Source organism: Pleurodeles waltl, chromosome 5, assembly GCF_031143425.1.
Source record: "Pleurodeles waltl isolate 20211129_DDA chromosome 5, aPleWal1.hap1.20221129, whole genome shotgun sequence".
Taxonomy (NCBI): Eukaryota; Metazoa; Chordata; class Amphibia; order Caudata; family Salamandridae; genus Pleurodeles; species Pleurodeles waltl.
The window spans coordinates 1,669,643,750-1,669,715,838 of NC_090444.1; the positions used below are offsets into that span (position 1 = coordinate 1,669,643,750).

The following is a 72,089-nucleotide window of genomic DNA, read 5'->3' on the forward strand; positions in this document are numbered from 1 at the left end:
TGTAATTTGGTGCCGCCTTTGTGTCAGACAGCAACACAAAATAGGAGCCAATCATGTCTATATACAGGGAGTGCAGAATTATTAGGCAAATGAGTATTTTGACCACATCATCCTCTTTATGCATGTTGTCTTACTCCAAGCTGTATAGGCTCGAAAGCCTACTACCAATTAAGCATATTAGGTGATGTGCATCTCTGTAATGAGAAGGGGTGTGGTCTAATGACATCAACACCCTATATCAGGTGTGCATAATTATTAGGCAACTTCCTTTCCTTTGGCAAAATGGGTCAAAAGAAGGACTTGACAGGCTCAGAAAAGTCAAAAATAGTGAGATATCTTGCAGAGGGATGCAGCACTCTTAAAATTGCAAAGCTTCTGAAGCGTGATCATCAAACAATCAAGCGTTTCATTCAAAATAGTCAACAGGGTCGCAAGAAGCGTGTGGAAAAACCAAGGCGCAAAATAACTGCCCATGAACTGAGAAAAGTCAAGCGTGCAGCTGCCACGATGCCACTTGCCACCAGTTTGGCCATATTTCAGAGCTGCAATATCACTGGAGTGCCCAAAAGCACAAGGTGTGCAATACTCAGAGACATGGCCAAGGTAAGAAAGGCTGAAAGACGACCACCACTGAACAAGACACACAAGCTGAAACGTCAAGACTGGGCCAAGAAATATCTCAAGACTGATTTTTCTAAGGTTTTATGGACTGATGAAATGAGAGTGAGTCTTGATGGGCCAGATGGATGGGCCCGTGGCTGGATTGGTAAAGGGCAGAGAGCTCCAGTCCGACTCAGACGCCAGCAAGGTGGAGGTGGAGTACTGGTTTGGGCTGGTATCATCAAAGATGAGCTTGTGGGGCCTTTTCGGGTTGAGGATGGAGTCAAGCTCAACTCCCAGTCCTACTGCCAGTTCCTGGAAGACACCTTCTTCAAGCAGTGGTACAGGAAGAAGTCTGCATCCTTCAAGAAAAACATGATTTTCATGCAGGACAATGCTCCATCACACGCGTCCAAGTACTCCACAGCGTGGCTGGCAAGAAAGGGTATAAAAGAAGGAAATCTAATGACATGGCCTCCTTGTTCACCTGATCTGAACCCCATTGAGAACCTGTGGTCCATCATCAAATGTGAGATTTACAAGGAGGGAAAACAGTACACCTCTCTGAACAGTGTCTGGGAGGCTGTGGTTGCTGCTGCACGCAATGTTGATGGTGAACAGATCAAAACACTGACAGAATCCATGCATGGCAGGCTTTTGAGTGTCCTTGCAAAGAAAGGTGTCTATATTGGTCACTGATTTGTTTTTGTTTTGTTTTTGAATGTCAGAAATGTATATTTGTGAATGTTGAGATGTTATATTGGTTTCACTGGTAATAATAAATAATTGAAATGGGTATATATATTTTTTTTGTTAAGTTGCCTAATAATTATGCACAGTAATAGTCACCTGCACACATAGATATCCTCCTAACATAGCTAAAACTAAAAACAAACTAAAAACTACTTCCAAAAATATTCAGCTTTGATATTAATGAGTTTTTTGGGTTCATTGAGAACATGGTTGTTGTTCAATAATAAAATTAATCCTCAAAAATACAACTTGCCTAATAATTCTGCACTCCCTGTAGGTCACATTTGCCAGTGAAGTATAGATTTACTAAAATATTGGCAACCTTTGTTGACGCAATAGCTAGACTGACTTTAGAAACACTACATGATGCACAAAATGAGTGCTGGCTTCACGTCAATTGATTATAACAATGTGGCCCAAACATATGTCTCATGTGTGTCTGGTGAGTGTGTAAGGAAAGCGTTTTTGGAAGTTCTATGAATGTTATGGATTATTGTGGTCCTTCATCTTTTTGGATACCTGTCAGATCTGCATTTGAAAACATCGGGAAAAGGTGTAAAGTGCCCTCAGCTAACATCTTACACTGGTATTTGGAGTTTGTTGTGCCACATTCCAATTAGGGATGGCAGACCAAAGGTATGCACATGGGTTCATATCTCTATGTTTGGTGCAAATCACCATTGCTGGGCCACATCAAATGAAGAAACTGTAACAACACAAGGGCTTACAAAAGTCCCTGCCCCTCTGTACATTGTACCTATGTGTCATAAATGTGTCACAGCCACATAGGCTGTTTGACTGGTAATGCAGTCCTCAAGTAACCAGGCTTTGGATGTCTTTCTTGGATGCACATGATGAGACGATTACACACCATTATTATTTCTGCTCACTAATGAAGGAGCATGTTTGCCACCGCATGATAGTTAGGGCCACTGCATGTGTGCAGATATGTGTGTAATTGTCACAGGAGACCCATGCTATGTACATGTTAGCCGTGATATATCAGATGCAGTATCATCATGTCTGAATGGCTTTCATTACATATGTCATCTTACACATTGTTTTTGTCTTAGGAATTGTTGGTCAGAGCACAGATTTTGAGCACATTCCTTCCTTCCATGCCTTACAGGTGGACCGGCACCCTACACTGTGAGAGAGGTGGCTACATTTGAGGACCCCGACCACTCCAGTAAGTGTTGATATGTCTGTTATGTGTTGTGTTTGCTGGTGATGTGTGATGGACTCCTGTGTGTTGAACACATAGCAAGGTGTGATGTGCTGGCCAATCATATGTCTTGTTCCATGAGTGGGATTTCAGTTTCTCACCATTTTTGAGTTGGCCAATGCTTATCCTATTGTATTATCTAGGGATTGTAGGTCATTCCTGTAGGCCCCGCAATGAGAACTGGGGTGAGTCATGTGGATAACACTTGTATCAACAAGAGTCGCATTGGAACTCATCTCAGATTTAGTCTGCCTGTCAGACCCACATTCTCCCAGATTGGGACTGCAAATCGCTTTCCAACAAACTTCTGCTTCCCTATTCACCAAAGTACTTATTAAAATGTAGCTAGAAATTCCTAGCAGCATGTAGTTCCACATGTAGTGCTACAAGTATGTGGCACTTGAGTGCAATGGCCTAGGTGTGCATGCAAATCATGATCATGGGTGTTCTTGCAACTCTGTGTCTGTTGTAAGTCATGCCTTATTGGAAGTATATGATGTGGACAAAGGTATGCATTTCCTGACATGTGTGGCGCTAGGATTGGTCAAGGGTTTGCTGTCTCCTATTTGTTGATAGACCTTACCTGTGGTGTGTGTGTAGAGCCAAACACATGTCCAGCTTTCTATAGACTCCTGGGTGTCCATGTTGTTTGGAACCATCCCCCCCCCCACCATCCCCCCACCCTCAAACACAGGCATGGGTTTGTGAATAGGGTACCCAGGACTGATGCTACCAGTATGTTACACAGACATGTGAATAAGTGAATGTTTGGTCGGAACCTAGTATACACACTCAGGTATGGTACATGAGTACTATACTAGCAAGTCCAATTACAACTTGCAGATCATGTGGCTTTAGATTTCCATCCCGTACACTGACACCAGTAGCCCTGGCATTGGCGGAGGATGTGCAGCATGATTGTTAGCTGACAAGTGGCAGAACCCAGATGCCAAATTAATGCCAGTTGTTACCCATCTTGTAGGGTTTGGCTGTGCTATGTGTGATATGAACTTTGTAGGCTGCCCTGCCATGTACTTCCTCAGGGACATTCAATGATCTGTATGATGATATGAGCTGTTACAAGTACAGTAGATTTACTTCTTGTGCCTTTTCACACAATGCAGTTCCTAATGTAAATTGTTTGCCTTTGTCTTCACAGCTGCAAACATGACACCCATCCAGGTCCGTGAGTTCCAGAGGCGGGCTATGAGGTACCAGCATTTCCTGCTGGTAGAGTCAGCGTTCAGACGGATGGCCCGAAGATACCGAAATGAACGGGCCTCTGGAGCATGGAGGGCTTTCCCACAGGGTGGCCCTACTTTGCCCACCACAGCCACCACCAGCACAACCACCACTTCCACCCAGGTGGCGCCAGCCACAGCTGGGACTGTTGTCCCAGCCTCTGCAGTTGCTCCAGGCCGCAGTAGTGGAACACCTTCAGGGCAGCCCACAGGCATTGACTCTACACGCCCACACACATCCTCCGCTGGTACTCAGACTGCCCCAGCTGTTACAGTTGACCCTGCTGCTTTTCAGGCAATGGAAAGAAAAATGGACCGTGTGCTTCGGAAAATAAGTCACCTGCAGCGGGATGTTCGACATATGAACGGGCTTGTGCGGTCCATAAAGCGGACCGTCCGGAGGGCCAACCTCTAGACTTTTGATATGGACATGATTCCCTCCCCCCCTCCTCTTTCCTTGTTCTTATACTTAGTGGGCTTAGGGGGCTTAGTGTTAGATTAGTATAGGCTGTTAGTTTAGTTAGTGTTAGTGGGTGGGGGGTGGGGGGTCCTGATTCTTTCTATTTTTACTTTTTAAGTGTGTGGGTTGGTGGGTGGGGGGCTATGTTGGGGTTCTTGTGTGTTTACAAAAAATATATATATATCAAAAAAATATATATTTGTTTATGATAGTATATTATGTGTTTAGGTTAGTATCTGTTGTCCTTCCTCCATGTGTCCCGTCTCATAAGGGGGGTGGGGGAATTGATGTTTAGAATGTTTCGTTACATGTGATAAGTAACTTTAGGTAAGGTTAGTTAGGGACAGTTGTGGGTAATGAGTAGTTAGGGTAGATGAGGGTAGGTAAGACTTTTCCCCGAGTTTCCTCTTCTGTGATTAACGTTTAATAAATATATAGTGAACCCTTTACAGTATGTGTTAAATGCTTGTTGATCAGGGCCTTGGCATTAGTGTACATTAATTTTGTTCTATTACATTTGTGTCCTATGCTACAAACAAATCCAGACTGAGCAGTAAGATTGGCAGCTACCCCAGAGCTACCTTGCAAAGATTCCACCATTCATTGCAACCACCAATCACAGTTAATATGGATCCCAAAGTGTTTTTGTCAATAAGTATGTTTTCAAAGTCACAAACAGTGCTTCCAGATTTGGTATTGGGGGAACTGTTTTAGGTGTGACTGCAGTGTGATGTTCAAGGACACCCTTATAAGGTGAGTTGTCGTAAGCACTCTTGTAGTATCGTCTTCATGACTCACAGACATCATTTGTGACACTGTTCAGCATGATTACCTATTTGGATGTAAACTCAGACACCTTCATTCATGCAGTTTTTGGAGTGTTTGCTTAGATTTGTGTGCACTGTTATATGTGTTAGTATGGCATGGTGACAACATTTTGCTGCCACTATTTGATGACTTAGATATCCCTTGAGGAAGCATTATTCTGTCCAACACAGCATGATGGTGTATGGTTTCTCACTTCATCAGATATTACCCTCAGGAAGGGCAGGGTATGATGCAATCCTGGCCAGTGCGCAAATTTATCTGACTACATAATTTCAGGACAGTTGTATTGTCAAGCTATGTAATTTGACAGGAGTCACATTTCAGTTATCTACTGCACAGTTGGTGTGTCACATTAGACAAATTTGCTGTGTAAGTGCTATTTATTGAAAAGTGCTGTAGTGCTATATGTACATTGTCCATGATTGTGAGTCCATTATAGTGACATCTTCCATTGTGATCCTACACAAGTGGTAAAGGAAAATGCTTTTGACATGCTGGGGTCATGTGTCAGACAGTGCAGAGGGACAGGATTTGCCAATGAGTAAGTGAGAGACAATCACTGGGCAGGATGACAAGATTAACAGTGGTTTGCAGAACAGTCATTGAGTCTGGCATGTTACAAAGCGCTGGACCTTGGTAATAGTTGGCCATGTGGCAGGGACTAGTACTTCCGGGTACTTTTCCGTGTGAAGGTGATCTGTTCCATGTCTTCTTCTTCTGATGTGTGTGTTGCCTTGGTGGTGGTGGTTGTGAAGGGGCAACACACACCTCAGTGTTAGAAGACGTGGAGTCAGATATCCCGGTCACTGCTACCTGCGAAGGTCTTAAGGGCAATACTGATGCAAGGAGGATTTGCTGATTCTTAAGAATAGCAGCCACATCACGATGGTAGGCAGCCAGGTCGGCCCTGAGGGGGTCATGATTGCATTTGTGCATGCATTGGAAGGTTTGGGGTGCGAGGTGTTGTGGCAACTCCCTTACTGCAGTGGTGAATTCCTTGACAGTTTCTTGTAGTCCTTGCAGGATGGATGTTAGGGCTTGCATAGCTGCTGCCTGATCTGCAGATGACATCATGCACGAACGCACCCCCTCTAGACTGGCTGCCTTAGTATGCATCCCCACCCGCACCTCCTTGGCCAGCTCCCGCTGTACTCCAACTACAGTTCTCTCAAAGCTGGTGCCTGTGTCGTCTGAGTCCTCAGCTCTATTGGAGCTGGCAGGTCTTACAATTGGGGTGGTGGGTGGATCCACTGCGATGGCTGCTTGTTCTGTGCCCCTCCTTCTGACTGAAGGTGGGGTCTGGAGGGTTCCAAGGACATCTTGGATGGTCTGCTGGGGAATGTTTGTTAGCTCGTCATCCATGTCATCAGGGTATTCTGGGACAGGCATTTCCACAGGTGATCCATCGTCCTCTGAAATGAAATGGGTACAATTAGTGTGTGTGTGTTGTGGCATTTGTGATGTGACATGCCTGCCTTGTGATGATTTCACATTGTGATCTTGTTTCCTGTTCATTGCTCCAGTCTTTCAGATGGGCATTCTCCCAGGCCTATGGCCCACCTGTATGTCACATGTATAGTAGTAAGTTATTGGACTTGTCAGCATCATCTCCTCTAGTGTTGTTTTAGGCCAAATAGTGAATTGCCACCTTCTTGTCCTACTCAGGCCTCCGTCTACATCCATTCTCATGGTGAGACCTTTCACTGGCTGTGGGTGCTCTGATGGCACTGGCACCACAGTTAACAATCTGGACCTGCCCCAGTCTCTGATCTTTCACATCCACTTATATGTAGTTGACATGTAGCGTATCCTATGCATAGCATTGTTATGGCACGATATGGATGTTGGCATTGGTAATGTGTACTGCTGATGTTAGGGAATGTGTGGTACATTGGATTGCCCTGATAGTCATAGCAGTGTCCTATTTCCTCCTGTGACTGTGCAGGTGTATGTCAGTGACCAGTTACATGTGTCCTCCCCCTCAATGCTGTTGTCTGAGCAGTATGACATTTGGGATGTTGCATTGTGACCCAGGCACAGGATGGACCCTGACATATGCAGCATGGGTGTGATCTTAGTGCTGTGTAGCTCCTAATGTGGATGACATTGGCTGATGTTTGCGACAACTATGGATATTCACATTTGACAGGACTGGAGCCTTTGTCTTGTTTCAGGGGATTATTGAAGTTGTCATCCTCAACCCTCTAATTAGGTATGTATGATCCATGGGGATGTTACTGCCATTGGCTACTTGAGCTGCACACAGAGCGGAGGTGGTAGTGGCAACTGTTGTCACTGTTACATTCCAGTTGTCGGTATGACTAGAGGTTGTTAATTGGGCCCTAGTTATTGTAGGGGGTATAGTGTCTGACGTGTGCCAGGATGTCAGTTTGACGTTGTGCCCTTCCCTCCTGGCGTGGCTTTACCTTTGCGCCATCGTTGGCATGGCAGCATGCCCCCATGGGATTGTTGTTGGTGTAGTGTTATGGTGTTCCCCAGCTTCTTTCTGTGCAGGCCATGCCCCATGCCATACCCCTTTACCCATGCCACTCCATGTATATGATGACTTCCATGCATTTTGTGGTCCGTATCCTCCCCTGCTTACAGTTCACATTAGTGCATTATAATTCCCCATGCGACTTACCGTGCATGTGTGTTGTCTCCTGGTAGTCTGCGCTGTCCTGTCCTTGAATCCCTGTGACGATCTCCTCAGGGATGACGGCTGCGACCATCTCTTTCATGTGGTCCAGGGCCTCCTGGTGTGCTGGATTCCCACCTCCAGTCTGCAGTGCTGCCTTCCTGTTACTGGCCATCTTTTCCTTGGTCCTCCGCTTGCAGTCATGCCAGCGTTTCTTGCACTCGATGACTGTTCTGCGTACTTCTGCCACACTGTTAATCTTATCAACAATTTGTTGCCATATTGCCTCTCTCCTACTGATTGGCAACTTTGAAGTGACAAACAGTTGGTGCTGGTGTTCCGTCACCTCTTTAACCAGAATTTCCTGCTCCTCTGCACTGAAGCGACACTTTCTTTTCTTCTTAAAAGTGTCCTGGTTCTTGTGTGGGTCCTCCTGACTGGTTCCTGGTCTGTTGTCATCTTCCTGGGGTCTGTACAGGCATCTGGGATCCATTTTGGCTCTCCTCTACTGAAATGGCTGTGTTCACTGGGAATTTTGACGCTATTGCATCAAAAAACGCCGAATATCTGGTGTGCGGTGTCGTAAATCGACCCACAGTCATTTCTGCCGCGTCAACATCGTTTTGCTTTACGACTTGACGCTGCGGTGTGTGTCAGAAAAAATGACTTACACCTGTGGTTTGTTCCGCCGTGCGTCAAAGTATAAATTTGACGCCCGCACGGCGCAACAAAATGGCGTTAGCCGGCGGTAATATTTTTGAAGCAAAACTGCGCCGGCGCAGTTTTGCATCAAAAAGTATAAATGTGGGCCTAAGTTTACCTTTGTAAATCAGGCCCTCAGGCTGTCCCTCAAGAACCTATGAAGAATAAAGTAACAGAGGGAAAAGAGAGCTAACACAATCACCCACAAAGACATTGGCCATAACCCTATTCTAGCTGGCATTAATCAGCAATGTCTGTATGGTCCTTCTTCAGATGCATAGTCACCTGATCATTGCTCAGTTGATCCTTCCGCCAATCATCCAGTAAATTGCAGGCTGCAAAAGAGTCTAAACAGAGATTTGTTTATCCTTATAATAAGCCATCAAGTTGGCTAGGTACCAAATTCTATCTTGGGCACCAAAACCTAGGAACACTTTCCTGATGTGTTCAAGCCTTTTTCTCTGATTCTTTGTCAACTGACTAAAATCTCAGAACAACAAAATTCAAGCTGAATTAAAAAAAAGAGTTTTGCTTTCTTACATGTCTCGGCTAGGTCTTGCTTTTGCATCTTTCAGCATAACCATAATGGAGGCTACATTGTAGACAACCTTCTAGTCGTGGCACAGTACACCATGGATGTCAACTCACTGAAATGCCAGGGGTAGCACAAGTGACATCACACACCCTTTGACCTCTACTTTCACTCATACACATATACTTACAGATATAGACAAATTCTCACTTACATACACTCTCTCACACACAAACACACTCTCACCCGCAAGCACGCACACAAAATACATTTAAAAAGCATTTTTACTTACATCAGCTGCAATGGAAGGGCATATTCTAGCTAATTTTGCTCCATTTTCATTACCCTAATAGAGAATAGTATATTATTATTCACTATTAGAGCAATACAAATTTACAGAAAACAAAGAGAGTGGAGCCCCAACAGACGTCCATAAGGAAGAGCTCCCACTGTGTTCCTGGCAGTAAATTTGCCACTTCTGAGGCCAGGGGTCGGAAAGGCAGTACCAGGGGTAGCAAAGGGCAAGCCAGGGGTCGCAACTACGACCCCTGGTGACCCATAAATGATGTTGATGTGTACAGCATCAAAGCATAGTAGTAATGCAGTTCTTCTTTATTCTATTATAGATGTACACCAAAGTCTAGTCTAAAACTCCTTCCTGTTTTAGCACACGTTAGACCTGGTAAATGTAGCAACCCCCAGTCTTAGAATTGTTTGTATCAACTTTAAGACCTCAGGGTGAGCTATTCCCCTGATCACTTTTACATCTCAAATAGTCTGTTCTTTAATGAATCCATGTTTCTTTCAGATAGAAATATACTTGTCTGGTTGTTTGTGCACCTGTCCTAACTAGAACTCACTTGGTACAAATTCATTAGCTTTTCTATACTCTTCCTTCCATGTAGCTGTTGTTCCATATAACCGTGATTAATTTGTCTAAGCCAGGATCAGGTGGTGAAGACATATGTGCATAAAGCTGTTGATTCTTTTAGATTGTATGCATCCTCAATATTTAGCCCATAAACAGACCCTGCTGTAAAAATATGATGCTAGATTTACAATTCTGCTATTACTCCTGTGCCCTTGGGTCAGCTGCTCTATGCCCATTTTCAGGCCTGAGTTTGGCACTTAAATAGAGGAAAGTTTTGTTAGTCTTACTTGTGTATAAAACTGTTTATCTGCAGCTCAGGTGTTATAAGACAATCTTCTTTCCTCTTTCACGGCTGCATGTACCTTTTGTAGTCTCGCTTTCCAGCAATTTCTTGCACTGGAAAGTATAATACAAGTGTGCTTTGTGCTTTAATACAGAGGCCATTGGCATTGCTTTATATAACTATTTGCAACCCCAATGGAGAATTGCTGGGGAATGATGTATGTTTACTGTCTCAGATCACAAGTTTGTGCCAGTCGCTTGTTAGGCCATAGCACTGTAGCCAGACAGCCTTCAGATGTGAGAAGCAGTTTGATACTGGCTAGGTGTATCTGGAATCAGAAAGCATACGGTGGGCCTTTAATTGGCTAGATGTCTGCATTCTTCATAGCTACCTGTGTGTCTACTGGTAGCTACTACCATTATAATTTTAAAAAATAGGTATATATATAGATTACCTACTGGCTGTCACCAGTAGGTATAGTTAGGACCTAGTTTCCATAGGAAGAGTGTTTTTTGTTTTACCAATAAGCTTGGAGCCGCTTGATGAATCTTCAGAAATTTTCAAAACGTATTCTTCAGTGGGTTCAGCTGCTGTCTTGAAAGTTTTGGGATGATCCATCAAGCAGGGGCCGAGAAAAACAGGGGGGGTCCAAACCATGTCTTCCCCATTAATTTTTCCATAGGGACTATAGACACGCTTACAGTCCAAACTGCTGAACGGAACTACACCAAATTTGGCAGGAAGGTAGATCTTGTTGCGCAGACTGTGATTTTTTTAGTTGGTGTAAATTCTTTCAGAGGATTTGGAGATATTAAAGGTCAGAAAATATCAATATCTTGGGATGGGGATCCTCCATGGATCCAACTGTCCCCATGCTGATATCTGATTGGCTGCCAACACTTGAGCAAGGAAGTGTTGGCAGTCATCTTGGGACTCTGTTTCAGCCAAGTACCAGGAAAAAAGTTTAAAAAAAAGGGGCCAAGGTAGGGACACCCTGACCCCTTAGCTCTGGTCCCATAGGGACCCCGTCATTCCTAAAAAGCATTTTTTTTAAACGTCAGAATAATCCACAGATTCAGATCCACAGATTTTTACAGCTTTTATTTTTTTTAAAAAATTGTGTTTTTCTGGCCTTTTCTTTTGATTGGCCCCCAGGTGGGCCAGGTTCTGGGGGCATTGGGGCTTTAAAAAAGAGGGGGGCACACTGGGTCCCAATCCTAGGGCTTCTATTAGCCTCAGGGACCACCCCCTCCCAGAGGTGATCAGAAATAATAATGGAGGGGCGCGTAGCCGTCTATGTCCCGGAACCCCCACCTCCCTGGGGCAAAACATTGTATTAATGTGGAGGCCTAAATACATCCTGTATGTGAGGGGTGCACGGTCTCCCTGTAGCCCTCAAGTTCGCCACCTCCCCGGGGCTTAAAACATTAAGAATGCGGGAGGTGAGTAGTCCCCCCCCACAGACCTGCGGACCGCCACCTCCCCAGGGATAAATACATTAGGAATGCAGGGAAGCCATGTGACCCCCTCCGCCGCAGCCCCAAGGTCCATCACCTCCCCAGGGCTAAGTACATTAAGAATGTGGGGGCTGTGCAGCACCAGGGACCACCACCTACCCTGGGTTAAATACACTGGGAATGTGGGGGGGTGTGGCTCCTCTGCAGTCCCAGGGACCGCCACCTCCCTGGCGCTAAATACATTAAGAATGTGGGGGTGTGCAGCCCCTCCGCAGTCCCAGGGACCGACACCTCCCTGGGGCTAAATACATTAAGAATGTGTGTGAGCTTGGCCCCACCGGAACTCCAGGGACTGACAACTCCCCAGGGCCAAATACAATCTGTTTGCAGGGTGGCTGCATAGGTCCTCAGAGCCCTGGGGACCACTACCTTCCGGGGGCTAAATACACTGTGAATGCAGTGGGCGTGTGCCCCCCCCACAGTCCCAGGGACCACCACCTCCCCTGGGCAAAATACATTAGGAATGCAGGAGGGCGCGTGGTCCCCTAAGCCCCAGGGTCCGCCACTTCCCCAGGGCTCAATTTACATAATGAAGGGGGTCTGCCACACAGATCGCTGGCCCCTGGGACCACCATTTCGCTGGGGCTGTCTAAGTTGGAAAGGGGATCGCGCGCCCCCCTCGAAGAGCCATAGATGGCCCTTGGGACCGTCACCCCCAGACGCTGGCTCCTGCTATGTCCCGGGGTGCCCAGCTCCGGGGAATAGCTGCTTGCTGTGTCTTGGAGGGAGCTGTCAGTTCTCGCAAAGTCAAGGCAAACACTCTACAAACAGTTCTCACTTGCTGCGAACAGTTGTTTCCTCTGTTTCTTTGCAGACATGCGGGCAGGGAAGCAGGGAACTATTGCTCTCACAAATTGGGAGCTGCATCCTCAGCAGCTCCCTCTCTGTGACAACAATGCAGGCTTTCGGAGGAGGCGAGGAGCTGGCTGGGACTGTGGGGCCCCCTCCCCAAACAAAATAAATATATTAACATCAGACCCTGAGGGATGAGGTCCCGGCCAGGGGAGGGGGGCTGTGTGCACCACCTCCTCAAACAAAATATTTGAGAAGGATTGGCCCTGGGAGATGGGGTCCTCGGGCAGAAATTGGCTGGAGGAGGGAGGCTGTGCAGCCACCCTCCCAAACAAAAAAGAATTTTAGAAGGCCGGGACCCAGGGGATGGAGTTCCAGAGCTGAAATCAGTCAGGGTGGGGGCCACACGGACCTGCAGCCAACTCCCACTGTGCATAGCCATAGGCCATGCGTAGCATGGGGTTGGGTGGTTAGGGGGGTTGGTTGCAGAAAATTCACTGAAAAAAACAAATGTTACAGGGACGGTATAGTTAGGCTCACATTTTAAATGTACAAAACCATAGAAATTCACCTGTTATAGTTATCTCAAGTAACTATAACTCGTGTCCTAAGGTAACTATAACTCACACCCTCCCCCTCGCCACACCATGTACTGCTAAATACCCCACAAAGTATGGCACTTATGACATCTTTGATGACATCATTGATAATATCAATGTAATATTTTAAGTTCAATTTTTGACCAAAATGCTGTGCATGACAGGGGCATGAGTTATAGTTACCTTAGGGCATGAGTTACAGTTACTTGAGTTAACTCTAACTTTAACAGGTGAATTTCTACGGTTTTGTATGTTTAAAATGTGAACCTTACTATAACGTCCCTATCACCTTTGGTTTTTTGAGGGAATATATATATATATATATATATATATATATATATATATAAATATAAAAATATATATATATATATATATATATATATATATATATATATATATATATTTCACCAAAAGGACTCGAATTACCGAGGCTCAAAAAGTGGCGGTCCGACCATGGCTTCAAGAAATGCCATAAAAATGCAAAGAAAATCTTGTAATAACAAGAAAGGTCAGGACACTTCCTATATAATTAAAGCTTTTTACTCTTTACAACGAAATTCCTCCCAACGCGTTTCAGCCGTAGCCTTGTTCACAAGGCTACGGCTGAAACGCGTTGGGAGGAATTTCGTCGTAAAGAGTAAAAAGCTTTAATTATACTGGAAGTGTCCTGACCTTTCTTGTTATTACAAGATTTTCTTTGCATATATATATATATATAAAAATATAAATATATATATATCTTGCCACAGTCATACATATATATACACAAGACAAGCTGCGGTTGCACTGACAAGTGGCCTGGCTACCAATGCGTTTCTGCTTCATGGAAGCCTTTCCTAAAGTTGGTACTGAACATGATTAAAGGGCGGAAATACCTATATTGTGGTGTGCTGCATTTTGTTTGCCCTGAATTGGTTGGGACGACAGTGGTGTATATGAACAAGTTACTTACCTTCGGTAACGCTTTTTCCGGTGGATACACTAGCTACCTGTGGATTCCTCACCTTATGAATTCTCCCATGCGCCAGCATCCAACGGAAAATCTTCTTCCCAGCTCTCCACTTCGACGAGGACGTCACAATTGCACGACTCCATGCGACTCCGTCTGACGTCACTGTGTCAATAAGAGGTCCTCGCCGGCGTGCTGACATCAGTTTCACCCATTTTTTACGTGCCTTTGAGGCGAACAGGTGAAAACCGACCTCACAATAGCTCAAATGAATACATATATACATAAAACCATGATGATGCAATAGAATTATAACCATCATTTATCACATAATCACCAAAATCTATATACACTTGTAAAACAAACATCTTAGTATAACGAGTCAGGCAACGGGGAGGCGGGTGGGACTGTGAGAAATCCACCAGAAAAAGCGTTATCGAAGGTAAGTAACTTGTTCTTCTGATGGATACAACTACCTGTGGATTCCTCACCTTATGAATAGAGTCCCAAAGCAATACCGCGCTCGGAGGTGGGTGCCTGACTGGTTACACCAAGAAATCCTGCAATACAGATTGTGCAAAATGGCCGTCCCTCCTAACCTCCGAGTCCAAGCAGTAATGCTTTGCGAAGATGTGGAGGGACGCCCAAGTTGCTGCCTTGCAAATATCCACCACCGGAACCCCTCTCGCCAGGGCCGAAGGGGGGACTTAGCCCTGGTGGAATGGGCTCTAATACCCTCAGGGGGAACCTTCTTTGCCAATGAGTAGCAATCCTTGATACAAAGAATAACCCACCTGGAGATCGTTCTTTTATGGACCTCTCTGCCCTTCCTCTTTCCAATATATCCCACGAACAGCTGGTCCTTTAAGCGAAAGTCTTTCGTCCTCTCAATATAAAAACTGAGACCCCTTCTGAGGTCCAAACGATGGAGCCTCTCTTCCTCCTTCGAGGGGTGAGGAGGAGGGTAGAAAGATGGAAGGGTAATGGTCTGCCCCATATGAAACGGAGTGACAACTTTAGGTAGGAAAGCCGCCCTGGTTTTCAGCACCACTTTATCAGGAAAGAATAAAGTAAAGGGAGGTTTAACAGAAAGAGCCTGAAGCTCACCAACCCGCCTAGCCAAGGTTATAGCTATCAGAAAAAACGTCTTAAGAACTAGAAACCGTAGCGGGCAAGAATGCATGGGTTCGAACGGTGACCCCATTAAAAAAGTTAAAACGAGATTCAGATCCCACTGAGGCATATGAAGAGGAGTGGGAGGAAACCTATTAGGTAAACCCTTTAAGAACATAATAACAATAGGCGATTTAAACAAGGAGGGCTGATCCGGAAGGCAAAGAAAGGCTGACAGTGCCGCCAAATAGCCCTTAACAGGAGCAACTGCACAACCTTTATGTGCTAAAGCTAACAACAGAACTTCGGAGAGATGGGCCCTCAAAGGATCAATTTGCTTCTCTCCACACCAAGCCACGAATTTTGCCCACCTACCGGCATAAACAGTCTTAGTGGAGTGTCGGCTGGCCGATAGAATAACGTCCACTACCTCTGGTGGGAGAGAGAAAGAACTCAGGTTGCCCGGTTCAATCTCCAGGCATGAAGGTTCAGGCTCTGGAGGTGGGGGTGGGGGTGTAGATCCTGCCCCTGCGACTGCGAGAGGAGGTCTGCCCTGAGAGGGAGACGGAGCAGAGGGCACAGTGAGAGTTGGAAAAGGTCCATGTACCACACCCTTCTTGGCCAATCCGGGGCTATTAAAATGACCTGAGCCCGATCTTGGCGAATCTTCCTCAGAACCCGAGGAATCAAGGGTATGGGGGGAAATGCGTAAAGCAACTGGTTGCACCAAGACATCTGAAACGCATCCCCCAAAGCTCCTTGCACCGGATACTGCAGGCAACACAGTGCGTGTTCTCCCGAGTGGCAAACAGATCTATCCTTGGAGAATCCCACATCTGAAAGATGTGCAGGACCAGATCCGGATGGAGACGCCACTCGTGATCGGCCGAAAAATGCCGACTGAGAGTGTCTGCAAGTACGTTGAGCACTTTGGCCAGATGATTTGCTACCAAGCAAATCCGATGGTTCCGAAGCCAGGACCAGAGTCGCAGAGCCTCTCTGCAGAGAAGATACAACCCTACTCCTCCCTGCTTGTTTATATACCACATTGCGGGAGTGTTGTCCGTCAGGACCTGAACTGACTGACCGCAAACGGATGTGAGGAAGGCCTTGAGGGCCAAACGTATCACCCGCAATTCTAACAGATTTATATGAAAAGTCTGTTCCACTGGAGACCAACGACCCTTGATCTCCAGGTCCCCCAGATGAGTTCCCCACCCTAGATTGGAAGCATCCATCATGACCGTGGCCACCGGAGGCGGCAGTGAAAACGGCCTTCCTGGAGAAAGGTTGCCGTCCACAGTCCACCATAGTAGATCTGCTGCAGCGTCTCTGGAGGCTGTTGTCGACTCCTTGAGATCCCCTTTGTGTTGAAACCACTGCTTACGGAGGCACCATTGGAGAGCCCTCATGCGCCAACGTGCATGATTGACCAACAGAATGCAAGAAGCGAACAGACCGAGCAGGCGTAGGACCTTGGGGACTGGAACAACCGATCCATTTTGAAACATTGGAATCAACGCCTGGATGTCCTGAATCCGCTGAGGCGGAGGATAGGCCCGATTCAATGTTGTATCCAGTACTGCCCCTATGAACAAGAGGCGCAGAGAGGGCTCCAGGTGAGACTTGGGCACGTTTATCGTAAAACCCAGACTGAACAACAACTGAGCTGTCATCTGCAAGTGATGCAACACTAGCTCTGGTGACTTGGCTTTGATCAACCAATCGTCCAGGTAAGGGAATACTGATGTCCCCTTCCTTGTGAGACTTGCTGCAACCACTGCCATCACCTTTGAGAAGACTTGAGGTGCTGAAGTAAGACCTAACGGAAGGACTGCAAACTGGTAGTGTTGCGACCCCACCACAAAGTGGAGATACTTCCTGTGCGACTTGAGTATAGGGATATGAATGTAAGCATCCTACAAGTCGACAGACACCATCCAATCCTCTCTGTTCAACGCCAGAAGTACCTGTGCTAGAGTCAGTATCTTAATTTTTTCCTGTTTGAGGAACCAATTCAAAATCCTCAGGTCTAGGATTGGTCTCAATCGACTGTCCTTCTTGGGAATCAGGAAATATCTTGAATAACAACCCTGACCCCCTTTCCTGCTCTGGAACCAACTCCACTGCACCTTTTGACAAGGATTTGAGCCTCCTGCTGCAACAACAGGAGATGGTCTTCTGAACAAAACGAGGGACAGGGAGGGGTGGGAGGGGGAAACTCCTGAAAAGGGAGACCATATCCTTTCCTCACAATGTTTCAGAACCCAGGAGTCTGATGTAATTAACTCCCTCTCGTGGAGAAAAAAGACGTAATCTTCCCCCTACAGGAGAAGTATGGCTGAAAATGGGCAGAAAACTAGGGCTGCTTCCCTTGTTGTTGTCCTCCAGAGGAAGAGGATGACGCAGGGTGCTGCTGGGTGGCCCCTCTTGTCCGAACCCTCCCCGCCCTCTAAAGGACCTATAAGGGAGCTGTTAGGCTGTTGGACTGTGGACTGGGGTCTCCCACAGTAAAGGGCTCCACGCCAAAACCCCCTGAACCTCCGAAAAGACCGGAAAGGGGTAGTAGTGGAGGCCTGCAGACCCAAAGACTTTGCTGTGGCCCTACTGTCTTTAAAGCACTCTAAGGCAGAGTCAGCTTTAGCACCAAAAAGTTTTTCCCCATCAAAGGGAAAGTCCAAGACAGCAGTCTGTACATCAGAGGAGAAGCCAGAGGACCTCAACCATGCATGCCTCCTGGTAGCAATAGAGGTACCCATCCCCTGGCCACCGAATCCGTAGAATCCAGACCAGACTGGATTATATGCTTTGCTGCGGCCTGAGCATCTGACAGAAGTTCTCCAAATTGTCCCTGCACCTCCTGCGACAGGTCCAGAACCATAGCTCTAGCTGAATCCATCAGGGCGTGCACGTATCTACCCAAAACACAGGTAGCATTTGCTGCCTTGAGGGCCATACTGCAAGAAGAAAAAGCTTTCTTCGCCGAGTGCTCCATCCTCTTGGATTCCCTGTCCGACTGAATCACAGCGAAGGAGCCTGGTGCAGACCGTGTGAAACAAGAGGCCTGAACAACCAGACTCTCCGGGGTAGGATGTTTTGACAAGAATCCTGGATCCCCAGGTGCCACCCTGTACCTCCTTACCACAGATCTGTTGACAGCAGGTGAAGACACAGGCTTCCTCCAAACCTCTAAGATAGTCTCCGTAAGAGCATCATTAAACGGAAGCAATGGATCCACCGAAGTAGAAGAAGGGTGCAGGACCTCAGTCAAGATATTTGTTTTGACCTCTGCAGCAGGCAACGGAAGATCCCCAAAATTTGCCACCTTCCTGACCACAGTATGGAAAGAGGCCGCCTCCTCCGTAAACTCCCCTGGTGAAGAAAGGTCCCATTCCGGGGAAGTGTCTAACTCACTGGCAGAATCCAGCCCTTGATATTCCCCCAAGGGCTCAACAATCTCCACTTCTTCCAACAACTGTCTCTGCTACTCTTTTTCCTCCAAAAGACTTAAAGCCTTTCTACGCGACCTCAGCCTGGCCTCTAACCTCGGCGTCGACATGGAAATAGCTGAAGTCGATGACACCGGCTTCAGAACTGAAAGGCGCGGACCAGGAGAAGTTTGACTTTGGTCTAATCCGGAGCCATCCGGGGCCGGAGCGGATCCCATCGGCACCGCGGACACCTGAGGCTCCAACATCGGCGTCGAATGAAAGGGTGATGATTTTGGTGCCGTAGGTCTAGAAGGTGACGTCATCGGAACCGCAGGTCCCCAAGCCGATGTCATTGTTGCCGAACCGGCACCCTCGGCCGGATAGAAGGGCATAAACGGCGTTGCCTTGCAAGGAGCCGGGGAGCCCAATGAAAATGCTAAAGGACCCGTCCGACCAGCCGGTGCACCAGCAGGGGCCATAGCATTAAACATAGAAAACATGCCAATGTAAAAATGCCACAGGATGCCGGGAAGGCAGAATACCGCTGGTCTCCATGCTGCACCTGTGCTTGCTGAGCATCCGGATCCTGTGCCACAGGTGAAAAGCGAGGACTCTCTGGAGGCGCGACCACCTTGAAGACCGACGGCGCCGGAGAAGCCTGAGTGCTCTTAGGTTGTGGAGTCACAGTCAGACTAACCTCCCACGTCGCACGGCGCCGCCGAGATGGAGACCTGGACCTTGAACGGCCCCGAGCTGAGCGACGTAGAGAGTCATGACGACGTCGCCTCTTGTGTTTCTTCAACGAAGTGTGAGAATAGGACTTGTGATGACTTTTATGTCCTTTCTTTGCCTTAGGCAAAAAGAGTTTGGCCTCCCTCTCCTTCAGAGCCTTAGGATTCATGGTCTGGCAGGATACACACTCCTCAACATCATGCTTGGAGCTCAAACACCAAAGGCAATCGTTATGAGGGTCAGTGACCAACATGCGGCCTCCGCACTCTCGACACGGCTTAAATCCCAACTTCCTAGGAGAAGACATTGTAACCAGAAACAAGATTGTAACCAGATACAAGATGAAACACCTTCAACAGTAGCGAGCGCTAGGAGAAAACTGTTAGCGTTGAAGGCACGGAAAAAAGGGAACTAACGTCAGCACGCCAGCGAGGACCTCTTATTTGCACGGTGACATCAGACGGAGTCGTGTGGAGCTGTGCAATTGTGACGTCCTCGTCGACGTGGAGAGCTGGGAAGAAGATTTTCCGTTGGATGCTGGTGCATGGGAGAATTCATAAGGTGAGGAATCCACAGGTAGTTGTATCCATCAGAAATATATATATATATATATATATATATATATATATATATATATATATATATATATATATATATATATATATATATATTCAACTCCACTAGGTCCACAAGAAAGGCGCGCTCAATACGTCGGTGCCAGAATCAAGGAAGGACCTATTCCCATAAATCTTTCTGCCAATTTAACATTCAAGTTAAGGATGCCGCACTCACAGGATTCTGATTAATCCTCTTTTATTGAGAAAGACAAACCCCACCAACTAACACCAACGCGTTTCGACCTTCCCGGTCTTGATCACGGTAAATCATTGATCTAATCCATGCACTACTTATACTCTTCCACTAAGCCATGCCTTTATGTGGCATTCTGGGATATGTAATTTTTTACAAAATGTGTTGTATTAAGCAACCCACCAATATCACAAAAAATGCCCAAATGTGCTCCTAATATAACAAAAGAAAGAATGTTTTATGCGCCAGAAATACAAATACATCCATGTAATATCCCAGTGCAACCAAACAAAGAAAATACATAAGATCATAGAATCATAACTACTATAATACCTGCTATGTTCATCATTGTTATTTGTAATAATATTCCACTGTCATTGTCTTTTCATCTTTCAGATTTACAATTATTGTTAACAAAAACAAATAACAATCAACATCCCAAATTCCTGCACTGTCAGCTAATGGACATAGATATATATATATATATATATATATATGTATATATATATATATATATATATATATGTATATATATATATATATGTGTGTGTGTGGGACTGATAGACACGGAACCCCCCCATCCCGCTCTATGCCACTGCCAACCACATGGAAAGCTACATTTTACAGCTACCCAGGTGCTGCACAAATTGGTAATTGATTCATTCTGAGGGTCTTAAATATGCCAAATGAGGTTAGGTCAATGTTACCATGATTTAGGGGAGAGAGTACAAACACTTTAGCACTGGTTAGCAAGTGTTAAAGTACACAGAGTCCTAAAACCACCAAAAACAAGATCAGAAAATGGAGGAAGGCAGGCAAAAAGTTGGGGGGAAGACTACCCTAAGGCTGTCGGTCTAACACATTGGAACTTCACATTGGCGGGCGAAGCGGTGACCGCTGCTGAAGGAGCCCACTTGAAGTCCAATCTTCTGGATTTTCACCTAGAGTGTAGATTTTGGAGACCTGAAGCAAGGCGGCACACTGTAATACCAGCCGAGGGTCCAGGACCTGAGGGGCACCTCTTGGGGATCATGACCAGCTCCAGCAGAGGCCAGCAGCAGGGTTCAGGCAGGTCCAGGTGGTGCTGGTCAGCTGGGCAGTTGCAGGGAAGGCCTTTGGAAGCTTGTTTTGTACCTGTAGCTCATACAGGAGGTCAGCCAACTGACCCTTGGAGTCACTTCTGGCGATCCTGGGTTCAAGGCAGACAGGTCCATAATTTCTTCTTCAGACAGCAGGGCAGTCCTTCTTCTGAATCTTCCACAGGTCCAGTAGTGCTCAGATGAGAGGTTCTCAAGATGCCATATTTATGCCTTGTGCCAGCCTTTGTGTGGGGGGCAATCTCTAGCTACTCCCAAACTGGTTCTGGTCAGTTATTCTTGTGGGATTGGCTCCAAACTTTCTAGGGTGGCAAAGGCAAGGGAGGACAGAGTGTCAAGTTCCTTTGTGTGTGCTGCAGGCAATGTCCTTCAAACTGTAATCAGGCTGGGCACAATTCTTTCCCAGACATCCTGACAGGAAGACACACTCCCTCTACATCCAGGGCCCTTTTGTCCCTGTGTCTGGAAGGAATACACATAGCACCACATGCGAGCCACTGCAATTATGTACCCCAGTACACTTGTAGAAAGGCACATTTGTTTTAGGCAGAAAAATATAAATTTTCTAAAAGTGACATTTTCAGAATACTATTTTGAAATCCACCTTTAACATTTAAGATGATTTTAAATTATAATTTGAATGACCGGAAGAAATATCTATATGTTCCCAAACCGAAGTTATCACTTATTAAGTCTAACAATCCAGTGTTAGTCATGGGAGAGATGCTACAGTGAAAAACGACTTTAGGAGTTTTTCACTTTCAGGACATGTAAAACTTAAGTACACATGTCACACTTTTTAAATACCATGCACACTGGCCTATGAGTCTTCGATGCCTATCTCAGGGGTGACTTTAAAGTTTAAAAAAGTAAGGTTTAGGCAATGCCAAAGATTAATTTTGTGAAGTTTAAATGGGAGCTTAAACCTGCACTACGGGCAGCAGTGGCAGGCCAGAGGCATCCTTTACAGTGCTGCTTTAATGGGTGTCACAATGAGTGCTGCTACCAGCTAGTATCATTTCATTTACAGGGACATGGGTACATGTAATACCATTTACTGGAGACTTATAAGTAAATTAAAGCTACCAATCAGGCATAGGACAATTTCACCCTGTTTTCAAGAGAGCGCATGCACGCTTTACCACTGGCTAGCAGGAGTAAGGTGTGCAGAGTCCTAAAAGCCATCAAAAACGGGTTCAACAAAGGAAGGCAAACCTCTAGGGTGACCCTGCAGAAAGGGCCCATTCCAACAGACTTGAATCCCCTCAGTTCATTTTCACTATATTCAGTTTGGCGTTTGTTTTTCATTGTGTTGTTATTACCCAAGTTATAATTTAACGTTTAAGGGTATTTCTGAAACACTACCTCTGGCTTGATTTTATTCAACCTCAGTCTGTGTTGAGCCTCTTCAGTGTTGTTATCATTAGGTCATTTTGAATTGTTTCGTTTTATTTAAATTATGCTGAGTTTTGGTTGATTCCCTATATTTTAAATTACATTTTTGGAGCTACAGGAACTTTTTTCGGCAAAAAGTTGGGGTGCTTTACAGCATACATGCATTTCTAACCGGCATCAAGAACCGGGATTCATGTATGGTTACACCCCAGAAAAAAAGGTCAGTGCTAGACTTAACTCCGGTCTCTATTCTTAGTTTTTTTGTTTTTGTTTTTTTTACTTTTGTTGACTTTTTTAATCTGTCTCATGAAAGGGATGAACAAAAGTGATTCATTCGCTTCTTTTTGATGAGTTGTTGCCAGACTGGGTTCTTCTTATCCACCTTGGTACCGGTTGTAGCTCCTTAGTTTGTCTTAAGTCTATGTAGGTTAGCTGTGCTTGTCTGGCTCTGTTTAGTGTGACTAACATGGCTTGATTTGTTCCTGTCCTGTTCGCCTTGACCTACTTGGACGTTCCCTAATAAAAGGAGTGTAGCTTTCCAGATAGCATTAGTTATGGTTTTTCTCTCGCTTGTTTTCTTTGGCTATATTTGGACTGTTCCATTCGCAGGGGAAGCGGCCGCATTTACCTGATATAACTGAGATAAGGCCTGAAGCGGTGTCTTGCGTCTGCTGCATGTTCTTGACAACTGTACAGGATGAAAGTGGAAGAAAGCCTGCTAAGTTTTACTCAGTTATTGAACCGAATCTAAGGATGTCAGAGATGCAAGGCTACACCCCCGCGAACAGCTCCCTTCCGTGTTTTGTGTCTACTCACGCATGAAGTGTTTGTTTGCAGGGTGATTGGAGGAGCAGTGCACGAGACGGCGTCCTGATACACAAACAAGAAGGAGAAACTGTATGGTAAGAATGCTAATGATGTTACTTTTTTATTTCAGATGTGGAAAGTGCTCTTCTCTCTTTGTGTCACAAGGAAGAAGTATGTGAGTCCGCTCAAAACAGCAAAATAAACCATGATTTGGTTCAAGATTACAATATTGCATAGGTTTTGACCACTTCTTTTGGAGAGCTGCGGTAAGGTCACGCATATGTTAGTGATGGAATCAACACCACGAGTTTGACCGAGTGTTTGTGTTCTTGAAGGCAATTCTTGTAAGAGGGAGGGAGGAGAACGGGATTGGGCGTGGTGTAAAGTGTGTGTGTGTGTGTGTGTGTGTGTGTGTGTGTGTGTGTGAATGAAGTGGCCCTTTGTGATGGGAAGGGTGGGGGGAAGGTTAGGAGAGAGAAGGGAAGAAAAGGAGGGAATAAGGGAAGAGGAGAGAAAGGGAATGGGAAGGGGAAAGTGAAGGGAGGGAATGGGAAAAGGAGGGAAAGAAGAAGTGGGAAGTTGGGATGAAAGGGAAGGAGAGGAAAGGAGTGGAGAAGAGGGAAGGAAAAGGAAGAGGGGGAGAGGAGAGGAGAGAGAGGGGAGGGGGAAGAAAAGGAGGGGTAAAGAAAGGGGATGGGAAGAGGAGTTAAATGGAAACGGAAAGGAAAGAAGGGAGGGAAAAGAGTTGAAGGAGAAGAGGGGAAGTGGTAAGGGAACTGAGGGAAAGGAGAGGAGGGAAGAGAAGGGGAGGAGGGAAGGGAATGTGGGGGAAGGGAAGGGGAAGAAGGAAAAGTGAAAGGGAAGGTGAAGGGGGAAGAGGGAAGCTGAGGTGGGGGAGGGATGGGAGAGGGGAGTCGGGGGAAGGGCGCTGTCAGGCAAGGGCATCGGAAGGGAGGGGTGGGAAAGATGGGGTAAGGGAGGTAAGGCGATGTGCGGTGGGAAGGAGGGGGAACTATGGGGTGGAGGAAGAGAAGAACCGAGCCCCCGCCCACCGCCCCCCCCCCCCCCCCCCCCCCAGTACTAAACCCCAGGCAGGGCCCGGGCGGGTCTCTGAAGGAGCAACGCCAGTCTGGGCTGCTGAGTCTGAAGCCCCCCAGGGGGCAGCCCCGCAGAATGCCCCGGTGGCCTTGCCAGGCAGCGCAGACTGGTGCAGAAACAAACCGGTTAGCAGGCACAGCGCCTACAGCTTTCATTCTGTCAGGAGGAGTAGGCTAGCGTGTGGGGTGTGTCCTAGCGCCAAGAAGTGGCGTATGTGGCATCTGCGGCACTTTCCTAATACGCGTAACATCAATCAATCAGCAATTTGTATAGCGCTGCTTATCACCCATGGGGTCTCCAGGCGCTGCCGAAGGGGAGCTGGTCAGTCCAAGAGCCAGGTCTTGAGGTACTGCTTGAACTCATTCAGCCAGGAGGCCTGCCTGAGGTGCATACTGTCTAACTGAATCTTTAAAATGTGTCAGTCCCTCCGCATGAGATTGCTGGGACGCCACAGTATGTAAAAAGCAGTGTATTTTCAGTTAAAGCCTTCAGATGCCTCGATTAAAGCCACAAGGGATAAATTATGAAATGCCCAACCGGGCTTGAGGTTCTGGTGCGACCCTTTGAACTTAGATCGTAGGCGCGTTATTCGAGGCATAATGGAGCCCATTTACAAGGCGTGCACGTTACTAATTAGGAATACGTGGCTCCCTCTGTGACATATATAGTTTCACATATCGTGGATGGTCCAGTGGCCGGATCGTTCATTGGAAATCAATAACCCCGAGTTAAAATCCCATTTTGCTCACTGTTAGACACTGTGTGATCCTGGGCAGCTCTATTCATCTCCACAAAGGCCACTTGTTCAAGCCGAGCGTTACTGCAAACCATTTAGGACTGAAATATAGAATCTAAAGTCTCGCTAATCTCCGCACTGGGCGTTAAAAATGATTAATAAAATAATTAGTCCTTGATCCTTGGAATCTCTGGTTATCTCCCCGTGTCTCGCCCTCCTCGGTGGCTGTTCAAAGTGACCAGTTAGAGATGGTTTTGTGCTGTTCCCAGTTATCATAATGTGGGCTGTAGGATGCTACGGACTTTCTGTGGAGAACATTCCAGTTGAAAATTCGAACTGGTAGTAGGTGACCGATGGTGTCTCAACGTATATATTTATTTAAGTAGTTCTGCTCCCACATATTACTAGACATATATATGGCACTGTCGAAATTTCCACATAGCACAAATGAATGCAGAGATACCATTTGTGGCTGGTCTACTGGAAGTTTGCTCCAGTGAGCATTTGGAGCTCCGAATAACCTGTCAAATACGGTTATATTAGTATAAAAACAGTATTTATTTCTGGACTTGACAAACTTTTGCGCACTAGAGGGTGTGAGCATTTCGGACGGGAGGCACCAGCTACCCCGCTCACAAATGCGCATGTTAGCTTGGCGCTACGTCGTCACAAATGACAGTTTTTTGAGCTGTAGGTCGGGGGCTCCCCGCGGTATATATTCAGCGCGGAGTAAAGAGGCGGTATTCGGCGAATCTGACAGTATAACGTGCTGTCGGCGGAATGACGGAGCACCTGCCCCTGCGAGGTTCTCCGAGGGGGGAAATGTTTTTACATCATATACACACGGGTTTAACGTCTGTTTGTTTTGGCCGCGGCGCCGCATTCCTTCCAATAAATCACAGCGCTGCTTTTTTTTCTCGCTCTTTGCTTTTCTTCCTGAAGACATGGTACGGGGCAGAGTCCTTCCAAACACTGCCGTGTGTTATTGCAGTCTGGATCCAAGGAAACATCTGAAACGTACCAAGGAAAACCCCTCAGCTGAGGAAAAACATTAACACCCGGGCGAGGCCTGCCCACTTATTGTCTGGGTGGAGGGCTCGGTGCGCAGCCCACACCTGCGGGGAGGCGCTTCCAGGAGCCCCCCGAGGGCTCAGCGGTGAGTTTATTGTCTCCAAACCCGGGGTGTGTTTTATTCACATCAGATGCTGACACCAGTAAGTGCATTAACGAGCTCCCTGACGGCATCGTCCGCAGATTAACGACAGAATCTGTTTTTACTTTGACCAAACTTTGATTTTTTTGTCCACCGCATTTTTTTTTCCCACAGAGAAGCAACATTTTTTGTGACGCAGTTAGTGAGGTCAGGAGTGTGTCGCCCAGAATATGTAAATGTTTTTTTTTTAATTGGATTTTGATAAGGAACTTCGGATTTGCGCTAGGCTTCTTCACTACGTAGTAATTTATAAGCAGTGGATAATGTAAATTGTAAAAGTGACTTGGTCTTCGTTTACAGAAGATAATACGAATGGTATCTGAATAGAACTACAATAAAATTAAAACAGAAGTGAGCGAGTGCGATGACGACATAGACAGTAAGGCTAAGAATACTAGAAGTTGTAATAATACCAGTTTATCATACGCAATAATTTAAAAGACGTTGATACAGACCTGTGACAATATAGAACAAAAAGTGTAAGAAGGCTAGAAGTTAAACAACACTATGTTGTCATATGCAATAATGTAACAGAAGGCGATTGAGGTCTATAACGTCAAAGACAATAAAGTTAAACATATCAGCAGCTGAAAGAGGACCAGGCCAGGGCATACAACCATAGGAAAAGAACAGAACGTGAAATAGGACTATGTTTTCATGAGCATTACAGTTGGGAACAGTGAAAGTTGAAGTAGGCTAGATCTCCACATAAAGTAATAAGACTAATAGTAGGGTCGTTGACGTCATAGAGAACACAGATACGAATACTAGAGAGTGAAAGAGGACTTTATAAACGCCGAATGTCTTTATACGATAAAGACAAAAGGAACTCAAATATGAGTCTGGCTATAAACAATAAAGTGGAGAAGGAAGTCGAATAAGCACGTCGTTGTCATATTTATCAAAGAACAACGAAACCTGAAAGAGCGCTGCGTCATCATACGCAAAATGGGAAAGTACAACACACATTTGAGAGTGGTCGTATTGCCACATTCAGAGGTATAAGTGATGCAAGGTGGAAACGCCTAGCCCCTCGTACAGAATAAAGATTTTAAAACTATCGGTTGCCATCAATCACCGTGGCTTCCTCCGTTTATAAATCACTCTAACAAAACCTCTGCTCCTGGTAAAACATTGACAAAAAGAGACACGACAGGAGCTGCGCCCCCTACGGCGCCGCTGCCCGATTCACACGTTGTTGTCGGGGCCGGGATGTTACGTTGACATTCCATCAAAATAATTGGAATAGTTCGGAGTCTGGGACCATGCAGTCGGGGCTGGTTACCCCGAGTGACACAGGAAATGGGTACCTTGAACCCCCTTCTCCAAGTTCCCATCTGCACCTCGCCTCGCGCCCCTGCACCCCACCAGAGACGGTGGTAATAATTTCAGTGGGGCAGGAGCCGGGGAAGGCCGCGTTTGTAGAGAGCTGAGTAGAACCGTATTTAACAAACGCATCATTAAATGTGCATTGACTGGGATATTAATGCGCGCTCGGAGCACTAATAAAAATTATGGATGTGAAATTAAACGCTTGGAGAGCGGGGCCGGTGTCTGCTTGGAGTACCTACGTAAAAAGTGCTTTTTTGGCACGTGTTTGGTCTAGCTCTACCGCATTACCCTCCTTCCTGAAAAGTCTGTGTCATGTTCCAGCATCATTTGAAGATGTTATTAATTAGCCCTGCCCGCTCCCTCCCTCTGCCTGGCTCGCACAGCATGTTGTAAGCGCTGAGGCCATGGGCTCAGGCCGTCTCCCAGCCCCGCTGCCCTCATTGTTGAGGTGTCTGCCGCCGAAGGTGCTTCGTCTGCCCGCTCCGGCTAGCGCCTACTCTCCATCGCCGCCAGGGGGCGCTGCGGGTCGGCTTCAGCGGGGGAGTTCCCAAAGCCACCAGAGCCCCTCGCCTGCGCTCATTCCCCGGCAGAGAGCCCTGCGGAGACAATGGACCTGAGGAGGGCGGCCGCGCTGTGCCTGGGAGTGCTGGGCGCCTGCCTCTGGGGCAGCGAGAGCCCCCAGGCGGCGGCGGCGGTGCTGGCAGCGCCCGGCAGGGGCTCCGAGGAGCGCAGGGCCCCGCCGCGGAGGGGCGCGGTGGTGCCCCACGAGTACATGCTGTCCCTCTACAGGAGCCTGTCCGCGGGGGAGGCGCACAACCACAGCTCGGCCCGGCTCAGGAGCAGGGCCAACACCGTCACCAGCTTCGTGGACCAGGGCACAGGTGAGTCGGGCTGAGGGAGCAAGCGCATGACTGCTCGGGTGTGGGGGCAATGGAGAGCAGGTACCTGTTGGCACAGGAGTGAGGGCGACGGAGAGCTGGTACCTGTTGGCACGGGAGATGGGGCACTGGAGAGCAGGCACCTGTTTGCATAGGAGTGGGGGAAACGAAAGGAGGCATCTGTTGGCACAGGACTGGGGGCAATGGAGAGCAGATACCCGTGTGCCCAGGAGTGAGGGCAACGGAGAGCAGGAACCTGTTGGCACAGGACTGGGGGCAATGGAGAGCAGGCACCTGTTGGCACAGGAGTGGGACAATGGAGAGCAGGCACCTGTTGGCACAGGAGTGGGACAATGGAGAGCAGGCACCTGTTGGCACAGGACTGGGGGCAATGGAGAGCAGGCACCTGTTGGCACAGGAGTGGGACAATGGAGAGCAGGCACCTGTTGGCACAGGACTGGGGGCAATGGAGAGCAGGCACCTGTTGGCACAGGAGTGAGGGCGACGGAGAGCTGGTACCTGTTGGCACGGGAGATGGGGCAATGGAGAGCAGGCACCTGTTTGCATAGGAGTGGGGGAAACGAAAGGAGGCATCTGTTGGCACAGGAATGGGGGCAATGGAGAGCAGATACCCGTGTGCCCAGGAGTGAGGGCCACGGAGAGCAGGAACCTGTTGGCACAGGAGTGGGGTAACGGAGAGCAAGTACCTGTGGGCACAGGACTGGGGGCAATGGAGAGCAGGCACCTGTTGGCACAGGAGTGGGACAATGGAGCGCAGGCACCTGTTGGCACAGGAGTGGGGTAACGGAGAGCAAGTACCTGTGGGCACAGGACTGGGGGCAATGGAGAGCAGGCACCTGTTGGCACAGGAGTGGGACAATGGAGCGCAGGCACCTGTTGGCACAGGAGTGGCACACTTTAGGGGAGCAACTACCTGCCTGCACGCGGAAGTGCATCCAGAGTGACAGGTGCCTGCTCACCGAGTGGCGTTAACGTATCAAGCACTAAACTGCGCTGCAATCCCCTGACGGGGTAGTGGGCGTCAGCTGGCACAGGGCAGGAGAGGGCTCCTGCGTTTACAGGTGTGGGGCGCAGACATGCAGGCACCTGACAGCGCATGCCTAGGGCCCGGCATTTCAGGACCAGGTACGTGACTGCTCCTTAAATGTCAGGGCGCTATGAGAGCAGGCATATGTTTGCATAGCGCAGTGTGTGGTGCGCACTGGTGCTACGGGGCCCGGCTGTAAGAATTGGCTCCCCCTTGCAGCAGCGGGAGAGTCTGTCCAAGGTTCGCGCATCAAGGGGCGTGCGTGGGGAGAGGAGAGCAGACACCTATTTCCTATGTTGGCGATGAGGAGAGTTGGCTCCGGTGCACTCACTGCAGACCTGAGGGGAGGCGTCTGCTGGTTGCACATGGGCTCTGCGTGTTAGATGGCTGACCGCACTTGGTGCATGGTGGGGTCGGAGGCACCTGTCTGCGTACAGAAGCGGGATAGTGTTGGACTCACCTGCCTGCACGGTGGAAGGTTAAGGGGGCAGGCACCTGCCGGCACAAGTGTGCGAAGATGGGGGCGAGAGGTGACTGTGACATGTCGTGGTGGCTACACAAAGTGACATACTAATGAAAGAGTCACCTGCATGCACACAGTGGTACTGCAGCAGACACCTGCATGCACACAGTGGTACTGCAGCAGACACCTGCATGCACACAGTGGTAGCGCAGCAGACACCTGCATGCACTCAGTGGTACTGCAGCAGACACCTGCATGCACACAGTGCTAGCGCAGCAGACACCTGCATGCACACAGTGCTAGCGCAGCAGACACCTGAATGCACACAGTGGTACTGCAGCAGACACCTGCATGCACACAGTGGTAGCGCAGCAGACACCTGCATGCACACAGTGGTAGCGCAGCAGACACTGCATGCACACAGTGGTAGTGCAGCAGACACCTGCATGCACACAGTGGTACTGCAGCAGACACCTGCATGCACACAGTGGTAGCGCAGCAGACACCTGCATGCACACAGTGCTAGCGCAGCAGACACCTGCATGCACACAGTGGTACTGCAGCAGACACCTGCATGCACACAGTGGTAGCGCAGCAGACACCTGCATGCACACAGTGCTAGCGCAGCAGACACTGCATGCACACAGTGGTAACGCAGCAGACACCTGCATGCACACAGTGGTACTGCAGCAGACACCTGCATGCACACAGTGCTAGCGCAGCAGACACCTGCATGCACACAGTGCTAGCGCAGCAGACACCTACATGCACAGAGTAGCTTTCAAGGAGAAGGCATCTGTTGGCACACAGTGGTAGGCTAGTGCAGCAGACACCTGCATGCAGAGTAGCACGTCTTTTACAGCTGACTGCGTCACTTGCGCAAGGCACCCACTTGTAACCTAGATAGGCTTTAGTCACGTTTTGTACCATTTTAGTTTTTTTTTAAAACGTTAACGGAAAATATAATTATAAAGCGATTTTGCATTTTCTTGGAGGAAACGGGAATGCATATACATCTTCCGAGCAGACGCGAACGCCACCCTCACCCGCCACCCCCTTCCACCCCCCTCCCCCCCCCATACCTCCTAAGAGGCAACCCCGGTGCCTGCTGTGTGTCTTATTGTGGAATGTTTAATCCTCCTCAGAGAGGGGTCAGTGGGTCACATGTACACTCGGCAACGGAGCCCGCCCCTGGATGCGCAGAGAGTGGCAGAGGGGTAGAGCCCGGCTCCCACATCACCACACACCCCCATACCACACCCCCCGGCGGCGGTGTGGACGGCTTCGAATGTGATCGCACACGGGTGGGCTCTCAGGACATCCAGCCCTGGGCAGGAGGGCGCTGCCGCAGACACTGAAAGCCTGGGCTCGCCCTTCTCAGCCCCCCAGAGGGCTCTCTTCAGAGACCCGACACCCGTCCGTCTGGCAGTGCAGTGGGCAGCGGGTGTCTGTCAAGCCCTCTGCCTCCGCAGGTCCTTAACAAAAGTCGGAGTCATTTTTACCCTAGTCGGAGCTCTGGCACCACGGCGTGTATTCAGTTACCCAGAAAGGGCAGCTATTTTGTGAAAAGACATCTTTGACATCAGAAGTGTCACGACCCCCAGGAGCTCCGATCCGTTTTGCGCCCAGAGTGCCTCTTTCCCAGATGGCCCCACCCGCGCCGGTGTGTGGTGGCTGGCGATCACCGGCAGCATGCGGTGGTTGTTTGTTGCGCACCCCAAGGACCCGGCACTGCTCTTTGCCAAGCCCCCCCCGGGCAGCGGTGCCCCCGCCGGCAGCAAACCTCACGCAGCGGTTTCGTGTTTACTCAGTGTGCCTCTGAACGGCCCATGCGAGGCAGTCTCAAATACATGGCAATGTTTACAAAAAGCGACCCCCTCATTTCAATGCACGCTCGATATTGGAGCGGAGACCCACACCCCCCTGCGTATTTTACAACTTTTTTTTACAGCACTTGCCAACTGGAAGTGCACCCGTGCTTCTTTGCGCAGCATTACAGCGCGAAATGTCGGCGGGTCCACCGTTGTCATCGCATTACGCAGGAGCGGCAATTTTATTACAGAACGTATGTCAACATGTTACCGAGCAGGATGTACGGATACTAAATATAGAGACGCCAATGTATCATACACATTTGGCAATATGTTACGTGGAGGAGGTTAAAAACATTCTAGCCAATTAGAAGTACTGAGTGAGAAGAATTAGATTAGGGGGGTAGCGAATCTGAAAGCCTATAATGCACAGGAAAATTATAAAAGTTCATATGGAGATGGGCAATAATATACAGGTGGACGGTAAGGTATTATGCGGGGAAATTCGAATGTAAGACGCAGGAGATTGTCAAAATATGAGACCCGGAGGTTCAAATAAAATACAGTGGTTAGGGTAAAAAATTTACGATGCTCCTTTTTCACACAAAATATAAAAAGACACGAAGTGTAAAATAATTACACAAGGGAAATGCCATATATGATAGAATATTACATAGGGCAAAGACAAAAAGTGACGGAGGGAAAAATAAAATAGTACATAGCGGGAAATCCAACATGTTATAAACCACAGCATTATACGGCGCGTCTACAGCGTTTCTAAAGCGGAAGGCCAAAATATTAAAAAGTTCACATAGACAGGTGTCAAAATATGACAGAAGAGGCGGCAAGATCATTAACCGGAGCGCTGCCAAAAATATTACATGGGCATGCCAACGTGAAAACCGCCAAACGAATGCTGCGGTCGATGAAGGCCAAGGATAACACGTGTAATATCGGTGAGAGTAAACGCGACCTTCACCCGACGCGGGCTGGTAGAGGACTGGGCACGGTGGGGCGCACCGCTGCTCTGAGAGGGAGGGGCGGGGGGGGGCTAGGGGGGCCACGGAGCAGGTGAAGTGTGGTGGGCGCTGCGTGGGTTGGACACCACACACAGGGTCAGTAATAGTGTGCGTGGCTCTGCCGGCCGTGTGGTGTGGTGTCTTCGCACTGGCACAAAGTTCAGCACAATGCGGGGAGCCCTTCCCGCGCAGGGAGCGGATGTGGGGTGGCAGAGGCAGACCACCTCTCCCTGCCGCGGCCCGTGCAAGTAGTGTGTGGTAGGTAGCAATGGAGGCCGCAAGGGTGAGATGGTGGGTCTCCACCTAGGGGGCCAGAATTTCAATCTCCAAAACCGAGTCATTTCGCCAAAATAAAAGAAGGCCTATAATTTGATACCAACGGAGCGGCACAGAATGATTTTCCTCATCAACCTAGAATCACAGAAGAGGCCCTAAGAAAAATTTAAAAATGCATTTTTTAAATTCCGTAAAATACATTTTAATTGCATTGCTTTCTTATAAAGCTGCTAACTAGCCCTGCTGTGTAACAGACAAAAACATGCGTCCACCTACTCGTTCCAAAACACGAGCCAAATTTGCCTATAACAGCTCGGACACGGGGGGGGGGGGGGGGGGGGGCGTTGGGAGGGAGGGAACTCGGACGCATGGTCACCCGCCCCGTGCCACCAGCCTGTCCTGGCAGAGCTGGGTAGGCTCCCACCCCTCACATCCCCGTGCCGCCGGCCGCGCAGGTAGTGTGTGGTGGCAGAGCCGGGACGGCCCGAGAAGGGCTTCTGAACTCCGTCCAGCTCCAAAACTGGAACCATATGATGTCTTCAAAGGGGGCTCCTTATCTCCCAGCCCCGCTCTGCAGAATGCGGCCCCGCCCGCCGCGAACTAAATATATCACCTGCAGCTGTAACAGGCGATGCGTGTTGCGAACTTGTAGCGAGTTGGTCGTTTTGGGTTTCAGAGTCAGGGGCCAGATGGGAAAGTAAGCGAACCTCGCTTGCGCTTTTCTCCGCGGCCCTCGGCTGTTCGACGGCGGAGGCAAGGAGGCGCCCAGAGGGCAGGGGCGAGGGGTAGACCTTCCCACACGGTGCCCTAGCACCGCGCCCGCATGCCGCGAAGTGTGCGCAGCGGCACACCGAGGCCTTCTCACTGGCGCCAAAAACAAACATGTTTGGGAATACACCGCATAGTTTGTACTGCTTCACATGACACATGGTCTAGAAGTGTGTGTGTGTAAACCCGAGGAGAACTACTGAGTGTGCCATATATTATTCACTCAAATCTACACAGCGCGTTCACTACGTCTGTACAATGTTATCCCGGCGTCGTGGCCTTTCACTAGACCAACAGTGGTAATGTACAGATGCTTTAGAGATAGAGGATGTATAGCGGTTAAACACAACCTACATTTTTAATTCAGGTCAGTACCCATTGTTAGCTCTACTTTGAAGAGAAATAGGAGTTTGAAGCTAGCTACCCCAAATCTTTAACATGAGAACGAGACAACTCATCCCATTTGTTGTATGGTCCTGTTTGCGTGTTTTGGAGTTCTGCTGCCCTTTACAATCCACTCTGCCTTCAGCCTTCTGGTTTATAGTGTCATCATATACCCTCTGTAGCAATATTGGACCATATTACATGGTTAGTTTTCATGAGTATATTCTTGATAAAACAATGGGCAGTGATGAGGACCAGTGGATTTATGTAATTCTGTGGTTCCAGTGTATACTAAATTGTTATGGATTTACCATATTTATTTCAAAATTTGTAAATTTCACAATATTATTTCGAGTTCAAATGGATGAAAGTAATGCTGCCAGAAAGTGTACCTCATAATTAAATATTTGCCACATAATTCAGGTAACCTAGCCACTTAATTTGGTTCAGCATCATTTGGATAATTGCTCCACATAATTTGGTCTTTCATGCCAAACAGGTTTGGGAACTGTAGTTATGACGATGAAGTCTGTAGTTTAAGGAACTGATTTCCATATGTCACAAGGAGCTGTAAAATATCAGTTCTCATACAACTGAATTTTGCGCAGTTAAAACAGACAATTATATTCATATTCAAGTGTTTCTCAATGCCGGAGCCTCTTTCCTACTTGCTTTTACATGCACCAATCTGAAAAATGTTTATCTGAACTACAGAAAATAAATCTGTCTGCCTGTCTATCTATAAGTACACTTTTATTTGAATGGGGAAGCTTTGTGTTGAAACTTGGTTGCCATTCCACACATGGTTTCCAGCAGCAACTTGCCGTGTCTTACAATACCGTCTTCAGTGCCAGCCGTCAGTGGCATACGTCGGCTGTCATCTTGATTATTTTAACTAGAGGGGACACTTTTGTGGCAGGGCTGTGGTGATAGGTAATGTGACCTAGTCTCTATGTGTCCCTAGAAAGCCTTCCACCGAAGTTAGCAGAAATTGGTTTTATTGTTCAACAATGTTCGTCCTTTCACCTGGTTGTTTGTTTGAGGGTGATTCATCACCCCCGGGCATGATTGTCTCCCAGAACACCCTCTCCTCCAGAACATATGCTGTGCTTTTTATTAACTATGAAGCAGCTGTGTGTTTTCTCATCCACATCCGTAGAAAAGGAAGACAAAGGAAAACCACCCTCTTAAATTGATGTTAAGCAACAGTTTCCACTGCAAGCAGGATTATACACAAACTACTGCATTACAGCACACATTGCCTACGCGGGAGGAGGCTCTGCTTGTTTAGCCAAAAATGTCTATATTTTTCAGCTTTTTTAATCGGCCTCTGGGTTTCCTGTTTCCCTCTTCTTGAGCCAAGAAGAACAATATTGTTGAACCTTTTTTACTTAACTGCCCTCTTGCTGAGCCAAAAATGTCAATATTTCGAAACTTTCTATTCCTGCATGGAAGGAGTCTACCTCTCACATAGCCAAAAATGTCACTATTTCGATCTTTGTTTTCCCTTCCATAGTATCCCTTATTTAAATGCAGGCCTCCATCTTTCTGCATTAAGCCCCCTTGCATGTTGGCAAAACTATGGTCCTCATTATCCTCACCTGCCTTTCCTTTATCTCTTCTAGATGACCCAACCCCAGAGGCTTCTTTGGAACAGAGGTACCTGTTTGACATCTCCAGCTTGCCAGAGATGGATCAAGTGGTGGCTGCTGAGCTAAGGGTCTTGTGGAAAAGCCCTGCCGGCCTGGATTCATGGGCGTCTCTAGAAGGCAGCCCACTGCGCTTACTGCTTTACACCTGCCCTGGTGCCCGTGAGGAGCCACATCTGCTGGACTCCAGGGCTGCGGACCCCTTGGACTCCACGCTCGAACAGTGGGAGGTGTTTGATGTATGGGGGGCTGTGAGGGAGCGTGGGCCTGGGGCAACTGTGTGCCTTATACTCAGAATGATGGGGGGTTCACCTGAGCAAGCCCTGTCACCAACACTGTGGGGCTTCGGACGACAGGAAAGACCCCCACACCAGGAGGCTCTTCTGGTGGCCTCCTCGCACTCCAGGAAAAAAGAAAACCTCTTCAAGGAAATCCGGGATAAACTCAGACATATGGGAAGCAACAAGGCCTCAAAGCCTGTCTTCAGGGGCCAGGAATCACCAATAAAGCACCGCCGCAGGAGGAGGACAACCCTTACCACTCGGTCTGGGGGAGGAGGGAAAGGACAGGGCAAGAGGGCTAGGACTCGGTGCAGTAGGAAGCCCCTGCATGTCAACTTCAAGGAGCTAGGCTGGGACGACTGGATAATCGCGCCCCTGGATTACGAGGCGCACCACTGTGAGGGGGTCTGCGACTTCCCCCTGAGGTCCCACCTAGAGCCCACCAACCATGCCATCATACAGACCCTGATGAACTCCATGGACCCGGAGTCCACACCACCCAGCTGTTGCGTGCCCTCGAAACTCAGTCCTATCAGCATCCTGTACATAGACTCTGGCAACAATGTGGTGTACAAACAGTATGAGGACATGGTGGTGGAGACCTGTGGCTGCAGGTAGCAGACCCTTACCGAAGACCCTGACTGTGGTAGAGACCAGCCTCAAACCCCGCTACCTTTTACAGTAAAAGGTAAGCTGAGGTCAGAGACAAGCACGGGTCAAGTCCATGCATACCTTGCTCTCGGCCAACTTAAACATGGGTGCGACCGACACATGTGGAGAGATTGAGGCAGTCTGACAGGAAAAAAATGCCACCTGCTTATGAGGCAGTAGCACCAGACAGTGATTCTTCTGAAGGCATGCAACAATATGTGACTTTTCTCACAGACTCATTGAATCCTGGTGATAAATGAGTTGGACCAGTGTTTTAAGCTTTACGCTTTAAGCTCCTACCTAGCAAAGTCTGACTGCAAGAATGAAATATATTCTTAATACACAAGCAACGCATGCCCAACAAAAAAATAAGTCCCTAGTTACTGTCTGAAACCACCCATATGCCAAACACACACAATTACCCCTTGCCCAAACAATGTCTGTATACAAATACACACTACTAGTCATTCCCCACATGCAATACTCATACCATACTCTTACTATAGATGCAAGCAATATTTGCCAGCACAATTCACCCACGTAGAATCACACACCGTGGTATGGTTGGGCAGCCACTGCCAACATGTATTTTTCTAAATCTGCTGTACATTGTCCTAACCGTACACAGGCAGCTACCATACCAAGCACGCACTCTTACCTCTGTTTCCAAGAAGACTTCCTACTGCTTTCGTAGAGGCGTCTTTATGGGATTATTGACATGTAGCTTCATCCTGTTGTCAAGAACTTGTTACATCCGCTTTTTTGTAAGTCTCCAGAGTTCAGCAAAGTTCAATAATTTACTGCTTCCAAGGAGGTCACCCAGAAGCCACCTCTTGGCGACACTCTCGGCTGCTTCAGCAGTGGTCACCCACTCTGTGCCCACCTTCACCATTTCACTTGAAGGTATCACTAATTTAGGTGTGGATGGGTTACAAAAGAGCTCACCCAAGGCGAGCAACCCTTTGTCAACACGCTGACTTTACATTGGCTCCGTTTTCACTGCTTCATCACCACCCTCAGCTTCTTCAGTGGGGGACCACCCCTATGTGCCCCTCCTTTACCATTCAGTAGAGGTCGGCCATACTTTGGGTGTAGAGAGGTCACAAAACAGCTCACCCTACCAGACCCGCCCAATCACAAACTAAGTCGTCTTGTAGTCACTTCTTTAGGCCACCACAAGCTGCTTCATTAGTAGTCAGCCATTTTGTTTCCAACATTCCCACTTCACTCTGTGCAATGCTAACTTTTATTGGGATTCTGGTAAACGAAGAATTCGGTGCCTTTAAACAGCTGGAACATTAGGTCGAATCTGCTAAAGCCGGCCAAAACAAAACTGGGGCCTTCACGTAAAACCTTATCCTGTTGCAAAAGACAGTGCATGGTGGAAGGTAGCTAGAAACTGAAACTATTGTGCACGACTCAATTTATCAAGAAACGTTACACACAGAACAACATTTAATAAGCACAATGTAAATTCAATCGAAAATGTCGCCATAGGCTGTGTTGTGTGAACGTACTCCACCAGGAGTGTAAGAGAAAGCAGGCAGGACGCCGCTATGAGTATCCGCCACTAGGGGGCAGCAGGGTGAAGGGCGGAGTTCACTCTCCGCTTCCTCAGAGGCTTTTCCCTGGCAGTGCCTTCAGCAAGGGGCTCCTTGTTTACATTCAGACATAGGCTACACTTCTGCGTCACGCTCGTGCTGGCACTTTCCATTACTTTTCCTGTCACTTTTTCTCTAGTAAATTAAGTTCGTGCAAGGGTATTTTTTTATGTTGTTTATGTGCTTGCTCCAACCACAGGAAACCCTCCGCCTGTGTTTCTTTGGTTCATGAAATAACACCCTTTTTTTTGTACTAAAATCGGGCAGCCTGGTCTGCGCCTTTCACTGTGCTGAGTCATCATTCCTACTGGGTGATTATAAGTTATGAGTCCCCTTTCCACCGAACGTTTCCTAATTGCTAAAACTAAAAATTAGGGAGTAAACAGATTTGCTTTGCAGTCAGAACAGTATTCCCTTTTGGCCCTCAGCGCTCCAACGCGCCTTTTACTGCAACATACAGTTTTACCCTGTCCACATCTGCCTTTATCCGCCTGGCACGAGCGAACACCGCGGTTCTCACGCGCTGCCAGCACAACTTGTGATTTGCTCGAATATGACAGTGGGGCCTTAAACTTGAAGTGAAAAAAAAAAATCAACGTATGCATCAGTGCGACAAAAGGGAACATTTGTTTGCACTATACTTGTTGCTTGTGTAATACACAAAAGAGGAACCATCTTGTTGACTTAACCACACTTTTGCCACTGCCAAATCATGGAGCAACCTGTATCAAACGTTTATCCTTTGTAAATCAGGATCTGAAAAATAAAACGTTTCTTCTTTTCCAGTGTTAAAGATCCAACTATGTTTGAGGTAAAGTTTTCCTTATTCAACGCACAAGTAACAAAATAGCACAATTTACTTTGCTCCATTTTCGGTTATCTGTGCACCAAGATTCCTTCGTTAAATGTTTCATTGCACATGTAAAATGACATATAAGTAATACAAGGATTTTATATATTTAACAACGTATCTATAATCCGACTCCTCCATTTTTGCTCTGGTGCAAAAATATGTCTGTGATATGGACCAAAGCAAGGTTCATTTGCTACATTCTCTATGAAGGATACAGAAAATAGTACCAAGTGGATTTGCCATATTCATTAACATATTCACATGCAGCTATATGAGGTTCCTCGAACCAGGTCTATCCAATGCAGCTGCACCCAGAGCTGTATTCCTATCAAAACCCACGGTGGCTCCCATTCTAATCAAACATGGCCTCAAATTAAAAAGGCCCCCTTTGAAATGACTGCACGTCAGCCTGCATTGGTTACGTGACTGCATTATGTGTGGCAGGTAGGGCTCTTCCCTGCAGTCACTTTCCTAATAACTTAAAATATGCCACCCAGCTTCACGAAAGGCACAGCTAGCTTGTTCATTTCATTTGTTGGTCTAAAACGGAAACCAAACCCTGCATTTGCACGTTATTCCAATATGTATTACCGTGTTACCTGGAGTCGAAAACTGGCATAAAGCACCAGCTTTAGACCACAAAATTGGGACGCCTGTCAACCTGAGAGCGAATGCGTTTCAGAGTATATTTGCGCTCAATGGGCCTTAGTCGCAAAGTCATGCGTGCTCCCAGCGTGCATAGGGCCTGGTTTAGAGTGGAGGGAAGGGGCAACAGAAAATCGTCTGATTTCTGGAGGCCGCACTAAATCCAACGAGAATCTGTTGACACAATTTCCTCCTCCACATTACCCCTGAGATAAATTAAACATTGCCTCTGAATTCTCCTCCAGATTTCACACATTCTCCATAAACTGGAGGATTTTATTACAAGACAGGAGGCTCATATTATGCTATTCTTTTCATGCTTTATTTTAAACAGCAGCCAAGAAACTACAAATCCCAGAATCCCTGGGAAAAAACTACAAAACTGCGTCACAATGGGATCCACCAATCACACGACGATCCCCATAATAACTATCTTGACTGAGAGCAACAAGCCCTCTTTTCTTGCTGCTCGCAGTCAAGATAAGTACACTGCTCACGTTTTTATATGTTTTGTCTATGACTTTATAATGTAGTTATATGGTGTTTCATATGTTCATAACTTTTTATTCTGTCACTGTTCTTGTGGGGTTTTTCTTGTCTTAGATAGACTGTCCTCCGAAATTTATTTTCATTTCTAACGCGCTCGCGCGCTCCATTGCGCATTCCGCGCTGGCAGGCCGACTGTCAGAACGTTCTATCAACGTTCTGACAGCCGCGCCTCAACTAACGGCATTCTTGAAATTCTTTCCCACACGCGGCGGCTTCAGCGTGTGCTCAGCGTGTGTTCAGCTCCTTCACGCTCGTTTTATTTTTACGAGCGTTTGGCAAACAACTCCTCAACGTGTTCAGCTTTACACGCTTGACTGCCCGGCTTAATTCACTGACTTTCAATACAATTCCTCCTGTGGCTTCACACGCTTTGCTGTATTTCAAGCGTGTTTTTTCCCTTAAGGTTAGTGGCACACACCCTCAACCCCGGCCAGCCTCCCTAAGTCAGTTAACCCTTTCCCAACTATTTTCCTTTGGTTTAAACAGGATTTTTCCTGTTCTTCTCCCTTTTTATTAATTTTAGATATTCTTGTTTCCCCACTATGTCAGAGGACGACCAAACCCAGTCCATAAAGGACAATTTGAAATCCTTTATTAAGGATTCAGTCCAACACGCTGTCTCAGTGTCTATGTTGGACGTTTAAAAAAATCTGGAAGCCTCTATCTCGAAACTGCTTCACGCACCCAAAGCGAACCCTCTTTTGAGAGGCAAGAAATGTGTGTCCTACTCCAAGGACAGTTCAAAAGGCGTTTCTCATAAATTTGGGCCTCCAACCCGAGAGGCGAAATCTTCGGGTCTCCCCTCCTCCTCCCTTAATATCCTTCATTTACGGGACACGGATAGTGATGGGGATGATGATGTCTTACAAGACAATCTAGATGATGATTATTTTGATGGGCCTCCGGAGAAAAGGCGAAAAATTTCTCCTTATGAGTACTCCCCTCACTTAGTGCCCGACGACCTGGTTGATCCGGTCGGCAAACCTTTGTTTGACCCTACTTCTATACATCATCCCAATTCTTCGGAATGGTTCCCCTCCGATCACGTTTCGGATTATGTCTCCTTTTATCTCCGACACCCCCTGGATAAATCATCCAGAAATAAATTGAAATCTGAATGTCCCAGACCCTCCCTCCCCTTTTAAGTTACAGATACCCCTGCCATTGATCTAAATATGCTCCTTTTCTTCACGAAATTTGGTAAAGATCCCAAGAAAGGAGTTGACCGGGCCTGGTCAAATTGTCAAGATAGACTCCTAGACTTGGTGGGTCCCCTCACCAGGATTTTCGATCTTGCTGAGGAAGCCAAGATGGAAGGCTCGCAAGTGGATCCCGATACCCTCTCCAACTTGGCTCAACAGGCTATTTGTATGTTGGGCAACGCCAACTCCTACATTTCCCAGGAACGTCGCAAAAGCCTCCTCCTCAGGATTGATCCAAAACTCAGCACATTTGCTTCTAAGGAGGAAGGCCTTAATGCTGATGGTCTACTTTTTGGAGACTCTTTCATGAAGGGGATGGGCAAGTACGTCTCTACTTTTAATTCCCTGGACAAAGCCCATTATTCAATGAAGAGAATTTTTTCCAATCGGGTTTTTGGAAGGGCCGACAAAGGAAGGAGCCGTTTCTCATCAAGAGGTCAATCCCTCAACAGAGGCTTCTACACCCAGTCCAACCAGCTCGAGGTGTATCAAGGATACAAACCCCAATTCTACCCCCGCAGATTCCGCGGCGGCCGCAACAGGGGTTACAGAGCCAAAGGAGAACAACTTGCAGGTAAGAACTTTCAGTTCTGGCCTTCCTCCAGTAGGAGGCAGACTAGCTTTGTGTTTAAACGTTTGGCTGTCAATAACTTCCGACCCTTGGATAATCCAGACCGTCCAAGGCTATTGCATAGAACTTTATCAGACCCCTTCTCAACCCTTCCTTCCTCATCCTCTTCGGTTTTCTCACGATCAATCTCGCCTCATTCAAGATGAGATACAAGGTTTACTGTCAAAGCAAGCTATCGAAGAAGTGGTCATCGACCCTTCAGGGTTTCTCAGCAATATCTTTCTGGTTCAAAAGAAAAACAAAAAACATCGTCCGGTCATAAACTTAAAGGAGTTTAACAACTTCGTAGTGTATCACCACTTCAAGATGGAAACTATTCTCCATCTCAGGGATATCCTTCTTCACAAAGACTGGTTAGTTCGCATAGATCTCCAGGACGCCTACCTTTCAGTACCGGTGCATCCTTCATTCAGAAAATTTCTTCAGTTCCGGTGGGAACATTCTTTCTTTCGTTTCAAAAATCTTCCCTTCAGCCTTTCTTCTGCCCCTTGGTGCTTCACCAAGATACTCAAACCCGTGGTGGCCTTTCTCAGGGCTCAAGGAATACGCCTTATCGTCTATCTCGACGACTTCCTACTTATGGCCCAAGACAAGTCTTCCCTGACATCCCATCTAAAAATTTGTCAGGACCTCCTTTCTCAGTTGGGGTTCCTTATAAACTTCCAAAAGTCATCTCTTGTTCCTTCCCAAACTCTCGAGTTCCTTGGCTTCCTCGTCAACACAGCCGAGTCGATTCTCCAACTTCCTCAGGACAAAGTTTCTTTGATAAAGAAAGAAATTTGTCATGCCTTGTCTCTCCCTTATACTTCCCTCCGGGCACTGGCTCGTCTAGTAGGCCTCCTTTCCTCTTCCATCCAGGCCATATTTCCGGGCCCTCTTCACTACAGAGCCCTTCAGAGGCTCAAGATCCGCCACCTTCAACAGAGACTGTCATATTCGGATCAGGTTGTTCTCGACGCGGACTCCAGGGAAGAACTCACATGGTGGATGAGTCATTTAGACACCTGGAACGGGAGAACGATTTTCTCTGCCGCCCCAGATCTTGTCTTAGAATCAGATGCAAGTCTGACAGGATGGAGCGCAAGATGTGGTCCACACTCGACTGGCGGACCATGGTCCGTTCAGGAGTCGTCAATGCACATAAACTGTTTAGAGATGCTTGCAGGTTCCTTTGCCATCCAGTCCTTTACCAAAGACAGAGTAAAATGTTCCATTCTTCTCAGAATGGACAATCTATCTGCAGTAACTTATATAAACCGCCTGGGCGGGACACGATCCAAACCTTTAGCTCTTTTGGCCAAGAGTCTTTGGGAGTTTTGCCTTCACAAAAATATTTCGGTCAGAGCGGAATACCTACCAGGCAATCTCAATGTTGTGGCCGATTGGTTCTCGAGGCACTCCCACGACTCAAGCGATTGGCGTCTTCACCCTTCTATATTTAAGCGTCTTTCTTCTATCTTCGGTATAATGTCCATAGACCTCTTTGCCTCAAGACTCAACTCCCATCTTCCCGAATTCTTCAGCTGGAGACCAGATCCCTTAGCCTTGGCTTCCGATGCTTTTCTCCAGCCGTGGCCTCCTTCCCTTCTGTACGCCTTCCCCCCCTTTCTCTTTATTGCCCGAGTCCTAGCACACGTACGCCGTCAGGGCTCTTCCCTAGTTCTAATCACCCCATTCTGGCAGTCTCAACCCTGGTTTCCGACCCTATTAGAACTCTCGTCAGATCTTCCAGTCCTGATCTCCCCTTTCCCAGACCTTCTTTTGAATCCCCAGGGACATCCTCACAACCTCATATTACAAGGTTCTCTATTTCTCATAGCGTGGAGAGTTTCGGGGCTTCCTGGAGAACCCCAGGAATTTCACAGCAGGCTGTCCAATTCATCCAACAATCTTGGGCGCCGGGTACCTCAAAGGTCTATAGAGGGGCTTGGTCAGTATGGTGCAGCTGGTGTATGGACAGGGATTCCGATCCCGTTTCAGCTAGCGTTACCTTAGTTGTAAATTTTCTAGCTTCCTTAACCTCTCAGGGCAAAGCGTACCGTACCGTTAATACCTATAGATCAGCAATATCTTCAGAACATGTCAGGGTGGATGGTAGACCAGTGGGAGAGCACCCCTTAATTTGCCGCCTATTAAAAGGAATACGTTTTTCCAAACCCCCAAATATAATTCTGTGTGGGATGTGAACTCCGTCCTCCGTCTTCTCCTTTCTTGGCCTGATAATTCGGACCTCTCGTTAAAATATCTGTCTGCTAAAATCACTATGCTCCTCTGTTTGGTCTCTATCAAACGAGTTTCTGATGTTAAAGCTCTGGATGTTTCCTCCTTTCATTTCTCTGCCTTCGGTGTGTGTTTTAATGTGGCTAGACGTACTAAGACCAATTTGTGCTTTACCCCTTTTTTCCCTCCCAACCTAAGTTGTGTGTGGCTAATTGCTTGAAAATGTACGTTTCACGAACTGCAGATCTCAGGACAGCCTCTTCTTCACAGTTACTGATTTCCTATCAAAAGCCCCACAAACCTGTCTCATCTCCCACTTTAGCCCGTTGGCTTAAGTGGCTGATGGATTTGGCTGGTATCCCTATTGACATTTATGGTGCACATTCCGTTAGAGGAGCTGCAGCTTCTAAGGCCTTTTTTGCTGGGGCTAGTTTACAGGATATCCTTAGATCTGCAGATTGGTCTAACGTCAATACGTTTAGAACGTTCTATTGTAAACCGGTTGATCATACTCTGCAGAATGTTGTGTCATTGCTTTGAACAAGCATAATATGAGCCTTCTGTCTTGTAATAAAATTGAGATTTTCCTAGCCTTGGTGTCAGAAAGGCTAGATTTTATTAAAGACAAGGAGGCGAGTATTATCCCGCCTCTTCTAACCCTCCCTGTTCTTTTATTCTAGTTGCCTCCACCGCAACCAATAACAGCGCTGCGGTCTGATCAGCTTCCTTCAACTCCTTCTTGACCTTCTCTTCAACCAACAGGATCTACACAGGGTTATCCTTTCCTCAAGGCCTTCTGTATAGACGTCCTTTCAGCATTTTTGACTCTTTATGGTTTATTGCTGTTTTTCTCGCATCGTTCTATTGACTGACTTTCGCAAGAAAAGAGGGCTTGTTGCTCTCAGTCAAGATAGTTATTATGGGGATCGTCGTGTGATTGGTGGATCCCATTGTGACGCAGTTTTGTATTTTTTTCCCAGGAATTCTGGGATTTGTAGTTTCTTGGCTGCTGTTTAAAATAAAGCATGAAAAGAATAGCATAATACTTGCCTCCTTGTCTTTAATAAAATCTAGCCTTTCTGACACCAAGGCTAGGAAAATCTCAATTTTCTGTTACCGCTCAGCTCTGAATTAGACCCTAAATTCATTATGGGGTCCACCAACGCGACAAGTAACGTTTTTAAACATTACGTATATTTATTTATGAACTACACCATGAATATAGTAGTTTTTTTCTGTCAGAGGGCTTTCCTGTCCAGCTTCTGTTGCATGGTTGCCCTGTTCTTTGGCCTTCTCTGATTTTGAAACTCCTCATGTATTATCTGGAAACTGGGTCTCTTCCCAGGCAACGGGATTGCTTTTTTCTTTCATGAGATGTCAACCCCATCACCTTTGCCTCAGTGTTGTTCATTCACACTGTAGGAGGCTGGCCTGGTTTGTAGTGGTACCAAGGGGTACTTACACTCTGCACCAGGTCCAGTTATCCCTTATTGGTGTAGAAGAGGTGTCTAGCAGCTTAGGCTGATAGAAAAAGGTAGCTTAGCAGAGCAGCTTAGGCTGAACTAGGAGACGTGTAAAGCTCCTACTATACCACTGGTGTCATATGCACAATATCATAAGAAAACACAATACACAGATATACTAAAAATAAAGGTACTTTATTTTTATGACAATATGCCAAAAGTATCTCAGTGAGTACCCTCAGTATGAGGATAGCAAATATACACAAGATATATGTACACAATACCAAAATTATGCAGTATTAGCAATAGAAAGCAATGCAAGCAATGTACAGTCACAATAGATTGCAATGAGAGCACATAGGTATAGGGGCAACACAAACCATATACTCTAAAAGTGGAATGCGAACCACGAATGGACCCCAAACCTATGTGGGCTTGTAGAGGGTCGCTGGGACTGTAAGAAAACAGTGAGGGTTAGAAAAACAGCCCACCCCAAGACCCTGAAAAGTTGGTGCAAAGTACACCTACGTTCCCCAGAGAGCACAGAAGTCGTGATAGGGGAATTCTGCAAGGAAGACCAACACCAGCAATGCAACAACAATGGATTTCCAGACGAGAGTACCTGTGGAACAAGGGGACCAAGTCCAAGAGTCACACTCAAGTCGGGAGTGGGCAGATGCCCAGGAAATGCCAGCTGTGGGTGCAAAGAAGCTGCCACTGGATGGTAGAAGCTGTGGATTCTGCAAGAACGAAGAGGACTAGGAACTTCCCCTTTAGAGGATGGATGTCCCACGTCGTGAAGAAGCTTGCAGAGGTGTTTCCGTGCACAAAAACCGCAAACAAGCCTTGCTAGCTGCAAGGATCGCGGTTAGGGTTTTTGGATGCTGCTGTGGCCCAGGAGGGACCAGGATGTCACCAATTGCGTGAGGAGACAGAGGGGGCGTCCAGCAAGACAAGGAGCTCACTCAGAAGCAAGCAGCACCCGCAGAAGTGCCGGAACAGGCACTACGAAAAGAGTGAACCGGAGCTCACCCGAAGTCACAAAAGAAGGTCCCACGACGCCGGAGGACAACTCAGGAGGTCGTGCACTGCAGGTTAGAGTGTCGGGGACCCAGGCTTGGCTGTGCACAAAGGAAATCCTGGAAGAGTGCACAGGAGCCGGAGCAGCTGCAAATCACGCGGTACCCAGCAATGCAGTCTAGCGTGGGGAGGCAAGGACTTACCTCCACCAAACTTGGACTGAAGAGTCACTGGACTGTGGGAGTTACTTGGACAGAGTTGCTGAGTTCCAGGGATCACGCTCTTCGTGCTGAGAGGGGACCCAGAGGACCGGTGATGCAGTCTTTTAGTGCCTGCGGTTGCAGGGGGAGGATTCCATCGTCCCACAGGAGATTTCTTCGGAGCTTCTAGTGCAGAGAGGAGGCAGACTACCCCCACAGCATGCACCACCAGGAAAACAGTTGAGAAGGCCACAGGATCAGCGATACAAGGTTGCAGTAGTCGTCTTTGCTACTTTGTTGCGGTTTTTCAGGCGTCTAGAGCAGTCAGCGGTCGATTCCTTGGCAGAAGGTGTAGAGAGAGATGCAGAGGAACTCTGATGAGCTCTTGCATTCGTTATCTACAGAATTCCCCAAAGCAGAGACCCTAAATAGCCAGAAAAGGAGGTTTGGCTACTTAGGAAGGAGGATAGGCTAGCAACACAGGTAAGAGCCTATCAGAAGGAGTCTCTGACGTCACCTGCTGGCCCTGGCCACTCAGAGCAGTCCAGTGTGCCAGCAGCACCTCTGTTTCCAAGATGGCAGAGGTCTGGAGCACACTGGAGGAGCTCAGGGCACAGGGGAGGTGCAGGTCAGGGGAGTGGTCACTCCCCTTTCTTTTGTCCAGTTTCACGCCAGAGCAGGGCTGGGGGATCCCTGAACTGGTGTAGACAGGCTTATGCAGAGATGGGCACCATCTGTGCCCATCAAAGCATTTCCAGAGGCTGGGGGAGGCTACTCCTCCCCAGCCCTGACACCTTTTTCCAAAGGGAGAGGGTGTAACACCCTCTCTCTGAGGAAGTCCTTTGTTCTGCCTTCCTGGGCCAAGCCTGGCTGGACCCCAGGAGGGCAGAAACCTGTCTGAGGGGTTCGCAGCAGCAGCAGCTGCAGTGAAACCCCGGGAAAGGTAGTTTGGCAGTACCCGGGTCTGTGCTAGAGACTCGGGGGATCATGGAATTGTCTCCCCAATGCCAGAATGGCATTGGGGAGACAATTCCATGATCTTAGACATGTTACATGGCCATGTTCGGAGTTACCATTGTGACGCTATACATATGTAGTGACATATGTATAGTGCACACGTGTAATGGTGTCCCCGCACTCACAAAGTCCGGGGAATTTGCCCTGAACAATGTGGGGGCACCTTGTCTAGTGCCAGGGTGCCCACACACTAAGTAATTTAGCACCCAACCTTTACCAGGTAAAGGTTTAGACATATAGGTGACTTATAAGTTACTTAAGTGCAGTGGTAAATGGCTGTGAAATAACGTGGACGATTTTTCACTCAGGCTGCACTGGCAGGCCTGTGTAAGAATTGTCAGAGCTCCCTATGGGTGGCAAAAGAAATGCTGCAGCCCATAGGGGTCTCCTGGAACCCCAATACCCTGGGTACCTCAGTACCATATACTAGGGAATTATAAGGGTGTTCCAGTATGCCAATGTGAATTGGTGAAATTGGTCACTAGCCTGTTAGTGACAATTTGGAAAGCAAAGAGAGAGCATAACCACTGAGGTTCTGGTTAGCAGAGCCTCAGTGAGACAGTTAGTCATCACACAGGGAACACATACAGTGCACACTTATGAGCACTGGGGCCCTGGCTGGCAGGGTCCCAGTGACACATACAACTAATACAACATATATACAGTGAAAATATGGGGGTAACATGCCAGGCAAGATGGTACTTTCCTACACAACCCCCCCCCCCAAACGAAGGACAATAAGACTAGCCATGACCTGATGAGTCTTCATTGTCTAAGTGGAAATATCTGGAGAGTCCATCTGCATTGGAGTGGGTACTCCCAGGTCTATGTTCCACTGTATAGTCCATTCCCTGTAGAGATATGGACCACCTCAACAATTTAGGGTTTTCACCGTTCATTTGTTTTAGCCAAAGTAGAGGTCTGTGGTCTGTCTGAACAATGAAGGGAGTGCCAAACAGGTATGGCCTCAACTTCTTCAGTGCCCAGACCACAGCAAAGGCCTCCCTCTCTATGGCAGACCAACGCTTTTCTCTAGGGGTCAACCTCCTTGCTGATAAAAGCAACAGGTTGATCCTGGCCCTCAGAATTAAGTTGTGATAAGACTGCCCCTACCCCTAATTCAGATGCATCAGTTTGGACAATGAATGTTTTGGAGTAACAGGGGCTTTTCAGGACAGGTGCAGAGCACATGGCCTGCTTCAGCTCCTCAAAAGCTTTTTGACAGTTAGCTGTCCACAATACCTTTTTAGGCATTTTCTTTGAAGTGAGGTCATTAAGAGGGGCTGCTATGGAGCCATAGTTCTTTATGAACCTCCTGTAGTACCCAGTGAGGCGTAAGAAGGCTCTCACCTGAGTCTGAGTTGTAGGGGGACCCCAATCTATTATAGTTTGGATTTTCCCCTGAAGTGGTGCAATCTGTTCTCCACCTACCAGGTGTCCCAGATAAACCACTTTCCCCTGCCCTATCTGGCACTTTGAAGCCTTGATAGTGAGGCCTGCCTTTTGCAGGGCCTCCAAAACTTTCCACAAGTGGACCAGGTGATCATCCCAGGTGGAGCTAAAGACAGCTGTATCATCTAGATATGCTGCACTAAAAGCCTCCAACCCTTGCAGGACTGTATTCACCAACCTCTGAAAAGTGGCAGGTGCATTTTTCAAACCAAAGGGCATTACTGTGAATTGGTAGTGCCCTCCAATGGTGGAAAATGCAGTTTTTGCTTTAGCATCCTCTGATAACTTGATCTGCCAATACCCTGCAGTCAAATCAAAGGTGCTTAGATACTTGGCAGATGCCAGTGTATCTATTAGCTCATCCGCCCTGGGTATAGGGTGAGCATCAGTTTTAGTTACCTGGTTGAGACCTCTGTAGTCTACACAAAATCTCATTTCCCTTTTCCCATCTTTGGAATGAGGTTTTGGTACAAGTACCACAGGAAAGGCCCATGGACTTTCAGAGTGCTCAACCACTCCCAGTTCAAGCATTTTCTGAACTTCTTGTTTTATGCAGTCTCTGACATGGTCAGGCTGCCTATAGATCTTTCTTTTGACAGGCATGCTGTCTCCAGTATCTATAGTGTGCTCACACCAAGAAGTGGTGCCTGGCACAGTAGAGAAGAGTTCCGAAAACTGACCCAGGAGATTTATGCAGTGGTCTTTCTGCTCAGCAGTAAGACAATCTGCCAGAACTACACCTTCCACTAGAGCATCTTGTTCTGTGGAAGAGAAGAGTTCAGGGAGAGGGTCACTCTCTTCTTCCTGTCATTCATCTGTTGCCATGAGCAGGGTGAGATCAGCCCTGTCATAGTAGTGTTTCAGGCGATTGACATGGAGCACCCTAAGGGGACTCTTGGCAGTGCCCAAGTCAACCAAGTAGGTGACTTCTCCCTTTTTCTCAACAATAATGTGGGGACCACTCCATTTGTCTTAGAGTGCTCTTGGGGCCACAGGCTCCAAGACCCACACTTTCTGCCCTGGTTGGTACTGAATCAGAACAGCCTTCTGGTCATGCCATTGCTTTTGGAGCTCTTGGCTGGCCTGAAGGTTTTTACTGGCCTTTTTCATGTACTCAGCCATTCTGGATCTTAGGCCAAGTACAGAGTCCACTATGTCTTGCTTAGGAGCTTTTAAAGGTTGTTCCCAACCCTCCTTCACAAGTGTTAGAGGACCTCTTACAGGGTGTCCAAATAGGAGTTCAAAGGGGCTGAAGCCCACTCCTTTCTGGGGTACCTCCCTGTAAGCAAAAAGGAGGCAAGGTAACAGGACATCCCATCTCCTCTGGAGTTTTTCAGGGAGTCCCATTATCATTCCTTTGAGAGTTTTGTTAAATCTCTCCACCAGTCCATTTGTTTGTGGATGATAGGGTGTGGTGAATTTGTATGTTATACCACATTCCTTCCACATGGCCTTTAAGTAAGCAGACATAAAGTTGCTACCCCTGTCTGATACCACCTCTTTTGGGAAGCCCACCCTGGAAAAGATTCCCAGGAGGGCCTTTGCCACTGCAGGAGCTGTAGTGGTCCTTAGAGGAATTGCTTCAGGCTATCTGGTGGCATGGTCCACTACCACCAAGATAAACCTATTGCCTGAAGCAGTAGGAGGGTCAAGGGGGCCAACTATGTCAACCCCTACCCTTTCAAAGGGAACCCCAACCACAGGCAGTGGAATAAGGGGTGCCTTTGGGGTGCCACCTGTTTTGCCACTGGCTTTACAGGTGACACAGGACTTACAAAATTCCTTTGTGTCCTCTGACATTCTAGGCCAATGAAACAAGGGAACAAGCCTGTCCCAAGTTTTCATTTGTCCCAAATGTCCAGCCAAGGGAATGTCATGGGCTAGAGTTAGGAGGAACTCTCTGTATTGCAAGGGAATGACCAATCTCCTGGCTGCTCCAGGTTTAGGGTCCCTTGCCTCGGTATACAAGAGGTTGTCCTCCCAGTAAACTCTGTCAGAGTCACTGACATCCCCATTTTGCTGTTTGACAGCTTGCTGTCTTAGACCCTCTAGTGTGGGACAGGTCTGCTGTGCCACACTCAGCTCCTCCCTGGCAGGCCCCCCTCCACCCAAAAGCTCAGCAGTGTCTGCTTCCAGCTCCTCTGGTGTAGGTTCTGCACAGGGTGGAAAATCTTCTTCCTCAGAAGTAGAATCCACTGTAGAGGGAGGGATAGTAGGTAGTGTTTTACCTTTACTAACCCTAGCTTCAGGGAGCACTTGGTCCATTGTTCCAGGATCCAAGTCACCCTGTCCTTTTTGCTTTTTGGCCTGATCCCTTGTTAAAGCAAAAATATGCCCAGGAATGCCCAGCATTGCTGCATGAGCCTCCAACTCCACTTCTGCCCAAGCTGATGTCTCTAAATCGTTCCCTAGTAGACAGTCTACAGGTAAATCTGAGGCAACCACAACTTTCTTTGGACCAGTAACCCCCCCCCACCCCCCAGTTGAGATTCACAACAGCCATGGGGTGACTAAGAGTGTTGTTATGAGCATCAGTCACTTGGTACTGGTGACCAAGTAGGTGTTGTTCAGGGTGGACCAGTTTCTCTATTACCATGGTAACACTGGCACCTGTGTCCCTGTAGGCCTGAACCTCAACACCATTTATTAGGGGAAGTTGCTTGTACTTATCCATATTAAGGGGACAAGCAACCAAGGTGGCCAAATCAATGGCACCTTCAGAGACTAACACAGCCTCTGTGGTCTCCCTAACAAGACCAACCCCAACTAAATTACCAAAAGTGAGCCCAGCTACTCCCTGGGATTGGCTATTAGTAGGTTTGCTCCCACCACCGCTGCTATTACTAGGGGCACTAGGTGTAGCAGTAGGGGTTGTGGTAGTGGGAGGCTTTGTGCTTTTCTTTGGACAACTGGGATCAGTTGTCCAATGGCCTTTTACTTTACATAAATAGCACCATGGTTTCTTTAATTGATTAGAAGAGGATTTGGGCCCACCACCCCCACCAGAGTGTTTTTGTGGGCCTGATGAAGACTCATTTTTAGATTTGTCCCCACCCTTGTCTGAAGACTTACCATCCTTCTTCTTTCCATCCTTGTCACCCCCTGTATGAACTTTTCTGTTCACTCTTGTTCTGACCCATTTGTCTGCCTTCTTTCCAAATTCTTGGGGAGAGGTCAGATCTGAGTCTACTAGATACTGGTGCAACAAATCAGACACACAATTATTAAAAATATGCTCTCTCAGGATTAAGTTATACAGGCTTTCATAGTCATAAACTTTACTGCCATGTAACCACCCCTCCAAGGCCTTCACTGAATGGTCAACAAAGTCTACCCAGTCTTGTGAAGACTCCTTTTTGGTTTCTCTGAACTTGATCCTGTACTGTTCAGTGGTTAAGCCATAACCATCTAGGAGTGCATTCTTAAGAACTGTAAAATTATTGGCATCACTTTCCTTCACAGTAAGGAGCCTATCCCTACCCTTTCCACTGAAAGATAGCCATAGGATAGCAGCCCACTGCCTTTGAGGGACCCCCTGTACAACACAGGCCCTCTCAAGTGCAGCAAACCACTTGTTAATGTCATCCCCCTCCTTGTAAGGGGGAACTATCTTGTGCAGATTCCTAGAATCATGCTCTTTTACAGGATTACTATCTGTAATACTGCTGCTGCCACCATGGGGTCCAAACCCCAACCTCTGCCTTTCTTTTTCTAAGTCAAATGCTTCCCTGTCTAGATCCAGCTGTTGCTTTTTAAGCTTCAGCCTGGACTCTTCCACTCTCAATCTATTGAGTTCCCTTTCTAACACTCTGTCATCAGGGTGGGTGGGTTGGGCATGCTTAGACACAGAAGAATGGTGTGAATGGACAGAGGGGGACCTGTCCCTAACAGATGGCACTCTAACAACCTGGCCTAAAGGAGTAATCTCCCTACTGTGATGAGAACTCACATCAGTACCAGCCCTGCTAGGTGGCCTGCTAAGGGGCAGGTTGGGAAGGTTCCCATCTAACACTTTTGCTGGGGCTACCCCAGAGTCAGAGTGTGAACCATCAGCTAATCTGTCACCTGATGTGCCAGCTATGGCCTTATCATGTTCAATGAGCATATTAACCAACAATTCTCTAGAGGGATTCTTCCCTACCCCTAAACCTCTATCAATGCAGAGACTCCTTGCACCTTTCCAGCTAAGGTGGTCATAAGCAGTGCTGGTCAGATCCAGAGTTTGGCCTGTACCAGACATGATAGAAAAAGGTTTAAGGGACAGAAAAAGAAAGAAAAAGTTTCAGAACTTTTTAAGGAACAGAAAAAAAAAACTTTTTCAACTTTTAAGAAACTTTTTGAAAGTTTAGAGGTGCTTTTCAGCACTTAGCAATAGAGTAAGAGAAGAAAAGCAAAACTTTTTGGTTAGGTGTACATACACTGAACTTGTTTTGTATATTTTTCTCTTATGAAAAGTACAAAATGACAAAAGTGGTAAGTAGTTGCAAGTACTTATCCCACCGCTGCACAACCAATGTAGGAGGCTGGTCTGGTTTGTAGTGGTACCAAGGGGTACTTACACTCCGCACCAGGTCCAGTTATCCCTTGTTAGTGTAGAAGAGGTGTCTAGCAGCTTAGGCTGATAGAAAAAGGTAGCTTAGCAGAGCAGCGTAGGCTGAACTAGGAGATGTATAAAGCTCCTACTATACCACTGGTGTCATATGCACAATATCATAAGAAAACACAATACACAGATATACTAAAAATAAAGGTACTTTATTTTTATGACAATATGCCAAAAGTATCTCAGTGAGTACCCTCAGTATGAGGATAGCAAATATACACAAGATATATGTACACAATACCAAAATGATGCAGTAATAGCAATAGAAAGCAATGCAAGCAATGTACAGTCACAATAGATTGCAATGAGAGCACATAGGTATAGGGGCAACACAAACCATATACTCTAGAAGTGGAATGTGAACCACGAATGGACCCCAAACCTATGTGGGCTTGTAGAGGGTCGCTGGGACTGTAAGAAAACAGTGAGGGTTAGAAGAATAGCCCACCCCAAGACCCTGAAAAGTGGGTGCAAAGTGCACCTAAGTTCCCCAGAGAGCACAGAAGTCGTGATAGGAGAATTCTGCAAGGAAGACCAACACCAGCAATGCAACAACAATGGATTTCCAGACGAGAGTACCTGTGGAACAAGGGGACCAAGTCCAAGAGTCACACTCAAGTCGGGAGTGGGCAGATGCCCAGGAAATGCCAGCTGTGGGTGCAAAGAAGCTGCCACCGGATGGTAGAAGCTGTGGATTCTGCAAGAACGAAGAGGACTAGGAACTTCCCTTTGGAGGATGGATGTCCCACGTCATGAAGAAGCTTGCAGAGGTGCTTCCGTGCAGAAAGACCGCAAACAAGCCTTGCTAGCTGCAAGGGTCGTGGTTAGGGTTTTTGGATGCTGCTGTGGCCCAGGAGGGACCAGGATGTCGCCAATTGCGTGAGGAGACAGAGGGGGCATCCAGCAAGACAAGGAGCCCACTCAGAAGCAAGCAGCACCCGCAGAAGTGCCGAAACAGGCACTACGAAGAAGAGTGAACCGGAGCTCACCCGAAGTCACAAAAGAAGGTCCCACGACGCCGGAGGACAACTCAGGAGGTCGTGCACTGCAGGTTAGAGTGCCGGGGACCCAGGCTTGGCTGTGCACAAAGGAAATCCTGGAAGAGTGCACAGGTGCCGGAACAGCTGCAAATCACGCGGTACCCAGCAATGCAGTCTAGCGTGGGGAGGCAAGGACTTACCTCCACCAAACTTGGACTGAAGAGTCACTGGACTGTGGGAGTCACTTGGACAGAGTTGCTGAGTTCCAGGGACCAAGCTCGTCGTGCTGAGAGGGGACCCAGAGGACCGGTGATGCAGTCTTTTGGTGCCTGCGGTTGCAGGGGGAGGATTCCGTCGTCCCACAGGAGATTTCTTCGGAGCTTCTAGTGCAGAGAGGAGGCAGACTACCCCCACAGCATGCACCACCAGGAAAACAGTTGAGAAGGCCGCAGGATCAGCGATACAAGGTTGCAGTAGTCATCTTTGCTACTTTGTTGCGGTTTTGCAGGTTTCCAGAGCAGTCAGCGGTCCACTCCTTGGCAGAAGGTGAAGAGAGAGATGCAGAGGAACTCTGATGAGCTCTTGCATTCGTTATCTACAGAATTCCCCAAAGCAGAGACCCTAAATAGCCAGAAAAGGAGGTTTGGCTACTTAGGAAGGAGGATAGGCTAGCAACACAGGTAAGAGCCTATCAGAAGGAGTCTCTGACATCACCTGCTGGCCCTGGCCACTCAGAGCAGTCCAGTGTGCCAGCAGCACCTCTGTTTCCAAGATGGCAGAGGTCTGGAGCACACTGGAGGAGCTCTGGGCACCTCCCAGGGGAGGTGCAAGTCAGGGGAGTGGTCACTCCCCTTTCCTTTGTCCAGTTTCGCGCCAGAGCAAGGCTGGGGGATCCCTGAACCGGTGTAGACTGGCTTATGCAGAGCCATCAAAGCATTTCCAGAGGCTGGGGAAGGCTACTCCTCCCCAGCCCTGACACCTTTTTCCAAAGGGAGAGGGTGTAACACCCTCTCTCTGAGGAAGTCCTTTGTTCTGCCTTCCTGGGCCAAGCCTGGCTGGACCCCAGGAGGGCAGAAACCTGTCTGAGGGGTTGGCAGCAGCTGCAGTGAAACCCCGGGAAAGGTAGTTTGGCAGTACCCGGGTCTGTGCTAAAGACTCAGGGGATCATGGAATTGTCTCCCCAATGCCAGAATGGCATTGGGGTGACAATTCCATGATCTTAGACATGTTACATGGCCATGTTCGGAGTTACCATTGTGACGCTATACATATGTAGTGACTTATGTATAGTGCACGCGTGCAATGGTGTCCCCGCACTCACAAAGTCCGGGGAATTTGCCCTGAACAATGTGGGGGCACCTTGGCTAGTGCCAGGGTGCCCACACACTAAGTAACTTAGCACCCAACCTTTACCAGGTAAAGGTTTAGACATATAGGTGACTTATAAGTTACTTAAGTGCAGTGGTAAATGGCTGTGAAATAACGTGGACGTTATTTCACTCAGGCTGCACTGGCAGGCCTGTGTAAGAATTGTCAGAGCTCCCTATGGGTGGCAAAAGAAATGCTGCAGCCCATAGGGGTCTCCTGGAACCCCAATACCCTGGGTACCTCAGTACCATATACTAGGGAATTATAAGGGTGTTCCAGTATGCCAAAGTGAATTGGTGAAATTGGTCAATAGCCTGTTAGTGACAATTTGGAAAGCAAAGAGAGAGCATAACCACTGAGGTTCTGGTTAGCGGAGCCTCAGTGAGACAGTTAGTCATCACACATGGAACACATACAGGGCACACTTATGAGCACTGGGGCCCTGGCTTGCAGGGTCCCAGTGACACATAGACTAAAACAACATATATACAGTGAAAATATGGGGGTAACATGCCAGGCAAGATGGTACTTTCCTACACACACGAGGTGCAGTGTGTGCAGGGAGGTTCCCACATCGCACATAAAGTTGACCACCGACTGAGTTTTTGTGCAGAAAGTATTAATTTCCCAGCATGCCCTCTAGCTCCCGCTGTCTCCGTGCTATGATCAGTAGGTCTAGCTGGTCAGGTGTTTAAACTGAAAGAGCAAAACATAAACTCCACTGACAGCGCACTTACCCTCACATAGGAAACATATTGCAGAAACTAGGTTCAATTTTCTTTGGACACTGAATTATTTGTGTATAAATAGAGACAGCTACCGTCGGAGTGTTTCACTGCAAGTCTGCCGCACGTGCCCTGCCCCACAGAGTTGTTCTGTCCGGCCCAAGAGTGGATATGCGCGTGCCCGTGTGTTTGCACCTTGGCTCACTCGTGGGAAGCGCGTGATGCCCACTCGCGGTTCTGTGAATGACGTACATGTGTATTGCGTATGATTCCTACTGTTTATATAGAGTGTACATATTGAATTGTAAATGGACTGTAAACAGCAACTATATTTTCGTGAGCATACTGCACAGCACTATTTGTCCAGTAAATAATCGCAAAGTACTCTCAATGAACCCTTTTTAATAATATTTTGTACAGATAATTTTATTAAATATTTTATTGACATAAAGTGTTAGAAGTTGCTTTTCCTCTGATGTACATAGTGTTTGCAGGTGACACTGCTGTTCGGAAGAAATGATTTGTGGTTGGACTTATAGACCAGAGGATCTTGCCGCTCTAACTTGTTGGCGGCAAAAAGGGGACCTAGTCTAATCTTCAGTTTGTTTTTATTAGCAGATAGTTTTTAAACCATATATATTCATCATAAAGTACTACAATGCCACCACGGAAACTCTTGCCAATGTGTTAATATTTAACACCTCAATATAAAACTATTAAAAAGGTTACAATACCGTAGATAACATTCAATTAATTAGTATTCATTAATGAACTAATTAATACGTTCCCATGTATTTATCCCCAAACAATTAGTTGCATCCAGTGCATCAGTCATTTCCTTGATATCATAAGTGCTGTGAAAAATACCAAAATCTGCATACCCTATAAATTCTGGAGTTACCCTCTAAGCACCTGTCACCCATAGGTGACTGAAATGCCCAATTCTAAATGGCATACACTTTTTTACTAACACTTAGACTATAAACCATTTCCAGCTACAGAAATGGCGCCTCCATTCAATATTGCACACAATGTTTTATCGCATGGGGTACTGAGATGAACATAAGACATTCTGCTAACGAGAGCTTTAACTTTGGCATTGAAACATGGAGCGAGACAGTAGGGTCCTTAAACTGTTCTTGATATTAAGAAACTATTCTAACTCTTACTTACAAAATGAACCATGACTGGGGGCTCACCCCGCAGATTGTTCGACCATTTCCTCATAAAATAATACTTTGAAGCAATCAAAAGCTTCTCGAGAAGAAGAAAACAAATACAACTGTAAGAGCCCTAGCCCAAAAAGGTGTAAGATCCAGCTCAAAACACAATTCACTGGGACATTTTCTTTAATCCCCAAAATGTCCCCCATAAAATTGCTTACACACCATCAATGGGATTGGACGTTTGCCAGAGCATAAATGAGGCCTTTAGACTCTTTTGTTATGGTGGGTGAGTACCGTGGCTTCAGACTATGATGGTTAGACAAGGTTGGATATGCTGATTGAGTCATGTGATAAAATGCTCCATGCAAGGATGTTAGATGCCCTAGATTGGTCTTCTCAGTTGGTTAAAATGATACAGGTTAACGGGTACTAAAAGAGACACTTGTGACGTCAAATTTAGACCAGAGTCAAATTTAAAACCAATTATCTTTAGCACTTCGCTAGATTGGGATAGGAGCCCACAGTCTGAGGCCAGAGGGTAGGAGTCAAGCAAGTTACACCGCCCCCGAAACTAACACACTGATCTTATTAGAGTTCAGTTGAACCAGAAACTGCCCTTTCCCTTTAAACCTTCATAAGACAGCGCTGGAAAAATTGAGCTTAGTAGTTCCTGGCCACCAAACATAGGAGGATCTGGGTACCTTGACAATGCATGGACAATAGAAGGGCTTGTCAGTGGATGAGCTTCACAAGATGCTCCAAATAGATGCCCTGTAGTTGGAAAGGGCAGCTACATTGAGATACTCAATAGCTAGGTTGTTGTTTAGGAGCAGTAAAAGGTGGCATAGAGAGACATTACCCCTCATGGGGTCCTCCTCGTCCCAGTCCTCTTCCCTCATTTGTTAGGACTGGGATGAGGAGGAAACCTACACAGGGTAATGAAGATTACCGGTAAGTAATGGAACATTACCCCTTATGGGGTCCTCCTCGTCCCCATCCTAACAAATGAGGGAAGAGGACTGGGACGAGGAGTACCCCCTAATCGGGGTAATGAAGATTACCGGTAAGTAACGTAACATTACTTAGGCTCACATTACTTAGAGACGAGCAAAGCCTATCAGAAGCCAAACTACCAATTCAAATTTCCTGGAGCCTATGACAGTATCTTACGTTGATGGGGTCAAATGGCACCGAGAGAGCTTGCAAGATCAGGGGAGTCACACCGTAACCATCAGCTGCCATGCATAGGTCATGTGTGTTTGGATAAATAAACAGTATTTATTAAAAATATTATATTATAATACTAAAATATGACAACACCAGACCACTTTAGGTCATCATAAACACAGAATTACAAAATACTGTTGCAGAATGTATAAAGTGCAGAGTCTGCAAACAGAACGCACATTTATGCGCATATTCCAAAGCACTTCTTATTTTTACAGATTCATAAGCCATGATAGTGGAAAAGCACTATCAGTGAGCAGCAAATGAAGTTTCTGGTTCTGTCACCCAGTGCTGACTGTTTCACAAGCACGTTTCCACCAATCACCAATGCTGCCTCTCAAATCCAGAGGGATAGCATTGAAAAATCATACTGTGAAAAATCCAGAGGGATAGCATTGAAAAATCATACTGAGAAAAATCCAGAGGGATAGTAATGAAAAATCATACTGTGAATGTCTCCAGGGCATTCTGACAGCTGCGCCAGATACAAATTCACATTTTCTCAACCCAGAAGCTGGTGGAGAGGATGAGCCAATTGCAGTGTGGTGTATTTTCCACCCTAGCTTGCTCCCATGGTGAAACTGGACTGAAGAGTGAAGCTACTGCCCTCCATCCAGCGACCATCTTGTTGAGTGCCACATTTCTGTGCCTGGCCAGTAGCCCTTGCTTGACCCTGAAATCTGCTGCAACGTAGGTGCAGGGATGAGCACTAGACATACCAGAGCGCTATAGATACCCTACCGGTGAGGTCAACTACAGCAGCTGATGTATTTAGCATTTTGTAGCGTGCTGCACCCCTATATGGCGCTAGCGGACCACAGAAAGACAAAAATCTGGCTGCCCAATAGCAATCCTTGCTCAATACAGTGGATCCGTCCATTGCTACACCCCCCCGGAGTATGACAAACCATGGCGTACAGGTAAGTCATGGAGGGGATGGTGAGATGTGACAGGAAAGTGTGTGTACATGTGTGTGTGTGTATACACGTGAATCTCTGCCGGTGTGTGCTGCTGTGTACATGGATATTTGATGCTGAACACAAACATAAGATCATGAAACTGGCACATGACCATGTGCAGCGCCCCACTGCCTTTTGGCTAGGTTTGCGCAGTAGAAATATGACATACACACACAGATTTCAAATCTGATCATTTCAGGTGGTATATGGACATCAAAGGAGGTACTTTGACATATGGAAATATCTCTGACGTCAATGGCAGTATGGTGATATCAAACTATAGGCTAAATAGCAAGGCAGGATAGAAATGAACGTATAATACTGAACCTGGGGATGTCAAGCTGTTCCAGGCATCTGCTGGAAAACAAGAACGTACAAGTCTGTGTTTATTTTTTGTGTGTTTAATCACTTTTTAAAGCACTTGGTTATAGAAGGGTTATGGGTTGATCACAGATCTGGGGCTGCTCCACTTAATACAGATGCGAGAGAGAACCTCGGTTGCACCCGCAATGGGCCCTCGCATGAAAGCCCATGTGAGGCTTTCTGAAGTCTCGCTGTATTTGTGACCTTATGAGGCTGTATCTGGGAAATTAAATGAAGAATACATCCGGAAAATTTGAAGCCGATAGTTGAATGGATTTGTTGATTTAGTGAAGTCGTCGAGCAGATTTTGGGAGTAACATAAATGTATTGTCGGGAAAATGACGTGATATTTGGAGAGCAGAAAAAAAAAGGAAATTTAGGGAAACGTTGGTAGCAATAGTGTATTTTAATGAAAAAAAAAATGCTGCTATTTAGGTACCACAATATATTTTCAGAAAATGATAAGCTAGTGTTAATGTATAAAAGAAGATTATTTGATGAAAACGGAAAGTTGGGATTCAGGAATAAGTACAACATTAAAAGGGCAAAATTGATGCATTTCCAAAATCTATTGAATACAAAAAGAAACAGCGACAGCTCCTTGTAATATACTTTGATATATTGTATTGATCTATCTCACCCTTGCCAGGCCTGCCATTCTGAGCACTGCGCAGACTTTGCACCCAAACTCTTTTTTTGACACATGTGGGCGATTTTCCTAAGCCCTCCTCTTCCTTCCTTCATACTCACGTCACCTTTTGTCTAGAAAGAAAATAATTGTTCAGGGTAGGAACAGGAGTTGCCCAGAATATGTGCTTTAACATTTGTATGTACAAGATTTAAAGATAAAAGACAGAGAAGAGTTGTTCATAGTTGTAGCCCATGTGTCCTCGTTCCCTGTGTGTCTGGAGTGCTGAGAGTGAATGGTGTAGTAAAGAGTTAGTGTGTGGGGAAAGCCGTACTCTAAAACCTCAACACTCAAATGTCATGTCTCTGGCTGCCATGGGCCTGATTTACAAAGATTCCAGGACGATTACCTGTAGATTAAAGTTTCAACTCTTCGAGAGTCTCAAAGAATTCCAAGAATTCTCCTGGGATCCTGTGACAGTTGCAGACTCCCAGGAGTATTCAGGTATGTAAATACTCTCAAATACGGAAAATACCAGCTGTACATGTCCACATGCAGAAATAGGAAACACAAGTGCATTTGCACTAGTGAAACTGAAGTGCGTTTGTCCCATGTAGAACCCGACTTCCCTTTACCCCCAAGACATTTTGGCAGACCTTGGCACAATGGCTCCTCCCAAATGCCACCCGGTGTAGATCCATATCACAGGGTGGCAGGGAAGTTGAGCTGGAAATCTCCACACAATATGGGAACCTAGCTCTTCCCTGGAGGCACTAAGATGCCAATGTCCTTTAAGGAGTAAGAACAACCACCCCACCCCAGATACCGAGAGCGAGCTTTTTTTCGTAGAGGGCAGATGTTGATGAGAGTTGGGGGCAGGAATTCTTCCCAGGTGATTCCCAACATGAAGCCCTGCACCCTGTAAGGGCCTGCTTCCTCATCACACAGTGATTTTTTATTTAAGGTGTTTGTTTTGGGGGCGTCCCCTACTCAATTCACCCCACATATACTTTTCAATTACATTCCACTCTGGGGAGCTAGCTGCAAACATTTTGCTTAAAATCCACAATTTGCCCCTGTAAATGCAGTTCGAATGCAGTTCAATGCACATCTAAACTGATCTTAGGCCAACAAATACTTTTGTTAATGAAAGCCTCAGTGGATAGTCCTATGGCCTCTTTAATGACAGAAAATATGTGAACAAAGGCAAAGAACCAACTTTTGTCCTACATGATCTGATATTTCGATATATTATTTCCTGACATAAAACATTGTCCCGCTCTTGTACAATTTTCCCTTGTATTCTAAAACTACACTCGTCGCAAGGAAATTGCAAGGTACTAACATAAGCATAGAATTGTATTCTAAACGCAATGCATGGCTGGGTTGTCAATATTTTCTTCAATATAAAATTAACAAACAACCTTAACATTCATATTAGTGAAAGCCCCTGAATTTGCAGAGTTACAAACGAGGGCGCTGTTGGTCTGATGTTTGTTGCAGGAGATGACGTGAGACCTGTATGCAGGGCCACTGGTATTGTGCGGTTGTGCGGACGCAGCGACTTTCGCATAACTATAGATTTGCCGCATTTGCCACCTAAACCATCATCTGCTGCATAATTTGCGTATTTTAACCCACAAAATTGGTTCTAGCTCAAACAGTTCAAATGTGACTAAAAATGCAGCGACACATGTTGCCAAGCAATAGAAGGCCCTTTAGCAAAGCTGGACTGGTAACTTCTAGATGCTCATTGCCATACTTGGATGTTACATGGGTACTGGTGAGGTGGAACCCATAGCCAGACACTGTTATAAAGTTTGAAAATGATGAAATAATAAAGTAATATTATTACAAATTGAGCTGCACTATGCCGCATAATTTGCCTTTTATTGCCGCATAGTTGACTGAACCCTGCTGCTTAATTTGACCCTCTCCTGCCGCATAATTCCAGAGGCCCTGGCTATATGCGAGTACACTCGGTTAACACAGCGGGCAGGGTGTTTCTCTAGTCCTGGCAGAGCAGACTCACTTTGTATCTTTCACTTAGAAACGCCAGAAGTGCTGTATATAAAATAAGTTAGTATTAAGCGGAAATAACGGGAAGTGGTGACAAAGGTAAGATTGCCATGTTACCAAAAGTACAGTGGATCCTCTGGTCCTGAGTTGTTGTTCTACAGATCTCTGTTTTCAGGTGAGCGAGCGGGGTTGGATAAACTGAAGTCAACCCAGGCGCCTGCCCCCAGCATGCATTGGGGTGTTATATGAAGATCTAGAGCGGCAGCTCTGTTTCCTCGGTGAGATGGATGAAGTTTAGGCGAAGGCAATCAAGGTGAAAATCTAGAAACAAACACACAGGTGTGAGTATTTATAGGAAGTTACACTAATATGAGTCATTTTTTTGCTCTTGGAACTTTCTATGACCTCATCAGATTGAAGGGGCGGGGCTCTCCATGCCTCGCTCTCAGGATGCCCCAGGCCAGGAACCACTGTGAGGCAACTGAGCAAATCATGCTTTCATTAAACGGAGATGAAGGCCGGCAAGGGTAGGGGAAGTCGTGAGGGAATGAGAAAATGTCCCTAGGGAGCAGGGCTCGGAGGGTGGTGGGGGGTGGGTGCTGGTGGACACTGCACACGGTTCTAGCTGGCAAGGGATCCATGACACTCTGACTCGGCCCTGCCTTCTAGGAATTGCAGATGGATAATACCAATAATAATAATGGTACTACTACTACTAATAATAATAATAATAAAACATATTACAATAATAATAACACCCATAATAATGATAATAATAAGAACGATAACAACAATAATAATAATAGTTTTTGTAAAGCAATTTGTGCTCCTCTTGCGCCGTTTCTAAGTGCTGTAAATGCTAAATACCACTGTTACCTAATTTCCCCCTTCCCTTTATAAATAGGGGCCTAGAAATCCTAGTATGCAGACTGCATGTTTCCAAAAGCCTGTGCTGGTTGAAGTTGTCACTTGGTAGCTGTGGCAGTGACAGACAGTGACCAGGACTGCGGTCACTGCATCTCACTGACCCATCCCTCTGCCTCTATTCCAGCCATAACGTTGCCACATGACCAATGTCATCAGGACACACCCTTCCCCTCCATTAACCTTTATAACTGTGTGTTCTCCGGCACAGTTGGCCAGTGGATTCAATTGAACTAAATGAAGTCTACAGGCCCCAGAATCCCATTGAAATGCTTTTACATGAGAGCCTGAGTCAGGAGCCCGAAGGCAGCCCTATCTAGAGTAACTTGCCATCCCGCTCTGCACTCAGCAATGAAAGGCACCACTTTCCCAAGTACACCATATTCCAGACCCCAGTTCCTTTAAGAAAGGTATTGCTGCAATTCTGCAAAACACATCTGTATTGCCTGTAGTTCCACAATTTTTTTCCCTCAGATCTACCCCGTGACCACCCCCCGTGTCATGTGCGACACATATATCCAGTCCTTATTTCCCACATATACGCTGCCTTTGAGAAGGTTTGTGCTATACAAATACCACATACATACATTCTGCAAGAGGAGCTTGCAGATGCACTTGTTACATTAGAAGAATGGGCCTGCAAGTCCCACCAGGTAAAATGTGGCTGGTAAAAGATCCAGCAGAGGCTAAAGGCAGCACAGACTATGTGCAGCCATCTTGGGCCTGTGAATTATTGGTAAGGAGCACTGAAGACACATACGAAAGCTGTGCTGTACCTACACCCGGTGTACAGTAGCATGTGCTGCAGCAGCGGCTCCTTGCAACCTGTAGCTCCCGAGCGGTGTTCTGTAAGGGCTGCAGTGTGACACTGCTAGCGTTTTACAAAACTATAAATACATAGATAAATAAATAAATGGCAATGACTTTGGGCTCTTAAATCATTAGAGTCTCCACCCACGTAAACTGCTGCAGTGCTTTAAGCCGCCGACTGTGTGGTAGCCACGTGGCTATGCAAAGACACAGAATGCCATGTTTGTAGGCCTGGGCTTTCATCTGAGACATCAGTGCATTTTAATTGCTGTACCCTTCAAACTGACTTGCCTCATAGAATTGACTTGTAAAGTGAGTCGACCAATCTTGGGAGCCAATAACTGTATCTTCCTTGTGCATCCAATGCTTTGGACTAACTCAGATGTTGCAAATTTTAGGACATGAGTCTTGTAAGAGTTCCTAAAGGGTGCAGCACTCTCTGGGCTGGACTCTAGTAAAAAGTCCTAAATGTGAGCACACCAGTCTGGGGCTTAGCATGGGTAGACTTTTACGGCTCTCAGGAATGCACAACTTTTCCTGAGCTATGTCTGAAATCTGTACCAGTCACCATTTTCCAGATGTACTCCTGGAAAATGAAAACGCATATATTTGCTAATGCACAGATAAGCTATGCTTACACATTCAATAGATTTCTGAATCAGGCCCAGGGTGTATAACAGTGACTCAATAACGTTCATTTTAACTAGCAAAGTCTTACACATTCAGCCAGGCAGTCCTGGCTTTTTATCTAACCGCACTTTTCATGATGAGCTTCATAGACCCACTGGTAAAGTAAACAAGGTGAAAGTCATCAGTATGTTCAGCCCAGGACCAAGGTGTCAACAGGTGCGTTCTCCATGGCCTCTTCTGCTGTATCTGGGAGGCCCAAAGGTCATGTCAAGATGTGAATCACTGAAGCTGTGGTAATTCTCACAGTACCAAGGCGGCCACAGAACCAGAGCCGGAGGATGTTCATACCAAGTGGAGCCCATTGTATGAAATAGCAGCAGGGTTGACAATAAGGGGCTGCCAGGCTTCCCACCTAATTTCTTTGGCGAGCCATTGGGTACCCACATCTCCGGCTATCATCCAGTCGGTAACAGCAGCAAAAAGTAACTAGGGTTGTAAGGGCCCAGTTTCCTTTCAGTAGTCTCATCTCCTTGGACTTCACCTAGCCGTTTATAGCAGCAAATGACAGGCTGTTGAGCAAGTAATGGTGGGGCCAGGGAGGAAGCGTCTGAGGGTCAAAGGGTGGGTGAGGTCACTTCCCTTACAACTTACGTGGTGGTAAATCTATGTCCAGGTATACCGGGCCCCGGCATGGGCGTCCAGTGAATTTTTTTCAGTGGGGGCATAATTTTACATCACCTGCCATAACAGCACTATGGCAGCCGCGGTGTTACGCTGCACTGTGAGCCTGCACACCAGGCTGTAACTAAATCTGGGGGCAGAAGGGGGCAAGCACCCCCCTATTTGAGCCCCTGCGGGCGCCCATGGGCCACAGTGTGAGAAGTGGCAGTAGGTTCTTCCCTGCAGGGCTCCAGCGAAACAGCAACACTGCGAAAAGTGTACTTCTTTAATTTAATTAACTTAGCCTTAAATCACCATTCTCTGCAAAATATTGATGAAAGAAAATACTTCTTCACCAAAATGCTTCTGAGCGCTCACAGTTTTCTGTACTTACCCGATGACAGGAGTGGGGGGTCGGCGGGGAGATATGTCGAGAGCCGCCATTTTATCAGCTCCATTCCAGGGACGGGTCACGCAATGCCCATCCTGCGGCCCATCCTCCGGTAACCCCGCTGGTGGGGCGTTTCATGAGACACACTCATCAACCACAAACGCGAGCAGAATGCGCGCGACCCGACGACTAAGTCCGTATTCCACGAGCTATGACGTGCAGTCATACTGGAGCTGTCTTTTCTGAGTCTTTTTTTGTGTGGAGGGAAGTCATTAATGTATAATGTGTTTTTCTTGTTAGTTATGGTTACAGTTGGAGCTGTACTCACTTTTGATCCCTTATTATGGCATTACATTTGAAAGGACGACTTCGGATGTAAATTATCAGATTGCTCAATTTGAAAAGCCCCCTGGGCCACAATTTAGAGTCATTTAAAAGTGCGTTTACGCTTTATCTTGGAAAAACTATGCATGCGCCAGGATATCCTGTGCGAGAGTGCCACGGAATCAAACTTGATACATGCGTTCCAAAGTATTTTAAAATAGTTTGTAATCATCTACTTGTTGTTCTGCGAGCTGCCCCAGTTTCTGTTTTTGCACCGCGCCCTTTCAACTTTTCAGTCACAACTTGAGTTGCCTTTGGTGCGTGAAGCGTAGTCACAAAAGATATTCTCTATTAGGGTTCAAACTCTGCATCAAATAAGCGGTCTGTCTGATTAAATGCTAACTCCATTTGTTTGTATCAGCAATAGCTCTCTGATCTTCATTGAAAATATCTGCTTTTCCCAGTTCCTCTTCCGGGGTACTCAAGCGTCATCAAATTGAAAAATAACAGCATCAAAGAATATAATGTGTTTTATATATCAACCTATACAAACATTGTAGCTATAATATGGAGTACCACAGTACCGTGCAAGCACACAGATAAGTATAGATTTTCTACTTTTAACCCCACATACATGTACATTGAAGAAATACATATGTATCATATATATACATTCCTTCACAATATTGTGGATATATTTTTGTAAAACAATATTCTGACTTACAACCCATTGATCGAACAGTATGGTGGAGCATTGCTTTCCACAGAGAAGCAAAGTACACAGTATGAGCAGATCCATAATTTTAACAACAACTTGAACAAACACTAATGGTCTTACTCGGAATGCTGAAGTTTCCATTACCACACATACATTTTTCCTTTGTGACTATTTCATATCAAAATCGGGAAATATGCGCAGTTACGGCTTCACCACATGTTAGAACAACATGTTTCCATTATTACTGACATGTAGAAGTTAAAATGGAGATTAAATACTCTGTAAATATTCCTCAAGATTATCGCTGATCCAAGCGCAGTCTGTGGAGGACTCAGAATCAACAAGCATTTGCAATGCAACGGGTCTCGCATTTACTAGAGTTAGAGCTATTAGCATTGTAAACTCCGAACCAGACTTTTCTTGCCACCCATATTAAAAGAAAAAAACCAAGCGCGACAGCGCTATGTAAAATGCAGTGCGATCGTGCTGAAATTGAAAACGAAAAAACGAGCGCGATCGCGCTATGCAAACCCAGCGCGATCGCACTGCATGGAGAATAAAAAGATAAAGTATTCTGGAAAACATGGAGCCTAGTATATTTTCAGTAGTTGGCGGGTGTGCTCGAGGAGGGCTAAACACCAGAAAAGGCATGCTGTATGCATGCCTTTCACTAATAAAATCAAGCGGATTTTAAAAGGCAAGCCCATGAACCAATGAAACTGGCAGGAGTGACATGAGCATGGTTAAAACCCAAAGAGAGATTACAACAGGGACGGAGCACTTGTGCACTCAACCCTAAAAAAAGGGTGGATATACCATTTGTGTCCAATTTGTGGAAGTCAGAATGAGGGCCTTAACCCCTTGGATGCGGGCGTCGGCCATTGGCCGACGCCCGCACTACCCCCCCTTGTGCGGGTCACGACCAGTGGCCGACACCAGGGAGGGGGTTAATAAAACTGCACTGAGGATTTATTTTTATTTTTTTTGTTCCCTGTTAGACAAGGAAGCTTTTCCATGTCTCCGCCCGCACCCCACCCGCCCCCGCTGACGTCACTTTGTGAATTTCCCTATCGGAGCAGGAAGCCGTCCACAAACGGCCTTCCCCACATTTGGGAAGGCCTCATAAGAAAGGGGAGAGTCTCCCCTTTCTTACGAGGCCTCCCTGAAAGTGTTTCCTGGCCCCCGATCGCAGCACAGCTGTCGGGGGCCAGGAAACACTTTCAGGAAGGCCTCGTAAGAAAGGGGAGACCCTCCCCTTTCTTACGAGGCCTTCTGAAAGTGTTTCCTGACCCCGATCGCAGCTGTGCTGTGCAAGGAAACACTTTCAGAAGGCCTCGTAAGAAAGGGGAGACTCTCCCCTTTCTTACGAGGCCTTCTGGAAGTGTTTCCTGGCCCCGATCGCAGCTGTGCTGTGCCAGGAAACACTTTCAGAAGGCCTCGTAAGAAAGGGGAGAGTCTCCCCTTTCTTACGAGGCCTTCCTGAAAGTGTTTCCTGGCCCCCGATCGCAGCACAGCTGCGATCGGGGGCCAGGAAACACCACTAGACACCAGGGATTTCACTTGGGGGGGGTCGGCCCCCTCGGAAAACAGGCCCCCCCCCCGGAGGCATATTTTTTTTAAAAAAAAGGTAGGTGCCCCCTGGGGGGGCGTGATCGTGCCCCCCCGGGGGCTAAATTTTATTTTATAAAAAAAAAAAAAATGGACGGGGGGTCGCCAGTGGGCAGGACGACTCCCTGTGGGGGCAATATTTTTTTTAGTTGTGGTAGGGTTTCCCTGGGGGCCATTTTGGCCCCCAAGGAAACCATACAACAACTAAAAAAAATATAGATCTATATATATATACATATATATATATATAGATCTATATATATAGATATATCTATGTAGATATCTATCTACATGGATATATCTATAGAAAGATCTATAGATATATATATATATATGTATATATATATATATATATATATAGATCAATCTATAGATATATCTATGTAGATAGATATATATAGAGAGATAGATCTATCTATATATATATATATATATATATATATATATCACTTTTGTCAATATGTGTGTGGTTTCCCTATATATATATATATATAGATTTGCCACCAGTTGTCTTGCAGTTGCAGCTTGCGTCTTCATAGCAATGCATATACTTCAACTGACGCTTTTCAACTGTAGCTTTTAGGCAGCAATAAAAAAAGTCAAGTTAGTATTGTGATTATGTTTCTGCTACAAAAGGGTCAGACTTGTCTAGTGGCAGTTTTAGTGCCATAAAGAAGTGCAGAAGGTTTATGTGCCTACTGCAAAGAGCAAATCTGTATTTTATGTAAATAGCTGAGTACATTTGTAAAGTCAGCCATTACCTGCGCTATAATACCAATGAAATGTATGTGCGGGGTGGAGGGCGGCTATGGAGAGATGAAGGGCACTTTTGCTGGGTGGTAATGAGGGAATCCGAGGAGGAGGGAGTGGGAGCACCAATAATGATTGTTGGACTGGGCGCAGGAGGTGCTAAAGACTGTGACGAATGGTATGTGACAAGGTGTTTTTTGAGTGTCTTGAAAGAACGTGCTGATTGAGGGAAGAAGCGCAGATAAAGTGGCCTCTACTGTTGCACGTATCTCACACACACCATCGATTTTGTGACTGTCTACGTAGGTTGGTGTTTTAGAGCAACAGTTTAGCCAATAGCAGAGATGGCATCTTGATGGATGACTGCTGCCGTCACTCGGGTTATAGAGGGCAGCTCTGACATAGGATCAGAGACTGAGACATCAGATACTGAGACAGCATCTGAGGGGTAAGACAATGGCGCAGACTCTGGGAGTGATTTTTCAGTCGGAGGAGTCAGTAAATTATGAGGGAGGTGATGAGGACAGTCCTGCTGTCCCTTCGCAAGCAGTCTGTGCAACGGGGTAATAGTGGGTTAGCCCAACCCAGAGAGCAGGTGAATGCAGCGGCAAGCAGAGAGAGAGAGTGCTCTCTTGGGAGCTCCCCAATTTAGTTCAGCCCCACATTCCACCGCCCAAATCGTATTGTGGAGACATCAAAATTATCTATCGCAAAACAAACTGGTTTTGTAAGGCAGGCACCTGTGTTTTTGGTCCTGGGTTCGGCGGCCATATAGAGAAACACACTAAACCCAAACATTTCTGGAAACTAGACATTTGGGGGAGTCCACAGAGGTGTGACTTGTGTGGATTCCCCAAAGTTTTCTTACCCAGAATACCCTGCATAGCTGAAATGTTGAATAAAAACTCGATTTTTCTCGCATTTCTGTCACACAAACTACAGGAATATGTTGGGATCCACAAAATTCCTACCACCCAGTGATTCCTCACCTGTCCTGATAAAAACACTACCCCACTTGAGTGCCTACACCTAGTGCCTGGGTCAGGAATGGATCAACCCAGGGTCAACAGCTGCCTCATGTAAGGACCAACATTGACCGTTGTGTGATCTATTCCTGTCGCGGGCACCAGGCCTACCCACACAAGTCAGGTGCAATTTTTATCGGGAGACTTGGGGGAATGCTGGGTGGAAGGAAATTTGTGGCTCCTCTTAGATTCCAGAACTTTCTGTCACCGAAATGTGAGGAAAATGTGTTTCTTTAGCCAAATTTTGAGGTTTGCAAAGGATTCTGGGTAACATAACCTGGTCAGAGCCCCACAAGTCACCCCATCTTGGATTCCCCTAGGTCTCTAGTATTCAAAAATGTGCTGGTTTGCTAGGTTTCACTAGGTGCCGGCTGAG

At 46.9% G+C, this 72,089-nt stretch overlaps 2 protein-coding genes across 2 annotated transcripts; both read left to right on the top strand.

Moving 5' to 3' along the window:
- Positions 1-28,246: 28,246 nt before the first annotated feature.
- GDF7 (growth differentiation factor 7) lies at positions 28,247-40,403 on the top strand. Its single transcript, XM_069236001.1, has 2 exons — positions 28,247-28,635; positions 36,027-40,403. Exons 1-2 carry the CDS (start codon positions 28,362-28,364, stop codon positions 36,947-36,949), a joined length of 1,197 nt encoding a protein of 398 aa, XP_069092102.1. The 5' UTR covers positions 28,247-28,361; the 3' UTR covers positions 36,950-40,403.
- A 668-nt stretch (positions 40,404-41,071) lies between these two features.
- LOC138296663 (uncharacterized) lies at positions 41,072-45,701 on the top strand. The gene is made up of 2 exons (XM_069236002.1): positions 41,072-42,406; positions 45,364-45,701. The coding sequence occupies exons 1-2, from the start codon at positions 41,806-41,808 to the stop codon at positions 45,399-45,401; spliced, it is 639 nt and encodes a 212-aa protein (XP_069092103.1). The 5' UTR covers positions 41,072-41,805; the 3' UTR covers positions 45,402-45,701.
- The last annotated feature ends 26,388 nt before the right edge of the window (positions 45,702-72,089 follow it).

Excerpts from the sequence above, each read along its gene's own strand:
- GDF7 (XM_069236001.1), top strand. The coding sequence starts at position 28,362 with ATGGACCTGAGGAGGGCGGCCGCGCTGTGCCTGGGAGTGCTGGGCGCC. Across the intron at positions 28,636-36,026 it reads CTTCGTGGACCAGGGCACAG|ATGACCCAACCCCAGAGGCT; the intron begins GTGAGTCGGGCT and ends TATCTCTTCTAG.
- LOC138296663 (XM_069236002.1), top strand. The coding sequence starts at position 41,806 with ATGCTCCTTTTCTTCACGAAATTTGGTAAAGATCCCAAGAAAGGAGTT. Across the intron at positions 42,407-45,363 it reads CAAAGGAGAACAACTTGCAG|TTGCCTCCACCGCAACCAAT; the intron begins GTAAGAACTTTC and ends CTTTTATTCTAG.